Consider the following 72,089-nt stretch of genomic DNA (forward strand, 5'->3'; position numbering starts at 1 on the left):
GTGGTGTATCGCAGCCAATTTAGAGGATATTAGATCAGCATTAGCTTCCACTACAGAGTTACAAGTCGGCTGCACTACAACATCTCCTGATTCAGCCTCGTTTGACACCAAAAGTTTCCGGGATCCGCGCCCGGGTGAATCTGAATCTTCCTCGTTTGGGATGAAACTTTCACGGATTCTTAAACTAGAGATCCCGTTCAAGCATTCATCTGGCTCGTCTTCAGCATCAACAACAATGTTTTCAGAGCCCAGAGGGAGCACTTCAGATGTCAAATCCAGATCTTCATCATAATCTAGAAGTAACCTTGCAAATTGCTCATGAGCAAATGCGCGTACAACCTATTGGTCACACACAATGTAGTAATACAAAATTAGCTTGACATGTGAAAGTAATAGCAGTATATATTTATGAAAGAAAGAGTCGACTCAGGGTGAAATACCAGTTGATCTGGCTGATCAAGGAAATCAAGACATTTCTTTAACAGCCTTGCACACCTTGCCCTGTTATGCTGAGACTGCTGCAGAAAACATGCATTAGAAATATGTAACATATGTAACCGTCTATTCACTACTACTAGAGTTACCAAGTTCAACCCGACACGAACAAACCTAACACGAAATTTGTGGGTTCAGGTTCAGTCGAAACGGATTCAGGTCAGTTTTAAGTTGAACCCGCAAACCTGTTTAGCTAAACGGGTCGGGTTTGGGTCAACCCGGTCGGGTTGATGGGTTGGCCCGTTTAACCCATTAATATTATATTATACTTTTTTACAATATGTTTTATGACATAAATTAAATTGGGTATGTATCTTATGCCCATAGCTACAACTTAAAAAGAGAAGTTGACGTAAAATTTTATAATTTAAATGTAATTGCATTACATACATTTGTATGTTTTGTAGTAAACTTCAATTTCAATATATTAATTTGCGAAAAAAAAAATTAAAAATTAAAAAATTATGGTTGAATGGGTCGTGTTCAGGTCAACCCACAAATATTCGGGTCGTGTTCGGGTTCATATGTGTATGACACGATTTTCAGGTTCAACTCGTGTTCGGGTTCATCTAAAATTTTTGGGTTTGGGTCGGGTTGAATGCGTCAACCCGCGAACACGACCCGTTTAGCACCCCAATGTCAACCCAATCCAAGCTCTTCCCATTTGACACGTCATCCAACACGCCCAACCCGCCCATTGCACGACCTCTACTATGTCCTGAGAGAGAGAGAGAGAGGGAATGGAATAGAAGCCCCACCACTGAAAGTGAAAGCCTGTGAGCAACACGATAAAGTAGGGTTCCTAGCGAGAGTAAAGAATCGCTTCTCCCTCTATCAATTAAAGAAGGTATATAGGTAGAGTCATCATCACAGCTGTTAGTGGCACGACTCTTTGACATAACAGAAAGATCAAATAGTTGAATGTTATCCTCGCCAGCATTTTTGTACAGCTGTACACACCCAGAAAAAAGAATCAGTGTATCAGTAAAGAAAACAAGCGTAATAAAAAGCTAGAAAAAGACTTAACCAGCGCAAAAAGAGAAGAAAAGAAGTACCCAATAAGCTCCAGGGTCTTGCTTGCAATTTTCTTGAAGGAAGCGCAGAACAGAATGGCCATTTTGCCGGACAATATAAGGATGAAAAGCAGGAGTGCCATCTTCGGATACACCCTTAGAAACAAATATATCATCCGTTTTCAGCAGCTCGTATCCCTGAACAACACCGTTTTCATGGTAACAGATGGCTAATTCCGGTACACTTGCCATCACATTATCCAACCATGCGTCAAGCCAAGTTAATGGACCAACCTGACAAACGATAAATTAAATTAAAGTGAGAACTAAGCAGGTAGGCAAAAAAGTAACAGAATAAACCGAGACAAGTGGGTGTATGGCAGTTGTGTAACGGGTTTGGTCATTTGGCCCGTCAACACATCCCACATTGGGTTGGGTCTACCTATTACCACTTTTTGTTCTTTTCTATAGAACAACTGCAGATTATAATGTGTTACTTACAATTACAAAAACATTTATTATTACAAAAAATTCTAAACCGTTGAATAGAAGGATTTGGGACTTGGGAGGTTGTATACTATACAATAAAAGTAGCCTTTCGGCGACTTCCAACCCATTCTACTCTGGTCCCTTCTAGTTAAACTTTTGAGTGAAGCACACGGATAGTCCCTGTGGTTTTCCAAAATTTTGGATTTGGTCCCTAGCTATCCAAAAGTACATGGATGGTGTTTGCACTTTGTAACGCATTTAGTCCCCAACCAACAAATCTAACGGTTTCAGGAGGTCCAAGTTATGGACCATAGTTACCTAATTCGTGGTTCGCTCCGGTACGGGTACGTGGTTCGGGTACGCGATTCGCTAGTGGTGACGTTTTCGGTACAAAGGGGGGTAGGTTCATTTCGGTACGAACCGGTACAGCGTACCATAGAGTTCGGTTCGTTGTACACAAATTAAAATAGAAATTCCAAAATTCAAATTATCAAACATAAATATAAACATTGAAGGTTAAAGATAAAAATGGAAATTGAATAGGAGTAGAAATTGATGATGTAATTTGGTTAAATGTTATGTATATATATAATGTTAATTTATACTTTTTATGTATATGTATAGATAAGTTTATAAGTTTAAGGACCAAATGTAAACTAGTAAAGATAGAGGGGGTTAAACGTTTAAGTACACAAACTAGTTTTACACTTTTTATGTAGAAAAATACAAGTTTTAGTGTTTAAATGTAAACTAGTAAAAATAGAGGGGTTAAATGTTGAAATAACTAAACTTATTTAAACCAAAAAAACCCTAAAACACACCCATACGCTACGCAGCCGCTCTTCTTCTTCCCCCTTCTTTCTTCACCTTCTTCCTGGACACATTGTTTAAACTAACTCAGCATGTTCTCGCCTAAAATTAGCCATGTATCGTTGTACCAAAACGATTTAGAACACCTTACCAGTTGAATCGAAACATGGTACCAATTCAATTCGGATCGCAAAATAACAAGAAGCGGATCGCTGTACCCAACCGATTTGGAACTTCGAACCAGTTCAATCTGAAACGCCGTACCACATCGTTCCGGTACGACTGCGAATTGCGATTGGGTACACCACGATCCAATACGTGGATCGTGGCAAACCCAGCGATTTAGGTAACTATGTTATGGACTAAATGTATTACAAAGCGCAAACCATAGGGACCATCCATGTACTTTTGGCAAAAGTTGGGGACTAAATGTGTTACAAAGTGCAAACCACGGGGACCATCCGCATACTTTTGAAAAGCTAGGGACCAAATTCAAAATTTTGAAAAACCACAGGGACTATCCGTGTACTTTACTCTAAATTTTTTATCCAGAGTCCTTATGACCCGTTTGAGATAAGACAACGTAAATGGGTCGAAATGGCCACCTGCAAGAGAAGAAGCACAAAGTCATTCAAACTAACCTGTCTCGAAACATCCCATAGGTGCAAACTCACTGCAACATGCTTGTCATTACTGAATATGAGTAAATCACTCCCCAAAAACATGCGTAAATTATTAAACTTCCAAAACAAAACCCTTAAGAATCCATCTCGGTTCATTCTTCTATACATATCTGACTCTTGCATGGAGGGTCTAGGAGTTTCTTTCACTTTTGAGACCTTCTTAACAGCATCACAGTCTTTGTTTCTTTGGTTATTCTTCACTCCTAAAAAGATACTATCATGTTTTGCTTTTGGTTGTGGGTATTTAAATTCTTCCCCTTCACCAGTTTCATTATTTCCAGTCAGAAAAGATGTGTTGAGCCGTTCGTCTGATTTGGAATTTTGAGCCGTAGGAAGATCACATGCCTCCATCCTAACAGAATGCATAGCGAAATTCCAAAATATAGATTTCTCTGCAGATTGTGACTGCTGCTTATGTCGTCTAACCAATTTTTCCCCTTCTTCCACATCAGGCCTGCAGTGTACATCAAAGCGTCAAGACATTTGATAGTAAAGATTAGCAAAATGGACATGTGATTTTTGGGTTTATTCAAAAATAGTTTTGACCAACTTATTTATTTTTTAGAGTAAAATGCCATTTCGGCCCTGAGGTTTGGCCAGTTTTGCGACTTTCGTCCAAAGGTTTGTTTTTTCGCATATGGATTCACAAGGTTTAAAATCTTGTCATATTCATCTGGCTCGTTAACTCTATCCATTTTTCTACATTAAGTCAGGGGTATTTCCGTCTTTTTTGCTAACTTAAAGGGCAATTCAGTCTTTTTCAATTTATGTAAAAAGACAGAATACCCCTGAAAAAAATGAATTGCCTGCTAAGTTAACAAAAAAGATAGAAATACCCCTGACTTAACGGAAAAAAATGGATAGAGCTAACGAGCCGGATGAAAATGGCAAGATCTCAAACCTTTTGGATCCAGATGCAGAAAAACAAACCTTTGGACGAAAGTCGCAAAACTGGTTAAACCTCAGGGACGAAAATGGCATTTTACTCTAATTTTTATTAACAAGGAGTGAATCAAAAATGTTTACAAATATATTTATACCATTCCAGTAATAATATAAGTTTTGGATAATATGGTGTAGGACTGCATTGTAGATATACTTTAGGCTGTTTCCCTACTTAACTAACTTCTTAATTTTACCCATTAAAGATGCTCAAATTGTACATTCACGAGCATATGGACTAAAACCGACACCTCTATCTGACAGAGATATAGCAGCAAACCAAGTCAACCATATGCCATATGCAGATGGAATTTACCCTGTATTTAGTATGAGAGACTGTCCGATACGATGTACTGCAATCGAGAGGCGAGCCCTGGAATATGGGATTTTAAATATTTGTTTGAGAATGTCAGCTGGAGCAATAACGTCGATTTCGTCTTCATGCTCTGTTAAACCAGATACAGCAAGGGCTTCTCCTTTTTTTCTAAGGTTTGATGCTATTGTCCCACTTCCATAAGGTAAATCTACCAAATGAACATTCACAAAATCAGCAAAATCAATCTAAAAGTTCACATATGTAAGTTGGCTGTTGACCCAGTTGACTGGAAAGCAAGGATTTTTTCAACTCTTAAGCAAAATGAATGAAGCTTTATTTATCAATATATTACAACCTGGATAACATGTGATTAACAATGACCACTAGTAATAAGAGTAATCAAGTTTCTGATTTATAAAGTTGAAATTATAGATAGTCCATATGGAAATCCAGAAGCCAAAATACTAAACCCATTCGATAGGTGGTTCTTTTAACAACCAAAAAAGTTAAACAAGGAATTGGCCAAAACAAAGAATACAATACGTTTTTGGATCCTCAATTATTCATGCACAGGTGTGGGCACTGTAGTTATAACAGAATTGACTTTTTAAGCAACCCTCTGTGTGTTGAAAGCACAAACAAAGCCTTCTAATACGAATAAGTTATGAAGCTTAACATGCACACACACTGCTTCTTTGTATCGTTATATAATACTAATGCAGAACTACGTAGAAATTATCAATATTTCAAGACATGCATTTTGGTAACTTAATCCAAAGTCCAATATAAATCCCATCGTCCCAATCGACAATATATTTACAAATGGAAGAACTAGCCAATGCTGCTAAGTCATACAACTAATGACACAGTTTCTATGATTCGGTTCAATTCATGAAAGAAAAGGTTCTGAATTCATTAACGAAATTTAATCTTGCTTTGAAATTGTAAAAATAGGAATCTTGCCCTAATACTTAAACCAGATTCTCGCAAGTCAAGTGCTTTGTTGTTTGTGTCTCCATTGTTACTTGTGCAAGGATTGATGAAAACTGAAATATTATTGTTCTAATGTTAGTTGGCACCCAGCGAGGTCTTATTAAGTATTAACTTCTTTTCTCTCCCCAAGTATTCACTTATCTTTACTTCTATCATCTTTGGAAGGATTATATTTGCAATTCCCACAAAGGTTTTCATCATCACCGGAGATTTGCGTATTAGTTATTTCCATTTGTGAAATGAAGAAAGGTTCCATTACCAATTTTGTTTATTAGGACAATGTTGGTCCTTGAAAAATAAAAATATCAAGTATAAGATTGATGCTATAATGAGTTCATTCCAATTTTGAATTAGGGGTGTTCAAACAAATCGAATTCCGAATTCGCGAGTTAATCGAATCAAATTCTTCGAATTTTGATTTTTTAAACATGGAATCGAATTCGATGTGTATTCAAATTAGATTCGATTGATCTGATTCGGATTCAAAATCTGAATTCGCGTACAATTCGATTCGATTCGAATACGCAACTCGAATCCGAATGAATTTGATTCGACTCATATTCACCCAAATAATAAATTATTCTAATTATGTATTCCAAACTACTACAATCTTGAAGTATTTTTAACATCAAAGCAAACATGTGTCAACTGAACTAAAATGTTAAACCTCCAAGCTTCATGATAAAATGTTCAAAATAAAGTGAGTGTCTAATATTCAAAACATTCAAAGTGAAAACGTCTACAAGTTAATATTAAACTAAAATGTTAAACATCCAAACTTCATGGCTATGTTTTGCTTTTTAAGAATCGGCCATTTGGCCGTGGACAGGAATTCCGAATTATGGAATGTGGATATAAGGTATAAAATAAATCTAAATATATATAAAATAAATTCTATATAATATATATAATAGATCTAAAAAATCTATAAAATGTATATAATGTATAATAATGGAGAGAGAATTATATGTTTCTAATTCGAATTTCGAATCGAAAACTAAAAGTTCGAGATTCAATTCCAAATTCGAGTTTAGACTTCGAATCGAATATGAATTAGAAAATTCAAATTGAATTTCGAACTGATGAATTTCGATTTGAGTCGAAATGAATTTGGAGTTTTTTTAGTCCGATTCAAATATTGAACACCTCTATTTTAAATACTCTTTTCAAACCAAGAATGGTCCCATTAATTTTACTAAGACAAAGTCATTAAAAACGATTATGTGCAAGGCACTGTTGTTGTTGCTACCTATGTAGCACGGGAACGGGTACGGGAACGATACGGGTACGGGGAACGGGAACGGCAAAACTCAAAAATCCAAGATACGGGTACGGCAAAGGTACGGCAAAAAAAATATAAAAAAATAAAAATATATTGTAAAACTATTCATATACATTTATACATAATGAACTTGTCTACATCTTTCAATCAAAGTTAAACGCATATAGATAAAGTACATGAAATTTTACAATATACGTAAAGCCTTAAAGGAGTCCAAGGTGAGTATGCTACTTCAAAAAACGCCATAAAATATGACCAAAAGGATAGATACATCCTCTAAGCAAAAAACTCACACAGCAAGAGATGAAAGACCATAGACATTAGACAAGCTCTAAATGACATCCCATATGGTAGAAGTTGTGACATAATTTTCAGGCATGTCATTCCAAACCCAATTAGCTGATATTAAAAGACCCTCTTGAGTTTTAAGAAACTCGATACATATAGATCTGAAATTCCTAGAAAATATGCATCCAGTTTCCTAGGTTGGTATATCAAATGGAGTCCAGTAATATGTCAGAGATGAAACAGAATTACAAATAGTAATCATTTCAATTGGTGACTGCATTTAGATAATCTACCTCGTTTACCACATATTCCCAACCGGTTTGAACAAACCAAATACGTTTTAAGGATGGATATATTGTCTGGACTCTGAAGTTGAGAGATCCCACGCATCCCAAAAACCCATAGATTAATCAGCAAGGTAATCAAGAACCATCGAATTAACCAGCATCTTCCATCAAAAAGAATTTATGCACGGTTTTACTATATTCACATTCATGTGCAGAAACTCCACTCATGTAGGATCACATGAACTTAATAACTTCACCAAAAAGCTACTACTAAGCTCCATCCAAAAACTTCACATTGGTTGCATGTCGCATTCAAGTGCTCAATTAGCAAATCAGTGTAGGAAGCTATTTAACAATCATGGAAGTTAGTCATTACTACTGACAGTCTTTCTATCTAAGGAATGGAGATTCTACTGAGCAGTGGTATTGCTTTTTGCTAAAAATGCCAGCAGTGCTAATATTCCACCGACATTGTCGTTTACTTAGCGATTGTTAGAACTGGTTAGACGGTTCGGTTAATAAGTCGGTACAAAAAGTATAGCATACACTATAAATAGCGGAATGTAATACGTACAAACTAGCATTGAATAATACTTACTTCTTCCCCAATTCTCTCTACAACCTAACCGTGTGTTCTCGAGAACATTGAATAATACTTACTTCTTCCCCAATTCTCTCTACAACCTAACCGTGTGTTCTCGAGAACATATATGATATTTCTATCTGAATTACCAGTGAAACGAACTCCATAAGAGTGACAATTCACATCAAAACATGATCCTAACAGTTTCCAATACTCTCTACATGTTTAAACACACAAAAATCACCAAAAAATCATACCTCCACCAGTCCTCGTATGCGCAGCAACCATAGGAAGAACCCTATCCGGTATATTCGGCCGAAACGGCAGCGTTTTCAGATTAGTCTCAGTAGGAATCACTCGATATCTCGGAGCTTCTTCCCTAACAACAATTAACAACAATCATTAAACCTAAAATCAAAATCATCTGCTACAAAAAGAGTTTAAAATCCAATTCGATTGAATTTCAAAAGTTCTTACGTTGAAGCTGAAGGAACGAGTGCAGAACCGAAGGCGGTGAACGGTTTATCCGTAACCGGAATAGAGCCGCATAAAAACCCTACCGGAGGCTTTGGTTTCGCGATTTCGAGTTCGCCGACGCATTGAAGCTCCGGCGATCCTTCTCGTGAGGGAATCGGTGAAGATGACGGTGATTTCTCCATGTTTCTGGAATGATTTGGTTTAGATTTGTGGTTAACTGTGCACTAGTGGCGGATTATAGATGAGCAAAATCCAGAATCTTCAGTGAAGAAGGAACGGTGATGGTTTTGTTAAAAGATTAAGGGGGTGTTTGTCCTAGTTTTTATTTTTTGGCTTATGCTTATATTCTAAAGTAGCTTATAGCTTATTTTCTATCATTTGATAAGCTCTTTTTAATGTGTTTGGATTAGCTTATAGCTTATTTATATCATTTGCCCTTACACAAAGAAGGATTCTTCAAATAAGCTAAAAAACCATCATCAAATAAGCTTATTCAAATTAGCTTATATAAGCTAATAAGCATAAGCTTAAAAAGCTAAACCAAACATCAAATTAAGTTTATTTTGTAAAAAAAGCTAAAAAAAGCTATAAGCTTTGTTAAAAAAGCTAGGCCAAACACCCCCTAAACCCCTTGGGTTAAACCTGTTAATATCATATACCCAATTTTACACAATGCTCCTTGAACCATCCACATGTTGGATATCAAACCGGACGTCTTGTCTTATTTATACGTTGGTCAACTCGAAATTTAAGAAACGTCTTTGGACGGCTAGTTTAGTGGTTAGTCAATTGATCTATCAACGGAGCAACTCCGGTTCGAATCCGTGGGTCTAGCCCCATTGGGGTTGTAACCTTCACAACGCAATTTCTACCCCTCTTTAAGGGTCAAATTGAGACGATCCCAGAAAGCAAACTTGCTCGTTGTCGCAAGACCCGGGGATCAAACTCAGAACCAAACCACTCGGTGGCCTCATGGTTAAACCATTAGTTTTCGACTATTTAAAGGAGTATAATATGTAACAAACTTCTAAATACATATTGAATATGTCATGAGGATATAAAGTTCAAAAATTATATACAAACATAAATATATTGAATCTTTAAATATTAATTGTTAAAACATATACAAGTTTATACTTCAAAAAGTAATAAACTAAATATAACTAAACCATTTAAAGAAAAAATAAACTATTATCTAATTAAATAAGACTGAAATGGAATGTGATATTTAACAGCTACATAAGTATGGTAATTAAGTTGCTGATCTAGTTGTAAACCTCTTCTCCACAAAGGATATGTCATGGGTCAAGTCTATGAAGGTATTTTTCTTCGTCTCACTCCATTTATTCAATCTCAGTTTGTCCTATAAAATATATTTTTTAACGTTAAACTTCATTAAGATACAGCCGGACTTCAAAACGAAGGCCGCTGACAAACCAATTAAGTCATGTACAAAGGATTTTTACACCACTCAACCCAATCCACACTTTTACACCCAAACCTATGTTTAAACCAAAAGAAAGAACTAAACTTAATCTTATTCACAACTTCCACAGCCGAGGTCCTCTTTTGGTTGAAAAATACTTTAATCAAGTATTGGCATGGTTTGAAATGAGTCTGGTTCAATCCGAAAATGGTTCTTATATAAATGTCTGGTTCATTGTGCCCTAGTTCACCAACCATTTATATACTATTAATTTGGAACATGTCTGTGCAATACTTGGTTGTACTTCTTGCTTAGTTGTTTTATGCTTGGGTTATTTGTATTCTTGGGTTTATTTGTTGTACCTTTTTCATACTAGGTTAAACAACAGCATTACACACCTACCACCATCTACATACGTGTCCCCCGTTTACATTCGAGTTCCCTCACATTTACACCGTTTACATTCAAGTTCCCCCACATTTATAGTTTGCTTTCATATAAAGGTAATGGGCGATTATGAGCGAGATAACAAGGAGAAAGAAACGAGGAAAGGGTTCCATCGCCTTTCGACCGACCACCTTGCCGTTTCGCCCTCTGATCAGCCCATGCGCCGTAACGTACGTGTGGGTTTCAACGTTTTTTCGACTATTTTTTCCCGTTTGACAGGACCGTCACGACTCGTTAAAACTAATGATAAACATAAACAAATAACACATAAAGTGGAAGTTAAATACTACCACTACTTTTGGTCGGCGGATCCAGACGACTCCCCCTGCTCTTTGCTTTTTTAAACACACAATATTTCACCGTATATTTTTTTAGAGTCGAGTTTGCCACATGTCACACCCCAACAGATGGCGGAAACATCAGAGTGAGAAGAAAACTAGATTGCAGGAGGCTTTATAATGCTATTTATGTCAAGTATTTAATAAATTACTTTTTACATTGCTTGAACTAAAATATAACAAATTCGAATTTACGTCGAGTATAAAAAGAAATAGAATTTCATTTCATTAATGACGGTTTAATATAAAGTTTGGAAACAAAATACCACATGTTTGAAAACAAGGTACGATACAGCAAGTATTAAAGTTTAAGTGCATTTCTAGGCAATCCTACCAGATTCCGTTCATCATCAATCCGAAATGGTGATGTGCGAAACCCGTGGTGAACCTCCGATGAGGTTACGTTGTTCCGGTGACTTTGGGTTCTCCGAAGAGACGGTTTACTCCAAGGATGGCGATCGAAACGGAGATAGTGAGTTAGAGGATGGTGTGTAATGGTGTTCGAGGTCGTGCTAGTATATATATCATTCCGTCCGCGTTTATTTTAGAAATGTTGATGTGATTCCCGCTGTGAACTCCGGGCGGGATTTTGGCGACTTCATCTTCTTCATTAAAAGGCAATACGTAAACTGTTAAGCTATACGAAGCTATACGAAGAATGCGGTGTCGAGATAGGATGAGTAATATTATGTCTTCTTATTTTGTTTCTACTAATAATCGAGAGGGGGAGGAGTTAAGAAGATAAAGCTTCTTCTTGTTTTTTTATGTGTGAAGATAAGGAGCAGGGAAAGAAGATGGGGGAGAATAAGTGGGGAGCGGCTAAGGATCTGCAAAAGAATGGATTTTAGGGTTTTGACTTCACTTAGTAATTTATATACTAGGTTAACTCTTTTTTTAAATGGGCTTGGGCCAAAGGCCCACAAGCCCAATCTTGTGTTTTTAAGTGGCCCGCCAGCTCCTATGAACCGTTTACGAATCCCGAACTCCACGTAGTGTCGTAAGCTAAAATGTTAGATTTAAAAACGCGTAAAACAGTGTCGGTATACGTTGTTTGTCAATTGCGTTAAAAATGCGTCGCTTGACGTTTTTATTCTGTTTTTTCGATCTGATTTTCTAAAAATAGAAAACGTACTTGAAATTTCTGAAAACATAAAAATACGAAAATACGAGGCGTTACAGTCTCCCCTACTTTAGGAAATTTCGTCCCGAAATTTATTCAAGAGGAAGACCTTGGGGAAAGATGGCATTTTCGAAGTGTGTTTTGGGTATAACCGATAAATAGGTGGTGTGTGATCAAAGTTTGTATTCAATGAGGTATGGGTAAAGACCGAATTTCTCATGGCATGTTTTTACGAAAGTTTGGTAATATGGTTGGAACACTTATATAGGAAGTACTGGCGGCGTATCCACCATGTTCATACCATGTTACGTCTGTTTCGTTATTCGGTGTCATGTTATGTTTTGTGTCATGGTACTCAATAGAACCTACTATGATTTTCATGCGCCTACCAATATAATCCCGTATGCATCCATGATTATTTTGGTTTGTGAATGGTCCGCATAGTTTGTACTAGTAGTGTACGGGTCAGGGTATATTAACGTATTACGAGTGCTAATGATAGCGTATAGAATTTTAAGTATGCATGCATGATTGTATTTTAGTATGAGAGTATAGAGTTTAAGTATAGGTATGAGTAAATCTTTGAATCAACCACGTGACATACTTAGTTAACAAGATTAACGCATTGCTGGCATGTGAATAAACAGGTCATACCATCGCTCCCGCTAGTATGAATGTATGACTTAACATGACCACAAATCCATATGGCGGTGCGCTACTCCTATAGTTTTACACAAGCACTATACATGTTAAGGTGTGGCTTCTTACGAAGTTAATGACAAGTTGTCAACCCATCGCTCCCGCTAGTATGAATGAATGACTTAACATTACCACAAATCCAAGTGGCGGTGCGTTACTCCTATAGTGCTTCACAAGCACTATATATGTTAAGGTGTGGCTTCTTACGAAGTTAATGACAAGTTGTCAACCCATCGCTCCCGCTAGTATGAATGAATGACTTAACATTACCACAAATCCATGTGGCGGTGCGTTGCTCCTATAGTGCTACACAAGCACTATATATGTTAAGGTGTGGCTTCTTACGAAGTTAATGACCAGTTTATCACATAAGAATATCCCAGCAATCCCGAACCAAGTATAACGTATTAGTATGCATGTATCGAATTGTTGTGAAATAAATTTTGAATTTTGGAATTGCAAAGTATGTTGTGCATAAAATCGATTCTAGTATAACGTTGATTTTTTTTATGAACGTGGTAATAAGTATTAAATTGTATAGAAATTAAGATAACGTAAAAGAGAGACTTGGTAAGTATTGGAGCGTTTTAGGTTGAGAAACTTCGACTATTCCAAAGTGAATCATAAGTCCTTCTGAATTAGGGAGACATGCTTTGGCCTAATAGGTATAATACTCTCGTCGCCAGGCGATTATCGGTACATTACCCTTCCAGTTAAAACACGTCCCTGATTTGATGGAAGGTACGAAACTTTGGCGAGATTGAAAATCGAAGAGTGGGACCAGTCATCAAGGTGTGGATATCAATCCTAGCTTGACAATTTGGTCCCCAAAATGTGGTTTATTGAACGAACAAGATAAGATCTCGAGTCGTCAATAAGGATCCACTAGAATATGAAATGGAAAATTCCCATCAAGATATGGATATCACTCCTGACTTGGTGGTGAAATTTCGTGCAAAATAACATGTAAGGTGGATTGAAATTCGTCACCAAAGGCTGGAATCACCCCTATTTTGATGAGTTATTTCGATTGTGGAATATGAGTGTCTTCAAGCTATTTATTGCGTAAAATGTCTTAGAAAATGCACATTATATATTTAGACAAAACGAAGAGGTAGAAGCAACTAGGGAGAATTTCATATTAAGCAAGAATCAGGAATGGTCAAGTTTTGGTACTTAGACTATAGACTAGGTCGAACATGGCAATTCTACCTAATTACCTATAGTTATGGCTCTGATACCAATCTGTCTCACCCTAACCGATGGCGGAAACATCGGAGTGAGACGAAAACTAGATTGCAAGAGGCTTCAGAATGCTATTTGTGTCAAGTATTTAATAAATTACTTTTTACATTGCTTGAACTAAAATATAACAAATTCGAATTTACGTCGAGTATAAAACGAAATAAAATTTCATTTCATTAATGATGGTTTAATAAAAAGTTTGGAAACAAAATACCACATGTTTGAAAACAAGGTACGATAAGTATTAAAGTTTAAGTGCGTTTCTAGGCAATCTTACCAGATTCCTTTCATCATCAATCCGAAATGGTGATGTGCGAAAGTTGTTCCAGCGACTTTGGGTTCTCCGGCGAGACGGTTTACTCCGAGGATGGCTATCAAAACGGAGATAGTGAGTTAGAGGATGGTGTGTAATGGTGTTCGAGGTTGTGCTAGTATATATATCATTCCGTCCACGTTTATTTTAGAAATGTTGATGTGATTCCCGCTGTGAACTCCGGGCGGGATTTTGGCGACTTCATCTTCTTCATTAAAAGGCAATACGTAAACTGTTAAGCTATACGAAGCTATACGAAGAATGCGGTGTCGAGATAGGATGAGTAATATTATGTCTTCTTCTTTTGTTTCTACTAATAATCGAGAGGGCGAGGAGTTAAGAAGATAAAGCTTCTTCTTGTTTTTTTGTGTGTGAAGATAAGGAGCAGGGAAAGAAGATGGGGGAGAATAAGTGAGGAGTGGCTAAGGATATGCAAAAGAATGGATTTTAGGGTTTTGACTTCACTTAGTAATTTATATACTAGGTTATCTCTTCTTTTAAATGGGCTTGGGCCCAAGGCCCACAAGCCCAATCTTGTGTTTTTAAGTGGCCCGCCAGCTCCTATGAACCGTTTACGAATCCTTAACTCCACGTAGTGTCGTAAGCTAAAATGTTAGATTTAAAAACGCGTAAAACAGTATCTGTAGACGTTGTTTGTCAATTGCGTTAAAAATGCGTCGTTTAACGTTTTTATTCTGTTTTTTCGATCTGATTTTCTAAAAATAGAAAACGTATTTGAAATTTCTAAAAATATAAAAATATGAAAATACGAGGCGTTACACCACAACTTTCATGAACTTCTCACAATATTTGCACCGAGCCATCTCGGTATTGTCCAACATAAGATAGAGGTCGAAGTGCTTCCAAACCTCTGGGTTTCTTTTGGTTTCAAGAACCAAAACAACACTTTCGTTGCTTGCCATTGATGGAGTCTTGGAGATAAAAAAAACTTGAGAAGAAAAGTGGTGTGGTTAAAACTAAACATTATAGGGCTATTTATACTAAGTTAGATGGGTATAATTGTGAAAAATCGGTCCAAATGGCTATATTACCATTAAGAACCGATTCCCAACAGTAAAATTTAAAAAAAAACATGCATACCCGATTCCGGTTCCCAGTAACCTAGACCTACTGGTAACCTATACCCAGTTCCTACTAATACATGGGTCCAATAATACCACGATTAGTCCCTACCTAGTATATAATAAAGTTTTCGATTTTGTTGGTGCATCCGTCTGTCGTCTGCGTCTTGTATCGAGTCTTGTATTGTACGAATTAGATCAGGGCACGAAAAACGAGAAAATGAGATTAGTGGAGATTCCGCTTGAAATGACATTGAGTCAGTTTCAAGCGAAATCACCAAGGTCTGATTCCGCTCGAGAGTTACCGTCTGATTTTGCTTGAGTTGAACATGTTAATTCCGCTTGAAATGAATGATCATGTTCAAGCGGAATCAAGAGGCTATAAATAGGTCCTCCCAAGCGAAATCTCATAGTAGTTGTTCCGGTTTGCAACGAAGTGCTGCCGAAGTGTCGTCACGCTGTAAAAGTCATTCTAATCAATCAAATCGATAGTTTAAAGTGTATTCTTGCTGAATTGACCTCAGTTTGTCTGTTTCCGCCGTTCAAACTGAGTAAAACTCTTCTAATCGACTCGTTCGGGTCTGAAAACGATCCTACAAGTGGTATCAGAGCTCAGGATGAAGAGTTCATACCAATTCAGCTGAAAATTCTGATTTCTACACCTTCTTTTTCAAAATTCTAAATTTTTCATGGTTAAAATCAGTTAATTTTCACATATGTTGTGCGTAATCATGTTTTAAGCAATCCTTGAAAGTTCCAGCTTAAAATTCGATCTAAAACAAGTTCAATTCGTAATTTCGCTTCAAAAACAGCGTGAAATGATGACGTCAGCAGTGCTTCAAGCGAAATCAGTTGGTTGATTTCGCTTGAAATTCTTGTTTCCGCTTGAAAATTTAGTCTGATTCCGCTTCAAATCCTATTCCGTTTGAAATTTCTAGTTAATTCCGCTTGGATTTGATATTTTGCTTGAAATATTGGTTTGATTCCGCTTGAACTAGTATTCCGCTCAAAAGTTGGGTTTAATTCCGCTTGAAACGTATTGAGTGATTCCGCTTGAATTCGGTAATCTCGCTTGGACTGTGATCCCGCTTGAATTAATATTCCGCTTGAACAGTTTGCATTTGAGTTGTGTTTATTTTGCGTGAAAGACAGATTCTAAAATTTCTTGAAATCCAAAACATGGACGAAGAATTTTACAACGCATTCGCTACTCCAGTTACCCTGATCACTCTTGCACATAATACGATGTTAGAAAACGAAACGGGAACTATGCAAAAACCACCCAAGCTCATGAATATTGAGGAGTATAAGGGTTGGGAAGGTCGTTTTGAGAACTGGGTACAAGCAAACTATTTAGATGCTTGGGAATGTGTTGAGACGAAATACATTAGACCGACAAATGACGACGAAGAGGAGATTGCTATCAAGGATATGAGTGCGGATGATAAAAGGAAGTATAAGAATGAAAAGATGATGCTAAGTCTGCTACAACAAGCTGTGAAAGAAGATATCATGGTCTTATTGCAACATAATGGAAGTTCTTATTCAATTTGGAAAGCTCTAAGATCAAAGTTTGTTCGTAGTCAGGAAATGATCAAGAACAAGAAATCACTTTTGAAGAAAGAGTTTGATTTGTTTCGTGGTTTAAAGAATGAGAGCACAAAGCAGATTATCAAAAGATACTGCAATTTGTTAGTGAACATGAGGAGGGTGAGCATCAACAAAGACAATGAAGAGTTGATTGAAAAACTGGCTGATGCGTTACCACATGAAACATGGGGCACATATTTGATGATGCTAAGGAATAAGAAAGGTTTTAGCAATCTGACACTTAGCAAATTCATTGAAAAGATTGAGGCTCAGGAGATGGAACAGATAAAAATTTCAAGAATGAAAGTGTTTGATGGTGAACAAGATATCAGTTTGTACTACAAAATAGGGTTGAATGATAAAACAACCAACTTGTCACCAAAATTTGAAACTGCATTCAATGTGAAGAACTCATCTGGTAGTTCATCAAAAGGATCAAACAGCAACACAAGTTTCTCATCATTTCCATCATTTGATCTGAATGTTTCAACAACTAGAAATGGCAAAAAGCTTCAATGCAACATTGTGCTGAACATTGATAATGATCAGAAATATTCTGACGAGTTAGCTAAAAGCCATATGTCTTTATTGGGAACTGTTTTAGAATCTTATGGTAGTTTTGTTGCAGGTCGAATCGGGAATCCAATGCTTACTAAGGAGGATTACGACCAAATTGATGCTGATGGACATAAAATGGTGCTTGGCTAGCGTGTTGAGGAGAGCTGAGAAATTCAAGCAAATTACAGGAAGAGATGATCTACGTGAGGCGAATGTTTCTACATTAGGCTTTGACAAATCTAAAGTCACTTGTTTTCGCTGCAGGGAAAAAGGACACTTCAAGAGGGAGTGCACTAACTGCGAAGCAAGTGGAGCTCAAAATCCGTTTAATAACAATGATTACTACAAGAAAGCCATCTACCATCAAGTTTCTCAACAACCAACTCAGCATCAGGCACAAACTGCACATGGAAGAAATGTGATTGATGATTCGTCAAAGAGAGCTTGTATGGTGAATGAAGATGAGAAGAAGCCATCAACAGGATTTAACTGGGATAATTATATTTCATCTGATGGTAAAGCATGTATGATTGATCAAGATGATGAAAAATTACCTGAAGGTTTTAGCTAGGAGAATTTCACTTGGGATGATTATGATCCTAACAAAGCTCCAGTTCACACAGCTTTTGTTGCCAGAGTTGAAGAAGATAGTGATGATGATACTGAATATTATGCTAAACAGATGAGAGATCATTTGAAAATGCTGGCTGAAAGCGACAGTGAAGATGAGAAAGCTAAGCAGAAAAAGAAAAAGGTCAAGACACCGGTCAACAGTGATGATGAAACTCCGGTAGTCTGAAGAAAAGTAAAAGAAATTCCAAAGTTCAAGATTAATGAAGATGTTATTGCGAAGGAGATTCCTGCAAATTGTGAAACATGTGAGATCATAAAGAAGAAAAACAGTGAGTTAGTTAACAACATGAACAGGTTGAAGGAATCTTATGATGTGCTCAACAAAGCTATGAACATGTACAATGATTCCAAAGAAGAGCAAGCAACAGCAATGAAGACACTTCAGGGAACATACATGATCAAACAGAAAGTTGTGAACAACTACATCGAGAAATGTGTTGCTCTTGAACAGAAATTGGAGTTGCAAAGAATTGAGACTGAGAGAGTAAATCATTTGTTGAAAAGTTACTCATGTACTTCTTATGTCATTGACAGGATCTATCCAACTGTTGAAGGCATGAAGGCATTTGAAGAAGATGAAGTAACAGAAGAGCAAACCGAAGAAAAGACTCCTGAGAAGAAAGTTGAAAAGAAGAAAGGCACAAAGAAAAAGACGGACAAAAAGGATTCTGGTAAGAAACAAGGCGTCAGTTACAACAAGTCTCCACCCCCACTGGAAATGTATATTTGCCCAGAAATCCAAATTCTGAAATAGTCCAAAAAGCAACGAACTTGCAATGGGAGTCAAAGTCATTAGTCAATTTGCCAGAAAATATTGATGTTACGTTTACATCGTCTGACACTGATCAACAATCTCAATTAATGAAGAAAGTGGTGGATCGTGTGTTAGATAACGATGAAACTGAGGAGTCAAAGTCGGAGTCTATGTCGGAGTCCAAGTCTGAGTCCAGCATTCCGGGTCAAAATGAAAAACAGGGCAAAATAGTTTATGATAAAGAATTCCTGTTATCAAAATATAATTTGATTGATGAAACATTTAAAGTGGCATATACTTTGAATGATTCAGACAAATTATATTCTGATGAGGAATTTCCAATAAGAGGTGTCAAAACTGAAATGATAAACAAGGTTTTCAAATTAACAGAAATTAACATTTCTGAAATAAAAGATTTAAATCTTAAAGATAAACCTAAAAAAATACACCTCAAAAGTTCAACAAAGATTAAACAAGAAAAAGGGTTACGGTTCTGGTTCTGGTTTTCAAAAGAAACTAAACCATAACGGAAATTTCAAAAAGAAAGGGTTGGGTTTTACTCCAACAGAAAAACAGAAAAATGAAAAATATGTTCGAGATTTTAAATCAAAGATGACATTTGTTTCAGGTACATCTTCTGAAGAAGAAAAGGAAAAGATATTCAGAAAGCAGTCAAACAAGGAGTTCCTTGCAAAGAAGCAAGACAAGATGAAGATTGTGGATCAGAAGAAGAAAACCCGAACATGTTTCAAGTGTGGTAAAACTGGTCATATTGCCATAAATTGTTCATAGGAAATTCAATCCAAACAGGGAGTTTATAAATTGAAGGAAAAAGTGACTAAGTTTGAACCACCAATTGATAGAACCAAACTTTTCAAAGATTCAAAATTTGAAATTGGTGAAAGTTCAAACAAGTTTTACAAGAAAAGAGCTAAATCTGACAACTAGAAATAGGTTGTTAAGAAATCCGTTAATAGTTCTAGTGATGATTCTGATAGGTCAAAATCAGAGGAGCTATCTTCTGGTGATGAATCTGATTCCACAAAATCAGAGGAGCCACAGGTTGAAGAAAATGGTGAAAAATCAGTTCCGACTGTGGATGATGAGAATTTTCCACCACTTCGGGCTGAACATTTTAAGAAGAAAATTGGAAAAGTTGAAATTTCTAACCAATTTTATTCTGATAAACAGGTTTTTGATGTTAAAGAGGCCTTTAACCCCAAGGTAAAACATATCTTTGGTAAAATGATTGATCGAAAAATCAAAGGGGTTAAAGAGTTCTATGAGAAAAGGATGGGAGGTAAGAAATCGAGTATTGATGACTCGGTAACACCCAAGGCTGGTCAGGCTTGGGTGGATATTTTCTTTGAATAGAAAAACCTGACTTGCTGGAGCTCCCAGGTAGGTAATCGTGGAGCATGAATCGGCATCATTCTTTGTATTTGATTGGTTTACATACAAGTGATACAGAGGTTTGTTCTGATGAAGAAGATTAGTCAAGTTCATTAATTTGAACTTGATGATATCTTTATACAAGTGGTTGAAAACAAGATGATGATTTGATCCCCATACCTACAAATGGTAAAATCAACTAAACTTATTTTCCGGAAAAACCATTTTGATTAAAACAAACTTAAGTGTTTTGAAATCTGAATGGGAAAATAGTTTGTTGATAGGGGGAGTTCTGATTGTTTATGCCAAGTGAATTGCGATTTGAGGCGATTTGATATCAGTTGTCATATTCGTGTACAGTTTGTTTTCAAATTTCTTTAAATGTGTTTGCATTTTAGGGGGAGTAAATTTCAGAAAACCCAAAAACATTAGAAAATTTGAAAAAGCCAAGAACATGATAAAAATAAAAAATGAGTTTGGTGTATAAAAGAGGAAATGATAGTACATCAGTGGACTATTACAACATGCTAAAGATATGTAAAGTTAAAATGTGATAAATAATCTCACTGCGGATGTGCCAGTAGGTTTTTGCACATTTAGTAGATTGTGACGAGATATAAACCTAAAATTTCAAACTTGCTTATAACGTGGGTAACACTTCTTGGATATATGGGTAACCCCCGAAATCTTGTTTGAAATGTCCCTCTTTCTGAGATACTAGGTCTTTATACTCAGTGATATCTAGGGTATTATCCCGGGACTTCTGCTGAATGGAAATTCTGACCTAGTCCCCGTATAATACTTTGCAAAATGCTTGAAACATAGCGCCGCCCTCAGCAAAATGATGAAACAATAAAATTGATAATCATTGCTGTTGAAGAAAAGATCCTCTAAAGGGGACACACCTAAAGTCGAGCCGTCATCTCTCTGCTGAACGGAAGTTCTGACCTGAGCTCTCACGGTTTCGCATCTAACCCCTTTACAGATATCATCTGTGGTATACTCACTTGTAAGACTGAATATTGGGATCTGGATACGGGAGTTTATTCAAGTAGTGGGACACGCGAATAAGTTTAAGTTCTTAAGTCATTAATTTCGTATCTCGAAACAGTTGAATTTTGTGTGAAAATTTAGAGTGGACCAACATATTGACAATCTAGATGAATTGTTTAGAACTTAAAATGAAATGAAGCTTAACGGTGTTGATGATTTGTCTCAAAAACTGATATGATCCTCTTACACAAACTCACGAAAATATTGTCTGTAAATATTTCTTTATTACATTTTTTATCAAAAATCTCAAAATGATTTTAGTGTGTTTTAGTATAAATTTTTGATAAATACAAAAATATTTTCGACAACTGGTGTTGGAAAGCTGATGTTCAAAATCTCAAGTGCTAAACATGACGAACATGTTTGGGAAGTTTGTGTTTATAAAGTTTTAACAATCTATCTTGCAAGTGATTCATCAGAAAATCTAAATGTTAAATCATTCCAAGATTTATTCTACAAGTGGTGTCTTAGAGTACAAATCTTTTATCATAACACTTATGTTTGTGGTAGAGATTATGCAGGTTTGACAGGTTTAATTCTGAGCAAGAGCATAAGCTAGGCAACGATTCCAGCTGATTAAAAGGAGGAGTTTGTAAGAGCTAGGTTATGTTTCTGGAAACCTGTGATCCACGCAAGCTGATGATGAACTTAAGGAATCAAGAGATTTGATCAAGAGAAGATAGAGTCAGATTCTGATTCTGAGATGGTTGCTGCTGACAAGTTTAAGTAAACAACATCTGAGGGAAGGAGTTTGTTGGTGATAGAAAGAGAAGAGAGAAGATTTGAGGATGCTTACAGCGTCAGATATTTCAAAAGAGAAGCTCAAAGGCTGATAAAGACTGAAGATGCGAAAGACTCGACACTGAAGACACCGTCAACATCTGAGGGGGAGTTTGTTGGTGCATCCGTCTGTCGTCTGCGTCTTGTATCGAGTCTTGTATTGTACGAATTAGATCAGGGCACGAAAAACAAGAAAATGAGATTAGTGGAGATTCTGCTTGAAATGAAATTGAGTCAGTTTCAAGCGAAATCACCAAGGTCTGATTCCGCTCAGAGTTACCGTCTGATTTCGCTTGAGTTGAACATGTTAATTCCGCTTGAAATGAATGATCATGTTCAAGCGGAATCAAGAGGCTATAAATAGGTCCTCCCAAGCGAAATCTAATAGTAGTTGTTCCGGTTTGCAACAAAGTGCTGCCGAAGTGTTGTCACGCTGTAAAAGTCATTCTAATCAATCAAATCGACAGTTTAAAGTGTATTCTTGCTGAATTGACCTCAGTTTGTCTGTTTCCGCCGTTCAAACTGAGTAAAACTCTTCTGATCGACTCGTTCGGGTCTGAAAACGATCCAACGGATTTTATGACATATTTTTTTTGAGAAAAAAAGTAATGAAGCGTATAAAAGTTAATTTGAGTTCTTGTCTAGACCACAAATGCCTAAGCACACCTACAGTGGTTATTGGTTTGGGCGTGAATGGGCAAAAAAAAAAACGCCCCAATCACATGGTAACACCGCCTCTTAGGCTTTTTTTGCAAATTCCATGAACACACCGGAGTTTTGATTGTTTCCATAATATTACCGTTAGGCAACGGTCAAATAAAAAAATTTTCAATTTTTAAAATCAATTTTTTTTATCTATATAAACCCCAACTCTATCCCATTTTTATACACATTTCTCTTAATCTTATAAATCTCTTTCTCATTCTGTATAAAAAAATATCACGCATCTATTCCGCCTCTCTGTTGGTGTTTTGTCTCGGCCTATGAATCCAAATTCTTATCGCCTAAACACCACCCAACCGCTACCAACCATAAATTATCAAGATATTGACCTGAATACGATGGGTTACACGCAATTATTAAACATAACCCACCAATACTTTCAAGGGCCACTCGGTTTTGCGTCTAATGTGAACATAAGCATGGGTGGTACGCATGGTACTCAAGAAGAAGTCGAGCCCGAGATCGAGACGGTGCCAGAGACACAACCGGTGCCCGAAGCGGAGGGCGGTTCTTAACGTGGAAAACGCTCCCTTAAAAAATATTTTAACTCAAATGCGTAAGCAACAAATCCGTGACAAATACGGACTTTAGATCTAGATTTTTCATTTTCGTCTTTAATTTTTAATATTTTAATTAGTGGTAATATATTAAAACACATCATAAAAATCACTGTAGCTAACGTTAAATCGTTGCTACAGTGGTGTTTTTTTTCCTTTTTCTTTAAAGTTTTAGTTCACATAACAATTAATTAATGTGTTAAAAGGTAAAACATAACTGATTGAATTTACTTACATGAAATCTGAAATTCCTTCTTATAAAAGTTTATAGTTATTACTTACCTATATATATTAATAAATGAGATGATTTAGACCATTTGTCATTGAATGGTGGAGCAAAATTGCTTATGTGGCATCCATTTGTTTAGTAGAAGTTGATTTTGGGAGGGAATTGGTCTAGTTATCTATACACAAACCAAATTTCACAAAACACAAACCAAAAATTAAGGTTGGACGCGGGATCTGTCAGTACTTGGGTCGGGTATATGGGTTTTCGAAATAACCCAATAAGAATATGGATCTTATTTAATGTTTGTCTCAATTATTGTACCCCAAATTAGAGCAACCTACACCTTATTTCTCCCTGTTCTCTCTCTTCTACCTACCATCTTCCATCTTCATCTTCATTCAAGAATCTTTAAAAAATCTAAGGTAAAACTACATGATCAAGGTTAAATACTATTTATTTATGTTGTTCGATCTTCATCTTTAATCATGAAAAAGTAACTTCTTTTTGTTGAAAACCGTTTCGGCAAATGCTAATGTTTGTTGTTGTTCCTTTTTTTGTAGATCATTCGACATATAGAGAACGTATGTAAACGATATTAGATTGTTATGTATTGTAAGTGTTTAATCCGAATTTTTGAAGATTTTTCTGTTTTTTTTTTTTTTTTGTGTTGTTGTTTATGATTTACATTATCCGATTTTAATCTTATGAAAGGATTATTTGTTGTTGAAGTCTTTATGCAGTGATGTTGTTACTGATTATGTTGTTTTGGTTTTTCTTTTTTCATGATTAACCTTAAATCTTATAGCACTGCCGGACTATCAATCTTCGACGAACATGTTACAGGTAATTTTAGTTTTATTGTTTTACTGCTAATTTTTTATCTGATATAATGTTAGGTTTCATCGTTTATGCTCATTTAATTTTGACTGTCTTTTTTTTGTTGGTAATAAAATTTGTATTGTATTAGTTATCAATCCATTAAAGATTTTGCATTTTTTTTTATTTTATGGTCTGATATGTTTTTCTGGAATATTGATTGTGTTTCTATAAATAAATCGTTTTACTTTTTTTTTTGAAATCCATGTTGTTTCTTTCGGTTTTATATGTTTTCCCGCGTATAAGTTTTTTTCTATAAATAATTTACCGTTTTTTATGTGTTTAAAACCGTTCATATTGAATTTGCAGGTATGGATCCGAGTAAGAACAGTCCTTCATTCTTAAAGCTGATTGAAGATGATGATCCAATATTTTTGGTATGTTTACTGGTTTTCTAATTACTAAACATATTGTATTTAAACTGATATTTTTCTTTTTCTTTTTTATTTTGTTTTCAACTCATAGGAAATACCTATTGACTTTGCTTCAGTGATGTGGGGAGAACAACCACCTTACAAGGAATCTGTTAAGATTGTTGATGGCAACAACATATGGTTTGTAAGATTGAAAAGAATTGCTTTAGACCTCTACTTGGTGACGGCTTCACCAAAGTTGTTTGGGACAGTGGTATAACAAAAAATGACTATCTTTTGTTTCAGTCTTTTGGACCATCATCATTCTTTGTTTCAGTGTTTAAATCATGTGTTCATGAAAACTGCTTTATCTCCAAAATCATACCAGAGGATGACGTTATTGTAAGTACTATAGATTATACAATCAGTTTGTTGATGATCCTTTTGTATCTGTATATTGGTTTTTTAATTTTAATTATCATTACCTTTTCAGGTCAAGGCTGATGAATTTAGGAGGCAATGTTATGGAAAAAAATTCAAAGGTGGTGAATCAACTCTTTATGTAGGAGATAGATTTTGGAATGTTAAGATGGACGGATTATCTGACAGCTGTGTTTTTACTCATGGATGTTTTGAGATGGTAAACGATCTTGCCTTAGACAGGCGATCTACGTTTGTCTTTGCAATGGCTGGATATAAAACTTTCGAGGTTTCTGTCTTTAATCATGTACCGGTACTGAAATTCAATTCAAGAAGGTTGACTTAGTTGTTTTGGATGACTTGATTTATGGTGATGATGGTTATGATTTGGTTATTGCGGTTAGTATTATAGATCTTACTATTATTTATTTATTAACGCGAGCTTATAAGTCGAACATGAATTTAACACGGTTGGTATTTGTGATTTATTTTTTAGTCTGAGTATAAGCAGAAGTTTAGTACTGCCAGAACTGATGTTGAGCAAGGTGTTGTTGTGGATTGTGAAGATGACAAATTTCAGCTTTCAACTTTTGAGTCTGTTTTCAATGTAAATTCCTATATTTTAATCTAAGTTAACAAACCTTATCATATATATATATATATATATATATATATATTTGTTGTGTTCTTACATTTTATCCGTCTATTGTTATTTGTGTAGGATATTGATGACTCCAAGTTTGATAAGTTTTTCTCATCTCTGCTTGAAATGGAAGACGTTAAGAAAAAGGTAAATTTATGTCAAAGTTTTTATTTTCTTATTTTATTAAATTTAATTATTATTCGTATTAGATTGTTATATATTTTTTTTCTCTTATATGTAGTTCAAAGATGATTTGGATAAGAAAACAGATCCGAAGGTGAAAACAAATGTTGTTGGTGATAAAAATCAAGCTTCAAAGGTTTGTGTTCAGTTAGTAAATTATAGTTTTATGAAATTAACTGAATTACTTTACCTTTTTTTTATTTTTACATTAATTTTTTTCAAGTCAAGAGCAAGTTTGAGATAGATCTGGATAAATTTTTGATACCGAAGAATAAATCCCATGTATACATGCTGACTTAAGTATGATATAATGCAATTGCATTAAATCCTTCTATATTAATATGTTTTATGTTTTATGCTTTTTAGGTTGATCCGAAGTGGAAAACAAATGTTGTCGGTGATGAAAATCAAACTTCAAAGGTTTGTGTTCAGTTAGTAAATTATAGTTTTATGAAATTAACTGAATTACTTTACCTTTTTTTATTTTTACATTAATTTTTTTTCAGGTCAAGAGCAAGTTTGAGATGGATCTGGATAATTTTTTGATACGAAGAATAAATCCCATGTATACCTGCATACCTGCTGACTTAAGTATGATATAATGCAATTGCATTAATTCCTTCTATATTAATATGTTTAATGTTTTATAGGTTGATCCTAAAGGAAAACCAAATGTTTTTGCTTCTGACCGGAGTCTGTCCTCCTCCTCCATAGTTGTTTCTGATGTGAGTATTTCTGATAGAATTTGGTTTTCAATAATGCTACTTAATAATGTATTCATTTACCTGTTTAGGCCATGCCGAAATCTAAAGGTGATGTTGGTCAATTTGTGGTACCAAAAAAAAAGAAGGTAGTGTATCATATATAAATTTTTTACTTCTTATTTATTTGTTAGACAAACAACTAATTATTATTTCATTGAACTTATTAGGCCATGCGGATATCTAAAGCTGTTATGTTGGTGTCCGACGAGTCTCATATCACCCATCGTACACGTTCAAAGTTTACAAAGAAAAACGAATCCGTGGTTGTTGATAGCATGAAGCCTGTTGAAACCATATATGTTAGATCCATCCCACACACTTCTGATGTTGTTAGCCGTAAACGTTCTACATTGAAAAGGTCCAAAAAAGTTTCATTCATCGAGTTCACCAAAGTCGCTGAAAGCATAATGGTATGTTTTTTCATATGATTGTATTTCATATATTTTATTCAAGTAATAAGCATATATTATAAATGAATTTGATAATTAATTTTTTTACTTAGCGTTTACCATCTGATGTTGCGAGTGAGTTGGCTCTTTCTGTTGACAGCCTCCGTGATGTTACGATCCAGAACCTTAGAAGTGAGCTAACTAATATGAACATGATAACGGAAAAGAATGGAGATGGTTACAGGTATGGTTTTTCAAAGTAGTCGGCTTTCTTGAAATCAAATCACATCCAGTTCGGCACAACTCTTTTCTTTAAGTACATCAAGTCTTCGCAGCTTTTGATGTTGACCAAAGTTGTACACAAGACGACAAAGAAAAGAGGTCGTGCGTGACTGTTGGATTTTGTGGTTGTTGTTAGTTGGTTTTTAGACATTTTGGTGATGTGGTGGTTCGTTTTGGTTTTTTGATCCTTGGTGGTTATTAGTTAATGGTGGTTAGACAGTTGTTTGCGTAGTTTGTAATTGATCTTCGTAGCTTCAAGGTGGATGGTCAGTTATGTTTCCGTTTGAACAATTAGTAGTTAAACAATGATATTTTGTAAGAAAGTTGATAAGTTATTTTTTGTTTTAATCTAGAACATAATTTTGGTATTACTCCCTTTGCCAATTTGTCTTATTTCCTTTTCACATCGAATATATTACGGTTTTCATATCGTAGCCTCCAACGCAAACATCTGAACCTCTAAAGATATTATTTGAATTCGAATATTTGGTTAATTTATTATGGGTTGTTAATTGTTAATGTTTAAAATAACATGTCTCACTGTTAGTTTGATATACTTAGTGTATAAACATTAATTTTTTTTTTATATTTTAAGTGTAAATACAACCATTGAAGATGTTAAACCATGTGAAAACCACATTCAATTACAAAATAAATTGATGTTTCAACTTTTATGTTCACTTATTTATAGATGTATATCTTTTATTTTTATTAACTTATTATTGTTTTTAGGAAATTTATATATATTATAACAAATGAGGAAACAATGATAATTGATTTATGTTAAATTATTTTTGGGAATACGTATATTGGTAATTATCTATATATATTAATTATATATATATATATATTAATTTAGAACATTGCGAGGAATAGTAGCTATTCTGTTCTATAGTCTATTTTGTTTTTTTTAGTGTAAATTTACATTTTCATCCTTGCAGTTACTATTATTTACAACAATCGCCCACTTCAAATTACATTACATTTTGACTTAAATTTGGGCTTTTGTCTTTAACTTTTATACTTATCTATTGTAATGCATTTTAGGAACGATATTTAAGATACTTCAAATTTAAAGGTTTTTTTTTATAATTTAATGCATAAGTTTTAATATAATGTATTTTAGGAACCTTATTTAAGATACTTAAAAATTCTAAAAAAAAAATAAAGAGTAAACTGCCATTTTGGTCCCTAAGATTTTGTCACTTTTACCACATTAGTCCAAATCTCAAATCTTTTAAATCTGGGTCCGTGTGGTTTCACAGATATTGTCATTTTGGTCCAAAAGTGAAATCAGCTGATATTTGTTTAATATAATCTTGTTTCAATAGATTTTGTAAACTATTATTGAAGTTATAACGAAATATCATATAAAAGTTATGATAGATAAATTTATTTCTGTATTAATTGACAATCTTACTTAACTAAAATGGAAACTAGAATAGATTGACAATTAATTTTGATGTAGATATTATGTTTTATTTGATCAAAATCTTTATAATATTGGTGTGTTTTGTAGGATCGCAATCTGACCCGAATGAGTCGTTCAGAGGTGTTCTACTCTGTTTCAGGTGCGGAATAACAAGAAACAAAGCTAGAAACAGCTGATTCTTCACTTTAACTACTGATTGTATTGATTTGAACACAATTACAAGCAGTCTTCACACCGGCAGCACTTCGGTATGGAAATCGTACAACTGTTCTACCTGATTTCGCTCAAGACTACTATATATACTGTTGTGATTTCGCTCAAGATGACCAACTGACCACATAAGCGAAATCAGCATGACCACATAAGCGAAATCAGCACCTATTTGACCCTATGAGCGAAATCAGCTCCTAAAACACATGTACTCTCATATTTTCTCGTAAAACGTGCCCTAATCTATACAATGCAATCTAAGACTCGATTCAAGACGAAGTCGACAGATGTAGTGCACCAACAAACTCCCCCTCAGATGTTGACGAGTCGTTCATCGAGTCTTTGACAATGTCATGTCTTCACTTTTTCAATCTTGATCAGTCTCTGGGCTTCTCTCTTTCCATCTTCATCAACAGACTCCCCTCTCGATTTGCTGGCATTTCTTTGTTCTTCAGCAGCATCTGGTTCATGCTTTGACTTCAGAGTCTACAGGAATCAGAAACCTGGCTTTCTTCAATCAGAGTCCTCAGGTATCGTCACCTAGCTCTAGTTCAGCTTAGATCTCAGGATTGAATTAACCTGACTCAACTTAACCTGCAAAACCTCTACCTCAAAGTAAGATTTACATTTAACAGTATGAGTATAAACGTATGCATCAACAGCAACTCTCTCTCATATCACTTTTTATAAGATGAACCACTTGTTGATTTAAAAAAAAACATTTGATGTTCAATATACACTCCCCCTCACAACAATGTCATCATGTTTAGCACTCGGAATTTTGAAAATCAGCTTTCTAATCATCAGTTATCAAAAATCTTTTTGACTTTTTCAAAAGTTTATGCTAAAACACACACAAAATCTTTTTGGATTTTCTGAAAGAAAGTAAATGACACCACTTATATAATAAAAAATTCATAAATGAAATATTTACAAACATATTTTTGTGAGTTTGTGTAAGAGGATCATATCAGTTTATGAGACATGTCACCAACACCGTTAAGCTTGATTTCATTTTTAGTTTTAAACAATTCACCTAGATTGTCAGTATATTTGTCCACTTAAATTTTCACACAAAGTTCAACTGATCCGAGATACGATGTTAATGTTTTAATGACTTAAACTTATCTGTGTGTCCCACTACTTGAATATACTCCCGTATCCAGATCTCAATATTCAGTCTTACAGGTGAGTATACCACAGATGATATCTATAAGGGGTTAGATGCGAGGGCCGTGAGAGCTCAGGTCGATACTTCCGTATACGCAGAGAGATGACGGCTTCGACTTTTCGGTGTGTCCCCTTTAGAGGATCTTTTTGTTTTCAACAGCAGCGACTATCAATTTTATTGTTTCATCAGCTTGCTGAGGGCGATGCTATCTTTCAAGCATTTGCGGAAAGCATTATCTGGGGACTAGGTCAGAACTTCCATTCAGCAGAAGTCCCGGGATAATACCCCAGATATCACTGAGCATAAAGACCTAGTATCTCAGAATAAGGACCTTTCAAACAAGATTTCAGGGGTTACCTATATATCCAAGAAGTTGTTAACCCACAGAACAAGCAAGTTTGAAATTTAGTTTATATCTCGTCACAATTTACTAAATGTGTAAAAACCTACTAACACATCCGTAGTAAGATTGTTTATCACATTTTTGACTTTTCATTTCTTTAGCATGTTATGACAGTTCACTGATGTACTATCATTTCCTCTTTTCTCCACAAAACTCATTTTTGATTTTTATCATGTTTTTGTCTTTTTCAAATTTTCTAATGTTTTTGGATTTTCTGAAATTTCATACTCCCCCTAAAATGCAAACACATTTCAAAGGAAATTTGAAAATAACTAAGTTCTTGACCTACTTGAAACATAAAATGTAAAACAAACTATACAAACACTTTGAAAACCGACATTGAATCGCATCAATTCGCCATTCACTAGACATAAACAATCAGAACTCCCCCTTTCACAAACCATTTTCTCATTTAGATCTCAAAACACTTAAGTTTGTTTTAATCAAAATGATTTTTCCGGAAAATGAGTTTGTTTTTACCACTTGTAGGTTTACTACTTTTTAAGTACGGGGATATGGTTAATCATCTTGTTCATCTTTATCATGTGTAGTAAATCAAGTACAACTTAATGTCCCTGATTTACCATTTGCAGTTAAGCAACATCTCTACCACTTGTAAAAACACACACAATACTAACTGTAGGAATGTTACGTCTACATAAACCATTTTACCAATCAGAATGCCGATTCCTGCTTCACACTTACCAACTTGGAAGCTCCGGCGTAGTCATTCACCTGTAACATTCAAACATTTTTCAAAAACTTTCATACAAACTCATTACAAACATGAATGATGCCGATTCCTGATCCACGATTACAAACTTGGGATCTCCGGCGTAGTCATAAGACTTCAAGGAAAGCAAATTTCCATCCAAGTCTTTTCAGACTTGATGGTTTTCAATTCTTGCGTAGTAGGGTTATATGTTGCCTTTTTAGTTGCATAAAAATCTTTAACCCCCTTTGCTTTCCCATTCAACATTTTCCCAAAAATTTTCTTAACATTCCCATTGAATGTTTTCTCGACATCAAACTTAGTTTTCTCGGTGTAAAACTGATTCGAGATTTCAACCTTTTCAACCTTCTGTTTAACTTCTTCAAATTTCAGTGACGGAAATTCATCATCATTCACTGTAATTTTCACCTCAACCTGTGGCTCTTCTGGCTTTGTGGAACCAGATTTATTGCCGACTTTCTTATCAACTTTCTTAACAACCGACACTTGGTTGTCTTTCTCTTTCTTTTTGTTAAAATTCTTTTTAGAACACTCACCAACCTCATAAGTTGAGTTTTCAAAAATTTTAATTTTCTCGATTGGTGGTTCAACATCAACAACTTTTTCTTTCAATTTCTTAGAAAATCCCTGTTTTGTTTTAGCATTTTCGGACAGTTCCATGAAATGTGACCAGCTTCATTGCACTTGTAACAGGTTCGACTCTCTCTTGGATAAAACACCTCAGCTTCATTCTTTTTCTTCTTAGCAAGAAACTCCTGGTTTGATTGACGCCAGAAAGTTTTCTTCTGTTCTTCTTCTGCACTTCCACCTGACACAAATTTTGTTTTTGTTTTAGAATTTTTCATATTTTTATGCTTTTCTGGTGAAATAAAACCTAAACCTTTCTTTTTGTAGCTACGATTTTGGTTAGGTTTCTTTTGAGAACCAGAACCAGAATTGTAACCTTTTTTCTTGTTTAAACGTTGTCGAACTCTTGAAGTGTATTTCTTAGGTTTTTCATTAAGATTTAAATCTTTTATTTCAGAAATATTAATTTCTGTCATTTTGAAAACCTTTTTGATCATGTCAAAACGAACACTTCTTATTGGAAACTCTTTGTCAGAGTATAATTTGTCCGAATCATTTAAAGTGTATGCAACTTCAAATGTTTCATCATCCAAATTTGCTTTTGATAACAAAAATTCTTTACTATAAGACCGTTTAACCAACGCCTTTTGACTCTTGACTGACGAACTTGACCCTCCAGACTCAGACTTTGACTCGGACTCCTCATCAGTATCCAACACCTGATCGACCACCTTTTTGATTAACTCAGACTCATGATCAGTGTCAGACGAGGTGAACGTGACATCAATGTTTTCTGGTAGTTCATCAGTTGTATCGGTTTTAAGCTTTATATTGACTGCTTTTTCAAGTTGCTCCTCGTTTGGTTTTCTAGGAGAATACCCTTCCCAAATTGGAGGCGGACACTTGTTATAGCTAACAGTCGGTTTCTTACCACTATCTTTCTTCTTTGGTTTCTCATCTTGGAAAGCTTCCATACCTGCAACAGTTGGGTAAATACGATCAATGAGATAATCAGAACTAGAATAACTTTGTAACAAACGTCTAATTCTCTCATTCTCAATCTTTTCTGTCTCTAACTCTTGCTTCCACTTAGCACTTTCTTCGATGTAAAAGTTGATAGCTTTCTGCTTTGACATCATGACAACATTCATCATTGTTAGTGTTTGTTCTCTTTCTGTATTAGTCTTTTGGAGACCAGTTACTGTTTTGTTCAAGACATCATAGGATTCTTTCACATAGTTGAGGTTAAACAGCAACTGCTCCTTCTTCTTTTCATACTCAGCAATTATATCATCTTTTGCTGCACATTCCTTGCATTCTTCCAAACACTTCGTGCAAGGCTTGACAACTTCAACAATCTTTTCAACTTCAATTGTCTTCACCACTTCAACCATTTTATCTTCTTCTTTCACCTTTCCTTCTACTTTCACTTGCTCAGTTTCAACCATCTTCTCAGCAATACTTTCAATGTTCTCATTCTGAACAACATCTTCAGTTTTCATTTGTTGTTGTTCTTTAGCAGCTCGTTTCTCCTTCAGTTTCTCCATGCGATCTGTAAAATAGAAATGAAAGCTTTCAGGAGAAAGATGAGATTTTGCAATATTAGTATGTTTTTCCTCCTCATCATCACTACTATCATCAACCGGTGACTGATCAAACTGTACAGATTTTTCAGAACTAGCATCTGATAAACTAGAATCAGATGGTGTTTGATCAAAAACAACTTCTTTTTCTGAACTAACATCATTCTGTACACTTTCGTCTGAACTTTGTGACTTTTCATCAGAACTTTCTGAACTTTTATCAGAAACAACAGACTCTTCCTCCATACTCTTCACAGTCTCACAATAGACTTCATCCATGTGGCAAACATGTCTGGTTCTCTAACAATATTAGCGATGAAAGCTTTGAACTCTCCTTTTCCATCAACAAACATATCCCAGCTGAAGCCTTCAGGTAGTCTTTCATCATCCTGATTGACTAAACAAACTTTGCTTTCGGGTGATATGTAGTTGTTCCAATTGAAATCCACCAAACATGCTTTCTTTGAATCCTCAATCTTTCTACCATGAGCCGTCTGTGAATCTTGTGATAGACCAACCTGCTGATAAATGGCTTTCCGGTAGTAATCATCTTTTCCGAACGGATTCTGAGCTCCACTAGCTTCCCTGTTCTTGCATTCTCGCTTGAAATGGCCTTTCTCCCTGCATCGAAAACAAGTAACTTTAGATTTATCAAAACCTAAAGTAGATACATGAGCATCAAGAAAGTCATTTCTCCCGGTAATTGTTTTGAATTTTTCAGCACGCCTAAGGACGCTAGCTAGGCACCATTTTATATCCATTAGTTCCATCTCTTCGGCGTCTATTTGATCCTAATCCTCTTTGGAGAGCATAGGATTCCCGATCCTCCCAGCCACTAGACCCTCATAAGATAACAACACAGAACCGAGAAGAGCCATGTGGTCTTTAGCAGTTTCTTCCGAAAAACTTTGACCTTCTGGTAGATTTAAAGTGATGTTGCACTGAATCACATAACCATTTCCTGTCTTTGTGCTCTGAGACTGAAAGCTTGTATTTGACTCTTTAGGATTGACACTTGGAAATGATGAGAATCCACTGCTGCTTTTGTTAGAACCCTGATCAGCTTTTTCTGATGAATCTCCAGCACTAAATGCAGTTTGTATCTTCGGACTTCTCTTAGCTTCTGGAACCAGAACACTACCTTTGTGGTACATTTTAACATCCTGTTGACCACTTGGACTGTTCATCCTAGCGATCTTCTGCTGTTCCAAATCCTGACTCTCGATCTTTTCGATAAACTAAGAAATCGTTAGCCCATCATAAACACCCGTATTTTTCAAAATCATCAAATACGTTCCCCACTCTTTCTGCGGTAACGCATCGACAAGCTTGTCTACCCACTCTTCACGATCTTTTGTAATACTCAGCATTGACATGGATCGCACTAAGTGACAGTAGCATTCAATCAACTTCTTCGTATCCTCTCCCGGTAGACTACTAAACAAATCAAACTCTTTCTTGAGCAATGCCTTCTTGCTCTTGATCATGTTCTCACTACCCTCAAATTTAACACGAAGAGCATCCCAAATCGACTTTGATGTCTTGTCATGCTGTAGCAGAATAAAGATATCTTCTTTGATCGCTTGTTGAAGCAGACTGATCATCATCTTTTCAGCTTTGTACATATTCCTTTCTTGATCATTAAACTCTGATAAATCTTTGATAACCTGCAATTCTGTTCGAGGCAACACATATTTCTTCAGTATACATTCCCAAGACCTAAGATGGTTTGCCTGAACCCAATTTTCGAATCTGTCTTTCCACCTGTAGTATTCTTCAATACTCATCAGTTTCGGAGGCTTTTGGGAGGTTCCCGTCTCATTTTCCAAACTCATGGCTTGAACAATGGCAGCTGGACTAGATGGGGTAGCAAATGCGTTGTAAAACTCGGTATCCATGATTACTTAACACGTTTTTCAAAATCAGCAGCTTTCGAGCGAAATTAGATGTTTGTGTGCTAAGAGCAAAATCCCAGAAACCCTTAGAACGAAATTTGGATGATGCTTGGAGCGAAATCCCTAATCATAAGTCAGTTTTGAGCGAAATCTCTCAAATCTTGTCCACTGGAGCGAAATCAGCTCAGTACTCTGGAGCGAAATTACAGGATTATGTGTCACTGGAGCGAAATCACCAGCTTGTATGAGCAAAATTATCAGAATATTATACCCCAGGCGCGAAATTACATCCAGTTTTGAAGCAAAATTACACAACTTTGGCTGTTGGAGCGAAATCTGATGTGCAATATAAGCGAAATCACCAGATGTCCGTATGAGCGAAATCTACTCGGGGGCTAATTTTATCCATTTTTAGTCCGAATTTCAGTGTGAAACTTTCTAGGGTTTGATAATGTCCAATTATCTATGATCTGTGCAAAATTGAGCGAATTTCGACCGGTAAATCTCAATCTGGTGAAGAAAGAAGGTGTAGAAGTATGAAAACTTGATGAATTCCAGCTAATCTCTGCAGAACTCCTCCTCCTGAGCTCTGATACCACATGTAGGATCGCAATCTGACCCGAATGAGTCGTTCAGAGGTGTTCTACTCTGTTTCAGGTGCGGAATAACAAGAAACAAAGCTAGAAACAGCTGATTCTTCACTTTAACTACTGATTGTATTGATTTGAACACAATTACAAGCAGTCTTCACACCGGCAGCACTTCGGTATGGAAATCGTACAACTGTTCTACCTGATTTCGCTCAAGACTACTATATATACTGTTGTGATTTCGCTCAAGATGACCAACTGACCACATAAGCGAAATCAGCATGACCACATAAGCGAAATCAGCACCTATTTGACCCTATGAGCGAAATCAGCTCCTAAAACACATATACTCTCATATTTTCTCGTAAAACGTGCCCTAATCTATACAATGCAATCTAAGACTCGATCCAAGACGAAGTCGACAGATGTAGTGCACCAACATGTTTATGGTAGTAGAATTTTAATAAATTATGTAATCATTATTTGTTGAATAATAACAAAATACTTTTTTTATTTTCACAGTTTTCTAAATGAAAATGAAGTTTTGTGTTGATGAAGGTTGGGTTATGTGACAACCGTCACTTTTCCGTACATTCCGTACACTAAATGAACAGTGATCTGTGCTTTAATGAACGTACATGACCTAGTTTACAAGACAAATAAGTTTCTGAATTCCATACAAGTGAATTCATGCATGATATATGCTACAAGAATTACCTTATGATAGCGTTGCGTCAAAAATACTAGTAAACTCACCGGTAAGACACAATATGCCAACAACTCTGTAGAAAGCAGTCAGACAAAAGAATTGGAGCCTAGGTGTAGGTCCAATGACAAGAATACATTAAAATCCAAGAGTACATACAAGGGTTTACATATATACCATCCGGAAGCTAAAATACGCACTAAAAAAAAGCACCCGAAACGCACTTTAAGTGCATAATTTATTTAAATTCAGCTATAAAACAGCTGTTAACACATAAATTTCATGCAGAATTTATGTTTTATCATCCAAGATACTTCCCTAAGTGTCGGGGATTGAAAGTGTTACAAAAGGACACTTGAAAGACACAAAACGGTGCAATTTAGCACTTAAACGAATCGGTGTCTAACCGAACAACCGGACGTTACCCGGAACACCAAAATATTGCTAGAAGCAATGTTCTTATTTTTCTAAGCTAGCTAGGGTCCCCGAACACCCTAACATACTATAGAATTAACCACACACATAACACCCTAACTAATACTTGGATTATAACTAACTAGAATTGTAACTAGAAGTTAGAAACTAACCAATACCCCCCCCCCCCTAGTTGGGCCGGTTACAATGGGATCCCAATTGGGATATTCTTGCAAAACTTTAATTGATATGTATGTACGTTAGGAGACATAGAAACCAAGAGGTAAAAGGATGTTGGGGGAACTTGCTTATAAACCACAAGACTAAGCACCATCACTTTCACTACACCCCAACCTCCTCCTCCCTCTCCCTTGCTCACGGCTCCATCCACCACCATACCACCACCCTTTTTCATTCAACTTCCTTCCATTCTAAGGATACTAGAAGGTGTTGGAAGGCATACAACGAAGCTTGGAAGCGTTGGAAGTGGAAGGACCTCATCTAGGAGCTTTTATCCACCACTTTTCTACACTTGAACTTCCCTTGCCTTGAGCTAGTGGTAAGAACTTAGATCCTTGCATCTTCATCTTGTTTTTGGTGGTTAATGATGTTTAATAGTCAAAAGGATAAGAACACTAAAGAACTAGAAACTTGAACATAAAAGATTCAAACATAAAGCTTTATATGAAGATATACATGATGTAATGTTGTAATAGGATGTTGTATTGAACATGTTGTTGATTACTTGATGATTTTCTGGTTAATATTGATGTTTGATGTTGTTGTGATCACTAAACATGTTAACGGAATCAATCGAACACGAGTTAGAAAGACTAAAAGCTAAAAACAGCATGCTGAGTTGTATTTTCAGCCAACTTCAACAGGCTGTAACAGGACCTTAATAAAACGAAAAAATGTATTTTCTGAAGCCTAGATTTATGTACTATGAAATACGGTTCTAATGGCACCGGAATCATAATTTTTGGACTTCGTTTACTATTTTTAAAGACCCGATTTGTAACAGCAGCTAAAGCTTAGTTTTTATAGCAGTAAATGGGTGTTATATTTTCAATCATAACTTGAAACCTGAGTAAAACTAGGTCATGAAATTGGTACTGTAGATGGACACTGATGTTGTAGTAATTGTCCCACTGGAATTTCGTCAATCCGACTTACAAAGAATTTTTAATGAATTATTCCGTGGACTGCAGTCAGAAAGTAATGAATCTGATTGTAGTCCGGAAAATGATTTTTTGTAAAATATTGGCAATGAGCTGGACCCCGATATTTTTACACAATAATATTTAGATCGGTTAAGATATTCTGTAAAAATTTAGAAATTTTTGGAATAAGTTAACTATTTTATTAAAATACTCGAAAACAGTCCAGTTTTGGATATTTAAGTTGAAATGACATAAGTTGTAATTCGCGTGTCTAAATGTCGAGTATGTTATTTGAGAACGATCTAATGTGTTATATGTCAAAGAAATAAATATTAAGTAAGTATATTTTTGAGGAAAAATACATGTATATTTTGATCACCAAATTTTGTGCTAAGTGTGTGTAGTATGTATTATGCATGATAGTGTATTAGGACTTGAAAATACACATACAACATACTTAGACAAAGTACATAATTCGGGTGCAAAGTGCAAAATACAAAATACAAAATACTTATATTTATTTTTGAGAAAATAATATAAGTAAGACACTTAGTTAAAAATATAACTTATTTTTAACACAAGAATACGTACACAAAATATAGTGACTTGTACTTGTGCGACACAAGTCTAGTGATTAACGTTAATAAAACACGTTTAGGTCACGACGCTAGCTAAGCAAATACGGTGAAGTTTACGACGCAAGGAACGCAAAGTTGTGAGTTCATGCTCCCCCTTTTCTCTAACTGTTTTTGGTTTTATAACTCTCGGGGGTGAAATACATGTTACAAATATTACAATTTTTACAAGTGGTAAACATACAAGAAGCACTCTTGGTGAGAACGAGTACCGAGTGCAATACGAATTGAGAATACAAAAATACGAGAAGCACACTTGGTGAGAACGAGAACCGAGTATGATGTGCTTTAAGAAATGCCTAGAAAATACTAGATCATGTGAGCATAGACTAGATATTGAAATGCAATTAATACTTAATTAAGGACGAGGGTTAGATCTAACGGGTACGGCCGAACCCCACTCATGGTCAAAACTAGTACCTGGTAGTGCTTCGGAGTCCCAGTCGAGGGTAATCGACACAGTCGAGGTGAATCGACACATGCGAGGGAAATCGACACAGTCGAGGGTAATCGACACAGTCAAGGGTAATCGACACAGTAAAGGAGCCAACACTAATGCTCCATATGTTCTCACATGCCTTAAAGGAGCCAACACTAATGCTCCATAAGTCCTCACATGCCTTAAAGGAGCCAACACTAATGCTCCATAAGTCCTCACATGCCTTAAAGGAGCTAACACAAATGCTCCATATGTCCTTACATGCCTTAATGTCTTTGTACAAACATTCAATTAGTACGTGGTGTACACAAGAAAACTTGATTTATACAAGAATACTTTATTTAAACAAGATACATACCCTGTTTTCATACATGGTATGCAAAATGCATGAACTCGCTCAACTTTATGTTGATGTTTTTCCAAAATTACATGTATTTCAGGTGACAGGATGGATCTTGGGCGCAAGTGTCGTAACTAGAAGTAGACTACAAGCTTAGATGTCATCCACTTTTGTTGAATTGTAACCTAGATGAAGGTTTTGTTTTAAAACTTAAGTAATTAAGTGTTGTAATACTCAAGATTTTTTGAATGGATGAACATCGTTTTAATCATGTAGTTGTTTATTATGATTGAATGCAATGATAACAAACTAGTCACACATCATACGCTTCCGCAAAAGACAGGGTGTGACAGTTTGGTATCAGAGCTTCGATTGTAGTGAACTAGGATTTTTCTCGTGTCTAGACTACAATCACTAGAGTTCTCTCACGAAAACGTTTTACAAAAAGGTTTTCATTGCATTCACGTAAGCGCCAAGATCCACGAGTCGAACACTTTTCAAAGAAAAGACAAGGCAAGGACATCAGTGAGGAATACCTTTAAGATAAGGTGCCGACCAAGGCATAGTCTACACGAGTTAGACTTGCCAAAGACAAGATGACCCCCCCCTAAAACGAGAGTTATACGTAATATAATGTATTAAATTGCTTGATTATGCTAAGTAGCATATTTGTATTTGATATACATACATACGAATAAGTATACGGAATAAATATTGACGTGAATACATACAATTAAGTGTACGGAATGATTATTGACGTGAATAAGATACTTTCGACTCCGACTCCTATTACTATATGTAACTCGCACGATGAAGCTACCGACCTCGCATCCTTTGCAAAGCTCATGGCTGGGAGTGATTACCAAACAAGATTCTGAGCTTACTTCCGTAGGAGATGGCTACTCATCCCTCTGGAACGTGAAGATGCCAGACTACGGTGATGATGACGAGGCAGAGGCGGCAACCTTGAACGAACTCTTAATCAACGGGACGAGATCCCTGCGGCTTATGTGAAGCAAGATTGACGACATACTTGACCAGAAAAGGAAGATGAAGTATTCATCACGAAGGTGCCCCTCCAACTACTAGGAATTCTCTCTATTCCTATCCCATCTAATCATCGTGCCTATACGCGCGTAACGATAATAAATGTTAGCGCATGGACCACCGCAATGGTCCTTTCCATGACAAGAGGTATAAGGACAGTAGTGTCCCCTCCTTGATTGATCATCTGCTTGGACGAGAGAAAATTGGGGTAACTGTGCAAAACAATTTATTATTACGGGGGCCCACGTAATAATGACTTGTAGTGCACAGAAATCCTGGTGGACTCTGCGGGTCGAGCTAATGAGAACCACACAAAATTAATCTATAGGTGTCCTCACCTTCATCTGGTAGAACAACACGTAGATCAGTGTAGGAAACCTGTCTTGCCTACTCCGCGTCTACCTGTGTACGAGACGTTTGAGAAGCGATATTTAAGCAAGAGAAGAGGAATGACATTCAGAGAGATTCAGCGACGTTACACTCTCTATCACCTCTACACGAACAACCCCATCTGTGGGAAAATATACACATCAATAAAGCTAATATAGCAGAAAATAGCTGAAACCTAAATGACCGAGGCAATGTAACCTCGAGTTCATTTTATTACAAACAATAAGCCATGTAGGCAAGCCTATGTGAAGGCTTAGTAATTGTTTCCTCACCCATACATCGATTATATATACATGTGAAATTGGGTGATTACGTGATGGCTTATGGTACTATGTACCTCATAGACAATTATGGAATATTGTCTAACCTACTTCATACCCTTTGACAGAAGAGAATGCCGCCCAAACGAGACACAAACACCAGTACGTTACCAAGAACAGAAGCTGAGCTTCAAGAAAGCATCTCCCAGGCAATTGCACGACATGAAGCCCTTCGCTCCAAACACAGCGGTGGCGCTACCGAAAATAACCCTTCAACTGGCTGCACCTATAAACAATTCCTGGACTGCAAGCCACTAAATTTTGATGGCACAAGGAACGCAAAGTTGTGAGTTCATGCTCCCCCTTTTCTCTAACTGTTTTTGGTTTTATAACTCTCGGGGGTGAAATACATGTTACAAATATTACAATTTTTACAAGTGGTAAAAATACAAGAAGCACTCTTGGTGAGAACGAGTACCGAGTGCAATACGAATTGAGAATACAGAAATACGAGAAGCACACTTGGTGAGAACGAGAACCGAGTATGATGTGCTTTAAGAAATGCCTAGAAAATACTAGATCATGTGAGCATAGACTAGATATTGAAATGCAATTAATACTTAATTAGGGACGAGGGTTAGATCTAACAGGTACGGCCGAACCCCACTCATGGTTAAAACTAGTACCTGGTAGTGCTTCGGAGTCCCAGTCGAGGGTAATCGACACAGTCGAGGTGAATCGACACAGGCGAGGGAAATCGACACAGTCGAGGGTAATCGACACAGTAAAGGAGCCAACACTAATGCTCCATATGTTCTCACATGCCTTAAAGGAGCCAACACTAATGCTCCATAAGTCCTCACATGCCTTAAGGAGCCAACACTAATGCTCCATAAGTCCTCACATGCCTTAAAGGAGCCAACACTAATGCTCCATATGTCCTCACATGCCTTAATGTTTTTGTACAAACATTCAATTAGTACGTGGTGTACACAAGAAAACTTGATTTATACAAGAATACTTTATTTAAACAAGATACATACCCTGTTTTCATACATGGTATGCAAAATGCATGAACTCACTCAACTTTATGTTGATGTTTTTTCCAAAATTACATGTATTTCAGGTGACAGGATGGATCTTGGGCGCAAGTGTCAGAAGTAGACTACAAGCTTAGATGTCATCCACTTTTGTTGAATTGTAACCTAGATGAAGGTTTTGTTTTAGAACTTAAGTAATTAAGTGTTGTAATACTCAAGATTTTTTGAATGGATGAACATCGTTTTAATCATGTAGTTGTTTATTATGATTGAATGCAATGATAACAAACTAGTCACACATCATACGCTTCCGCAAAAGACAGGGTGTGACAGGTTATGCAGGTAAGTGTGAATTCCATGTGTAGAATATTACAAACAACATATACGGTTATTTCCAGTATTATATGCTTAAACATTGAATTTGTGAAAAATTGTAAATAGGAAATACTCTTGAAAAGTCAACCCTTTATTTGTATGTATCTATAGACACGATTATAATCTTTCTATAGTTACAAAATTTATATTTATGTTAAATTATGTTAGTGTATTATACAATTTCTTTATTTATCAAAATTTTACATCTTTTTTTTTAATTTGAATCTGACATACTGTTTCTAAAAATATGATCTTAGAAAGTTTTATATAAATACAAGTTCATTTGTTCTTCATTCATTATCTATTATCTATATTAAAACAAAACACTTTGGTGCCACTTGTCATTTGCTTAAACCACTACTTGCCACCTGTCATCCTCTTACTCCATCTTTAGAAAATTTGAGCGCTAAAAACACACTAGCCTATGTCTTCGCTCTTTTCCTTCACACTTTCATACGTTTCATATCACAAACCCTAATGACGTCTCCCTCTCAAGCATCCATGGCCGCCTTCGTATCTACAACATCTGTAGCCATCTTCTTTATACCTGCGACCACCACAAGCCCTCTGTCTTTTCATCTCACAATCTGGTTGTAAAAACCCTAAGAGGGGCCTGTGTTTATCAATCTCTCTTTAGAACCTTCCATCCATTGCGTCTCCTTCTCAAGCAAATCTCTTACTTCAGAAGAAACAACTCAGACGTCTCTATTTCTTTCAATTCTAGGGTTCTAAACTCAATTTACTTTCATCCGATTATGATTAGTGCTTTTTAGGGTTTATAATCCTAGGTGATCATCGATTAAACCATTACTCTGAAACCCTAAGCTCCTGACCGTTTCAATCGATCATGTGCTAAGAGGTACAAACAATCTTGAATAATCAATAGTGATCATCGACGGTATTGATTCTGATATCTTCTTCTTTTATGATTGATTGAATGAAACATCGATGGTTTTGTTATGTATTGATTGAGTGAATGAATGTTATTTGAATATCAATTTTAGATTCTCTGTTTGTTATTGTTTTTTGACACACGATTTCGTTTTGTTAGGGTTTTAAAAGCTGATTTGGTTTATGGTTGATGATTAATGTATTCTCTGATTTACCTTTGTTTTGGTACTGATTTTGGATATATATTCGGCTTCATCCGATTTTGGTTTATGGTTGAATGTTGTTTAGGGTTTATAAATCCACGGTCAGATTATGAACATAATTTTTTTCTATTCCGATTTTGGTTAATGATTCAATTTTATTTAGGGTTTATAATCCTAGGTGATAGTGCGGGGTTTCTTTTATGTTTCCTTTTTGTTTGTAATGTGCAGGGTTTCTTGGTTCAACCCTCTTTTATATACGATATAGGATTTTTTTTGTTTCATTATTATTTGATGCGTTATACTTTTTTCATAGGTTTATCATCTTTTGTTAAGTGCTTTTGTGTTGAGAACCTGTTTCCCTTCTTATTTACCTAAGGTTACCGGTGCTTTATCTGGATTGGATTAATTTTGACAATACCTTAGTTAAGCCACCCTTTTAATTTCATGACATATCGTTTTTTTTTTTGGATTTGTGAGGTAAATAAATCAACGAAGATGTGGGTGGTGCCGCCGCCACTGCTATACACTAGGTTGTTGATGGGGTGATATTGAATGTGCATAATTTCTTTTGAGCAATAATGCTAACGTGAAAAGGTAATATTGATGTTAGTTGATCTCTAATTGACAAAGGTGGCAATTTTGACCAATTACTTTGAATGGACTACATGGAAACAGATAATTTTATCAATAAACAAATTATTTATCAATTTATTTGCTTTGATTGTTTAGGAAAAGCATATGGAGTCTACTCTCATGAGTCCTAACCCAATCCTCAACAAAAGCTGAGGAGCTTATAGAACTGGTACTGTTATTTGATTCATTTTTTAGTGAGATTTTATTGCTTTGATTTGGGTTTTGAGAACTGTGTTAATGTTGGTTAATGTAATGTTGGTATTAGGGCTGTAAAGTTAATGTTGTAGTGATTTAACTTGTGCTTTACTTTGACGGTTGCAGGTTTTTAGTTGATGGTCTGTCTTTGGTTATGATAACTGGCCATAATGGGCTGGTTTGGTAAAATATCATTCTTTCTGAAAGTTTTTATCACTGCCGCTTAGTTTATTGTTATGTGTCTATTTCATGAACTTCCTCTGTTCGTTCTGTTTTTACATCACCATCCAGCATATATATGCGGGTTCTTTAATGCCGATTATACGTTTTTATTGACTTTGTTATCTCATACTAATTGTTTTTTATATTCCGTAGTCCATATTATGAATATGAATGATTATTTTAAATTATAAATACTACTGTGATGTAATCTGGTCGAACACTATGATTAAATAAATTTATTTTACTATAACCCACAAATAAGGTTTATATGCTAATTTGTTTCAAGATGCTTCTCAAATTACTGGACATATAAGGTGCATCCATTTGTGTGAACTGCCTGGTTTTGATACAAGAGTTACATGTCTAATGTAGTCCTTCGCCATGTGTGCAGATGCATATGTTGATTCCAATTTTCCAACTCATATTTTTATTAACTATACGTTATGCCATACTTTGAAGTGGTACTCTTTTTGTTAGATTAAATGAGACATTTCTATAATGTTTCAAACTGTTGCTATATGGTGTAACGTGGGGATGTCTGTTTCTGGTATGTTTTAGGTTTAAGGGGTCAAGCCTTATGTTTTTCTTGGTTAAATAGGAGTTGGAGGTGTTTTTATGGGCATGTGTGTATCTTTTTTCGTTTACTTTGTGCTTAAGTGTAGTCTATTATAACTTACTAAATATATATTTTTTGCATGTCGTTCAAAAAAAAAATATTTTTTTTGCATGAGCTAATATGATCAGAAAACGAGCTCATGTTAGTAGTAAAGAAGCTTATAAATTTGATTTGTTACATCTGTTTATAAGTCATATATCTTTTACTTGAATACGCCGGTACATAAAAATACTTATTATGACATTAAAATACCTGGCCACCAAAGAAGTATAAAACTAGGAACTTAAGTAAATAGCTATGAGGTTTGAAGAGAGGATGTATATGATCAATGCTACAAGCCAGGTCTGTTTTTTTTTTTTTTATGTAGAGTATATTATTAGTTTTATAATTTTTGACTTTTGATTTATGGAACCATTGGTCAAGTCTAAGAAACTCTCGTGTATATATATATTTTTTTTAATTTAACTTGCTATGTCATTATTTTATGATTAAATATGTGGAGTTGGCGTATGCTAATACCAGCTTAGACCAAGTTCTTAGCGATAACTATTCCTTTATTTTCACTGCCTATGTCATACAGGGGATCCGGAGCCGAATCGGCCAATCAGGTTGGCTGGGGTTTGATGGTTCAGATCCATCTACCACTATAAAACATGCAGGTCTTGGAATTAGAGTTTAGACGATGATGAGACATCTTGCAATTGTTGGTGAAGTTTATGCCCAAACCGCTCTTGAAGAGTTTCATGGAACATCTGGCCTATAAGTCCATTTTTAGCTAGCGCGCCTACATCAAACGACCCTTCTACCAGTGGTATTAGACATCATGGGCATGCTGGTGTTTCAGTCGTTGCGTGTACCCTACATGTAGCAGCTTTAGATTAGGAGATTTGTAACAATATTTGAAGCTTTTGTTTAATTTGATGACCGATTTTCTTTAAATTGTTTTGACCCATGTTATAATAGCATCTCATTTGTTCAAATATATTTATTTAAGAGACTTTTTGAATAATAACACTTCAGGTGAGACTATTGGTCTCCGGATGCAGCCATCAAGTTATTCTATTTTCCCTATTTAAATTTGATTCCACCTGAGAAAAGGTCTTTCATTCATAAGCTATCCTTTAATATGCTACAAAAGAAAAGATGAAATAGCTAAACAACTCCAGTGCGGATCCAAACAGAACGCTAACATGACAAGGTGAAGCCTACCCACGTGTTCAATGCTGCCAGAGTCACCGGTCGTCTGAACGTTGACTGATGTGTGCCGCACAAGGTGGTATGTGTTTAATTTTGATATGGTTTTGAATAAGTGTGTGTGAGCCCTATTGATGTTGATTGGTTTGTGTTTCAGGGTCTCTCTCTGTGTGTGAAGGGATGCTGAATTTATAAGACTATCAAAAACGCAAACATGGATGGTAACAGTGAATACATCATCCTGGAGTAGAAACCAATCCTTAAAGGGGGTAATAGTTACTCAATTTCTTTGTTTTTTTAAACTGATTGAGTGGTTCATTAGTGCTTAAAATTAACATACATTACACACCTGTTTTGTTCTTCAAGAATCTTGAACACTTGGGTAAATAGAATATTCTTCTAGGACCTTCTTTTGAAATAAATAGTGTTATTTATGTAAGTAAAGTTTAGACATGGTGTAGAATGGCATGCTGGGAAAGGATAGCATGACACTAAGGAGCTTAAGTTGAAATGGTTATGGCAACAAATTGGGTTGGTTAGTTAAGAGTCGGCACCCTTTGTTACACGAATTCAAGAAAACATACTTTTGGCTCTATATAGTGTATCAATGTTTGAGTTGAAGGAAAATGGTTGATTAATAAGTTCATTTGAAATAAGAAAGGTTGACTTATAATGAGTTTACATGGATCATATATGCAGAATTATGATGTGAAAGCGAACTTGAGAGAAAAGAGATTTAGTTACAAAGGCTTGGAGGTTGCCTCATATGGTTAAATGATTGTATCTAATGATGATAGGTTGGCGAAGAAGAAAAGAGAAATAGGTAAAGTAACATCCATCAGAGAAATGTGAAATGGAATACAAAGAACAAATAAAACCTTATTTTAATTTAAAAAGGTTGATTAATTATTCTTTGTTTTTATTTGTATATTTGTTGTGTTTGTGTTATTCATGTAGCCCTACCTGTAAATTATACGCATTGTTAAATGATATATTCACTGCGGATCAGGCTGAAGCTATTGTTGCCACTTTTTCTTGACAAAAATACAATATACAATGCAAATACCTAAATATATGATATTAATCCAATAAGAAAGAATTATATTAAGTTTGATACATTACGTATCCGCGGGTTTGATACATTACGTACCTGGGGTAGAGGGATGATTTCGTTACTTGAACGTTTATTTCTTTCAAAGGATTACTTCAATAAATTAAACTTATTCATTTGTGTTTTAGTCCACCCGCGAACCTTGCGGGTTCTTAAACTAGTTATATTCTAAAGAATAACTTTTCTTTTGGTTGAGTAACTGTTTGAGAGGTAAGCTATGGAAGACCAAGGTGAAATTACTTTTTTGAATGATATTGACGATCTTAGTACAAACTACACTACCAAAGTGAAGATTATTAGTTTGTGGAGAAAGAAGATGAAAGGTAATGAAAGAGAGACATATCGTATTGATATGATACTAATGGATGAAATGGTACATTCTTGATTTATTTCTTTTGCATCCTGGTTGTTTGTATGTGATATAAAGTGGTAATAGTTCTTTTGCATGTTATTATTTATTTATTCACAGGGTACCAAGATTCAAGCTTCTTGCTTACATAGGCTGTTTTCAAGGTTTGAGAGCCATCTAAATATTGATAAATGCCTTATTATAAAAAGGCCATCTCTTGCTGCGAACACTGCATCTTTCAAGATTGTTCCTAACAATTAGAAGCTATCTTTTTATTACCATACATTTGTGGAAAAGTGCAGTAAATGGGAAGGTCCACAATTCGTTTTCGATTTTGTTAATTTCAAGGATGTCGTTTCACAGAGATACAAGGAGGGTACAACAATAGGTATTATTGTTAATTTTTACAAAATGTTGATACCACAAGATTTCTTTCACGTTTGACTCATTACTTTGTGTGTAGTTATATATTAACATGTTTTATGTTTTATTGTTAGATTTCATTGGTTACGTGGTTGTTTATTATAAGATTGAGGACACTAACAAAAAAGATGGTACTAAAGGAAAACGCCTCAATCTTAAGCTTCAAGATCTCGAGTAATATATTTTTACAATTTTTATTTTTTTTCTTTTTATTTTATGGTTTTTACGTAATTTTGTTAATCTTAAATTATTTTCTTATATGCTATTATAGAGATGTTGAGGTTCATTTAACTCTTTGGGATGATTATGCTCAGGACATGTGTTCTTACATGGTTAGTAAAGATCGTGAAGCGCATGTTGTCATTGCTATCCATTTTGGTGCTGTTAAGACCTACAAAAGCATCTTATTAATTCTACGATTTACTTTATACAACTAATATATATATATATGTTATTTTTTATAAAACAATTTTTTCGTTTTGTATATATGATGTATTGTTTATTTATGTTAATAATAGGTAAATGGGGGATTTCTAATAATTTTGATGGTTCACGGCTTTTCATTAACGGCAATTTTGATCAGATGCTAACATTCAAGGAAAAGTGAGCAAAATTATTTATTTTAATTTTTGTAATTGTATCAACTATATTTTTTCTTTGTTTTTTTGTTCATTTCACATTATGGTTTCTTCAAATAATTTTTTTTAGGTTTGTTGCAAAACTTGTTGCTTCAGCCGAGTCAAGTAGCCATGTTGGGTCGTATGTGATATGTTCTGTTGAAGATGAATTTATGAACAATGACGTTTTTTCACCAATTGCTTATCTTGGCTCTATCATACAGGTTCTTTAAAACATTTTATATTTTATATTTTTACTACTAACAGAATCTTAATACGCTTTCATTTCTTTAACTATTTAAACAGCCAAAAAAAGTTGTTATTGTTGGAACTATCGTAGCAATCATTTCTTATAAGATGCGGTATTATGATGGGTGTAACTATTGCAAGTCCAAAGTTGAGCAAAAGTTTGAAACTTATGATAAGGAGGATGGAACAAGTGATGTTAGAGATGAGAAGATGTACCAATGTTCCAACAAGGATTGTCAAGGAAAAGATGTTTTCCCGTTATCCAGGTAAAGTATCTGTTATTCATAATTCTATTATTGTTGATTCAACAACTAATGGTGTTTATATTATCTATTTGTCTATGTTTGTTAACTATGTAAATACGCTTTTAAGGTTTAAAATACCAATCCGGGTTCAAGATTCAACCGGTACGGTGACACTTACATTGTTTGATCATGAGGCGTTGAAATTTGTTGGGAAAACTGCAAAGCAACTTATAGAAATTCAGGACGAGGTAAATATAATAGTATGTTATAGTTACTTAAATTATTTTTTACATATAGATTCTGACCACACATGAGATATTATCAATATAGATACTCAAGACAAATGAGGTACCCAGATATCCTGTTGAATTTGAGACGTTGGTTAACCTCAAGTGTGCTTTCGTAATTAGAGTAACAGACATTAATACTGTAAATGCTAATGAGAATTATGGAATGTCAGTTGTTACCAATGATGTTAACATCTTAGAAAATTGATCAAGTAAGGGATTGTTATATTTAAATTTTTTTCACTTATTATTCCTTTAAATGAGGCTTATAGAAAGTGTATTCTGATTTCAAATTTTTTACAGCTTGATGCCTCTGATTCGTTTGCTACGAGTCAATCTGATTTCAAATCTGCTGGTGGTGAAAGTGCAAAGGTTTGACCTTTAAAAACTATAATGATATAGACTTAAACATGCTTTGGTTTTCATTTTTGTTTTTTTATAAAGGATGGTGTTTCTTACACCGGTGATAACTCTACACCTGTTTCAAAGGATTAGTTAATATACTTTGTTCTAACAGCTAGCGTGTAATACAAAAGGTTCATGTTTATTACTGTATGCATTTCAATCTTCGAAGACAACTTTTTAATGTCAATGTTTTAACATCTTTATTGATTCAGGTTTTATCATGTATTCTACATTTGTGAAGTTTCTTGATAACACAGAATCATTGAAAGTGTATGACGTGTTTTCAGATACATGATTTATTTTTATTGAAATATATATTTAACAGTTGTTATGGTTTATATTTTCTTACAATACATAAAAATTATATACAGGATGTACCTTTATCCTTTGCTAATCAAAGGTGGGGAGACTGTTGGGAAAAATATAAGTTGCAAATCTAGCATGAGAGTGGTAAAAAATGGGTTGTGAGGCTCAAAACACAAAATTCAACGCCGGTAATAACTGATGGTTGGGATAGAGTTGTTAAAGATCTTAATCTGCCAAAGAATACTTTGTTGGTTTTCACACCATTAGGAGATTTTGTGCTTGAACTTTCATGTTTTGTGAATGGCGTTTATGGTGAATCGTATTTCACGTTTAATCGTTATGCAAAATTGGGTTTTGCGGTACGACAACTGATTTTTACTGCCAGGGTTAGGAAAGCAAGCTCTTCATATTTTTTTTCACGACGGATGGTTCAATATGATTCAGTCACTACTATTACCAAATAAGTCATTGCTTTTATTTAAGTACGAAGGTAGTCTAACTTTTCTGACTGATATACTTCTATCAAGATTTGGCACTTGCTCAAGATAATTTCTTATATTGCCAAACATCACAGTTCTCTGAACATAAATATCATTTGGTAATTATTTTTTTATGTTTGTACTATATTAATATTTGACTAATTTTATAAAACTTTTTTTAGTATAATTTTTTTTGGACTTGCAGCTTATCGATAGATTTTTTGTTCATTATAAGTTGAAGAACATAATACCTACGAACCATGTTACTATAACCGTATTTCCTAACAGTACATGGTTGGTTTTTATGGAAAAACATGGTCAAAATTTTTATATGACTACGAAATCAAATTAAAGAAGACATGAAAATTGAAGATGAACACTATATTATATTTGACATGATTTCGGAGTCAAAATTTGATATGATAGTTTTTAGAGGCACAAAAGATTTGGTCCGTATTCCTGAACGACGTCTTGCACGTGTTAAAGTAGAAGTTAATGAAGAAGGTGCTGCTTAAATTGTTTAGTATTCTCTATGCTATGATATAGAACAAATAAAAAACAAGTTTGTTTTTCTCAGTATTACATTTTATCAATTTTTACTCATACAAACGTTCATCATTTATTAATCTGCCTTATTCATCATGCAATTTTCGTTTATTAATATATATGTATATATTTATTTGTTTGGAAAGATAGATTAACAACCCGTGAGTATTCACGGGTGATAACCTAGTTAGATAAATATTACAAAACTGAATTGTCTGTCAACTGCAATTAACAACTTTTGATAGTTACTGAACTATAATATTCATTCAATTCAAATCATATATTATATATATTGTTGCGAACCACGGTGAATATTAACTTTATTTTTATAATAATAAATAGTTTTTTTATTATTTTTTATTTAATATATTATAATAGTTTATTATTATATTTACGTTTAATAACATATTTTTAATTTTTTTCCTTTTTTAAAACCATATATTTTCTTTACCATTTTTTTAATAATTCTTTTTTTCTTTTTTAGAATACATATTAATTTATCGATTAATTTGATACTTCTTTAATAATTTACGTTTATAATTTTTTTAAACTTAAGTACGTAGTTGTGCTTGATTCTTTTGTTGTTGATAACGACGATGAATAGCAACTTTATTTTTATAATAATATATAGATTTTTATTATTTTGTTATTTATTATAATAGTTCATTATTATATTTACTCTTAATAACATATTTTTAGTTTTTTTTCCTTTTTTAAAACCATATATTTCCTTTTCCATTTTTAATAATTCTTTTTTTTCTTTTTTAGAACATATATTAATTTATTGATTTTATAATAATATATAGCTTTTTATTATTTTGTTATTTATTATAATAGTTCATTATTATATTTACTTTAAATAACATATTTCTATTTTTTTTCCTTTTTTAAAACCATATATTTCCTTTTCCATTTTTAATAATTCTTTTTTTTTTCTTTTTTTAGAACATATATTAATTTATCGATTAATTTGGTATTTCTTTAATAATTTACATTTATAACTGTTTTCTAAAAACTTAAGTAAGTAGTTGTGCTTTATTTTTTTCCTGACATTCCGTTATAAGTTTTGTTAAAAACGAAGTATTTTAAATAAAGTATTTATTTGGTATGGTACGATGATAAACTAAACCGTTCTAATGGTTTGGCTTTCTAAACAACATGTTTTATTTTTAAATCACGTTTGTTTTACATTATCATTTGCTCGGTTTCGCCGCAAGGTGCGGCGTAAAAAAAACTAGTATTCATAAAATTTCAAATATAATTACCAAGTTTTATAAAAGTATTAAACTAATGCTTAAAATTCGTAACTTTTATTTATTATTGTATAGTATATATATTGTATTGTATATATGTATATATATTTAAAATGTATATATATTTAAAAGGTATGGCCAGGAATAATGTCCGGCAGTTGCCTGACACTTTTCTATTGGTCGTGCTTTTTTTTTAATTATTTTGTGTTTTACTTTTTAACCTTCAGCTTCGCTAATATACGTCTTTGGACCCTCTATTTTTTTAAAAAAAAACATTCTTTTTGTTGGTTAGGTTTGCGTAAATTTATTTAGTCCCTCTGCTTTAACTTTGTTAGTATACATGTTTAGTCCTTCTCCAAAAGGTCATGGCCGGTATTAGTGCCAGGCAGTCGTGACCTTTCTTTTGTTCTAAATATTTTGTATTTTACTTTTAAACCTTCAACTCCGCTAATATACCTCTTTAGCCATTATTTTTTAAAAAAAATTATTTTTATTGGTTAACTTTGTGTAAACGCGTGTTTAGGCTCCCTGTTTTAACTTTGGTAGTATGCATGTTTCGTTCCTCTACTTTTATTCATTTTAGTATTTCATCTTTTAGCCTTTTCCCCTTGCTACCTTGACGAACCAAGTCACCAACCTGGGAGAATAGCAATCGTTTGCTATTAGTGGACAAATGCTGCTACTCCTGAACTTTAATAAAGTTACTCTACAATTCCTAAACTTAGTTAAAAAACTTTATTAGTTGATCGTATTTTTATCTAAGTCTCGATTGAGAATATGTTATGAGCAGTATGTACAAGTATTAGAAACACCTTCGAAATATGTTAAAAATTTGAGAAATATTCGGCTTAGCGTCCTTCAACGCGGATGGGGCATAAACCTAGTATGTATAAAAGTTCTATAAAATTTGGCCAATGGAGAGGAAGAAAGGTAAAAACAGGAGCTGCCAAAGTTTAGAACCCATGGCCCCACCTATGTTGTGAAGATGGTCTTACCTGAATAGTTCGATAGCATAACGGTAAGCAACACGTAATATGGAAACAAGTGTTGATGGGTCGAACAGCCTAGTCGATCGGACGGTAGGTTCGATTGGACGGCTTGTTCATTCGGTTTGACAGTCCGTTCGGATAGCCTGTCCGGTCGGTCGGTAAGTCCGATCGGCTGGGCTGTTCGAGTGGATTGTTTCTTCCTTTGAGTAGGATGTGTTTGGGTATGATGGTTTGAACTTTTGAGGTTTTTGTTGCAGTATTTGAAAACATTGAAGTATCCTTACCTTTCAGGTCGATCGATCGAACGGACCGTTCGATCGGCCGGCTTAACCGATTGGTTAGGTACTTCAGTAAACAAGTCCTCAGCAGGGTGTCACCTGATCGGACGGTAGGTTCGATCGGTTGGCACTCCAATGCATCGAACACGTTGAAAATCGATTAAGTGTTGAAGCATAGTATCTCATGATCCGAAGAGTAATTCAATCAGACTGTAGTTCGATCGAACAACACTTCGTTCAATACTAGACTTCATGAAATTGTTAAAGTGTGGGGCCATCTTTCGATCCTTTACAGTCAGTCCGATCGGCTGGGCTGTTCGATCGGCCAAGGGCCTGATCGTTCAGCTGCCTGTTTCGAGCGTTCGGTGCGACGATTTTTGATATTTCGATTTCGATTGGAGATGATACGAATACGATAGAGTTTCCTATTCAAATTACTTTTAATCCCAACCACTATATCTACATACAAGCATCTATAATTCGCACTATCTTTTCTCCACCAATTATCATAATTCGATTTCGATTGAGTTCGATTGAGTTTCGATTTCGATTCGATTGATCACCACACATAACATAAATTAAACATGCACAAGTAACACAGAAGGCACACATACACGTATAATACACCAAAGTTTGCACAATTCGAGTTTCGAGTTCGATGATGATTCGATTAGCTTGATTATTGATTGATTGAATTTATCACATTGTTACTTCCTGCTATTCAAGGTTGCTTAACGTTTTGCATTGATGAACATTCGATTACTTTGATTATACAACACTTACTCCACATAATACAGAACATAAAATAGACTACTATAGTCAAAGAAGCCAAAACAGTAGTTAAATAAGGAGTGACAGATCGCAATCTAGCGATCTTTTCCTCCTTTGATTTCAATCTTGACTTTGAATTTGACTTTTGAAAACCCGGGGTGTTACAGCCTCCCCTTGTTTAGGGAATTTCGTCCCAAAATTAGGCTGAAAGCTGTACAGCACCGTGAATAACCTTGCCACTTTCTCTCTCTAGACTTTCATTTGAACAACTGCGGGTACTTCGCCTTCATGTCGCTTTCGAGTTCCCAAGTGAACTTCGCGCCTCGTTTGCCTTCCCATCGGACTTTCACGATAGGAATGCGCGAGCGTCTGAGTTTCTTGGTTTGGAGATCCATGATTTCGACAGGCTTCTCCACGAAGTGTAATGTTTCGTTGATTTGAAGGTCGTCGAGAGGTAGAATTAGATCATGGTCAGCTAGGCATTTTCGAAGGTTTGACACATGGAAAGTCGGGTGGACGTTACTAAGTTCCTCCGGTAGTTCGAGTCTGTAGGCTACTTTTCCGATCCTTTCCAGAATCTTAAAAGGTCCAACATATCGAGGCGCTAGTTTCCCTTTCTTGCCAAATCTGACCACACCCTTCCAAGGTGATACCTTTAGGAGTACGTAGTCACCAACGTCAAATTCAATGCATATTCTATCGGCGTAACTTTTCTGATTACTTCGAGCTTTCAACAAGTTGTCTCGAATCTGGATAACTTTGTCAATCGTTTCTTGCAGTAACTCGGGACCGGTTAGTTGCGAATGACCGATCTCGTGCCACACAATAGGCGATCGACATCTTCTTCCATATAAGGCCTCGAATGGTGCCATTTGAATGCTGGCATGATAACTGTTGTTATACGAGAATTCGACCAATGACAGGTATTTATTCCAATTACCACCGAAGTCTATGACACACGCACGGAGCATGTCTTCAAGAGTACGGATCGTTCTTTCAGTCTGTTCGTCGGTTTGAGGATGGAATGCGGTACTTAAGTTAAGCGTTGTACCAAGAGCCGCTTGAAACGTTTCCCACAATCGCGAGGTAAACCGAACATCACGGTCAGAGATGATGTCGCGAGGCGTACCATGATACAAATGATCTCGTCGGTGTAGATTCGGGCTAATCGTTCTACCTTGCAGTCTTCCCGTATTGGCAAAAAGTGGGCTGATTTGGTCAAACGATCAACTATAACCCAAATACTGCCGTGACCTGATGGCGTGGGCGGAAGTTTGGTTATGAAATCCATAGCTATACTTTCCCACTTCCATATAGGAATTGGCGGTTGTTCGAGTAAGCCAGAAGGTCTTTGGTGTTCAGCCTTAATTCTTGCACAAGTCAGACAACTTCCAACATAGAGAGCGATATCCCTTTTCATGCCCGGCCACCAGTACTTGTAGCGAAGGTCCTGGTACATTTTATCAGCACCGGGATGAATAGAATATCGGGATTTGTGGGCTTCGTCCATTAGAATCTTTCGCAAATCGGTCCGCTTAGGGATCCACATTCGGTCTAGATAATAGAAGATCCCATTCGATTTGCTTACTAGCTGAGCTCCATCGTGATAGATCCTCTCTTTCTTCAAAGTGCGTTCATTAAAGCAAGCATGTTGGGCTTCGCGAATGAGGGTTTCGAGGTCGCGCTGGGCTTAGGTATTGCGAATACTGAGCATATAACTCCGTCTACTGAGCGCGTCGGCAACAACATTTGATTTGCCTAGGTGATAACGAATCTCACAGTCGTAATCGTTAAGAAGTTCTACCCATCGGCGTTGACGCATGTTAAGTTCCCTCTGATTAAAGATGTGTTGTAAACTCCAGTGATCAGTGAAGATCGTACACTTGGTACCATACAGGTAGTGTCGCCAAATGTTCAATGCAAAGACAACCGCGCCTAGCTCGAGATCATGGGTTGTACAGTTCTTCTCATGGATTTTGAGCTGACGAGATGCGTAAGCTATAACCTTGTCTCGTTGCATAAGAACACAACCAAGGCCAAGGTTGGAAGCATCACAATAGACAATGAAGTCGTTGTTTCCGTCGGGCAATGTGAGAACAGGAGCATTGCAAAGCATATGCTTGAGGGTTTGGAAAGCAGACTCTCGTTCGGTTCCCCAAACAAAAGACTTGTCCTTATGAGTAAGAGCGGTAAGCGGCACAGCGATTTTAGAGAATCCTTCGATAAATCGTCGATAATAGCCTGCTAACCCGAGAAAAGAACGAACTTCAGATGGGTTCTTAGGCGTAATCCAACTCTTAACTGCTTCAATCTTCGCGGGATCGACATGAATACCTTGACTATTAACAATGTGACCTAGAAACTAAACCTCCTCCAGCCAGAATTCGCACTTGGAGAATTTGGCATAGAGTTGATTCCCCTGGAGTAACTCGAGAACCAAACGTAGATGTTGCGCGTGTTCGGCTTTCGACTTGGAATAGATCAAGACATCGTCGATGAATACGATGACAAAACGGTCTAGAAATGGCTTACACACGCGATTCATCAGATCCATGAAAACCGCGGGTGCGTTGGTTAAACCAAAAGGCATAACAACGAACTCATAGTGGCCGTATCGAGTGCGAAAAACGGTTTTAGGTATATCTTCCTCTTGAATCCGCAATTGATGATAGCCTGAACGTAGATCGATCTTCGAGAAACACGTAGCACCTTGCAGCTGATCAAATAAATCATCGATTCGAGGCAGAGGATAACGGTTCTTGATGGTTAGCTTATTCAACTCCCGATAATCGATGCACATCCTGAACGACCCATCCTTCTTTTTAACGAAAAGGACTGGCGCGCCCCTAGGAGAGGTGCTCGGGTGAATAAAGCCTTTCTCAAGCAATTGCTGGAGTTGGTTCGAGTGTTCCCGCATTTCGGATGGAGCGAGTCGATAAGGGGCTTTGGCAACAGGGTTAGCTCCAGGAATGAGGTCAATACGAAAGTCGATATCACGACTTGGCGGTAGTCCGGGAAGATCATCAGGGAACACATGAGGAAATTCACGGACCACTGGGACGTCTTTGACTTCGGCCTTCTTTTTCTTTTCCTTCTCCGCTACTACAATGTTAGCCAAGAAAGCTCTGTATTCCTTGCGGAGATACTTGCTAGCTTGGACACTAGACATGAGCTTGAGACCTTTCGAAGCAGTTTCACCGTACACACATAGTAGATCACCATTCGCGAGCGAAAATTGAATCATTTTACCAAAGCACACAACTTCAGCATGGTTTTCGCGAAGAAAGTCCATGCCTACTATGACGTCGAAGCTTCCGAGTTGCATCGGAATAAGGTCGATTGGGAAGAGGTGATTGTTGAGCTCCAGAGTACAATCACGGAGAACAGAGTTAACGGCGACAGTTCTTCCAGTAGCGACTTCGACTTCGAATGACGAGGGGAGATAAGAGCGCTTACGACTAAGGAGCTTCTCGAATTCAAACGACACAAAGCAGTTATCGGATCCAGTATCAAATAAACACGATGCATAAATACCATTCACAAGGAACGTACCATTAACCACGTTGTTGTCAGCCTGGGCTTGACGAGCATTGATGTTGAAGGTTCTGGCGCGTGCTGCTTGTTGCTGCTGCTGAGGCTGTTGCTGCTGCTGCTGCTGCTGGGGCTCTTGCTTCACAACCCGGTTCGGGCACATGTTCGCAAAGTGGTTAGGGTCACCACATGCAAAACAGACTCGAGCATTGACCGCGGGTACTTGAGCTGCGTGTTGGCCTTGAGGGGCTGGTAGTAGAGCTTGATGAGCGGCGGCAAGAGTTGCGGTGTTACGGGGACCATAGCGACAATTCGCAGTGAAGTGACCGTACAGATTACAATGAGCGTAGAAACGACAGGCGAGACCCACCGGATGATGATACGAGCATGTCGGGCAGAGCGGGTGGGGAGCTGTGTACGCACGCTTTGCTGGCGGTGCTTGAGTAGTTGGTGCCGGTCGGTGATGCAACTGCTGCTGAGCCGATACGGCTTGCAGAGGGGCAACAGTGGTAGTGACAGCACAGTTCTTGTTGCTGGAGCAGCTGCTGTTATGCTTCTTCTTTCGGCGTGATGACTTGGATGGTTGAGCAGTGGTGGTGTTGGCGGTTGGTGCAGTAGTAGCTTGATGCAAAGATTTGGAGGCCTTATCCCAGACTCCAGACTTTACCCGCTTGTCGTTAATCTCGGCGGTAAGCAAGTAAGTCTCCTCAATTGATGATGTCTTGGCGGCGTGAACAAATTCGGCAACACAGTCGGGTAGAGCTCGAATGTACTTCTTGATGGCCATGTTTGGCGTCTTGACTTGATCGGGACAGATAATGTTGAGCTGCTTAAAGCGAGCAGTCAAGGCAGCGTTGTCTCCATCCTTCTGCTTGATGTTCTAAAACTCATACTCTAGCTTTTGGCGTTCATGGGGAGGGCAGAATTCGTCCATCATGATGGCTTTCAGCTCTTCCCAAGTCAGCTCATAAGCTGCATCATTTCCGCGTTTGTTTCGTTCGGCCGTCCACCAGTCTAGAGCTCGGGACTGGAAGACGCCGGTCGCATTAGGGTACGGAGATTTTCCGGACAGCCGCTTTGGCGCAGAGTGACTTCGACCGAATCAAACCATTGGAACATAGCGGTAGGGCCATCTTCCCCGGTAAATTCTTTTGGTCTGCATGCCTTGAACTGTTTAAAGCTGAAAACAGTCTTAGTGGCATCTTTAGGAGCTTCGGTTCTCGACTCCTCAGACGATTTGCTAATGTTCTCATACATCTCTCTCACAGCTTTTGCCACTTGCTTGGCGATGATATCAGCAAGACGCTTGTCTCTCTTTTCTTGGCGAGTAAGAGGGGTTCGGTGTCCAGATAACGACATGGTCTGCAACAGACATCGTCGTAGGTCTCAGACACAACAAATAGAATCTCACCTCACACGTCTACTACTTACTAAAGCTCGGGAACACGATAAAGCATGAATCACATAAACACATAGGCACGAAAGCACAGATTCACATAATCACAGAAGCACATAAGCATGTAGGGCACAGAATCACAGTAGCACATAAGCACATACGCATTTAATCACAGACGCAGTCAGAATACAGAAACCTATCCTTCCAAGTTCGCGTGTTGTTCGAATATAGCGATCGCGAATAGCATATCGAGTAGTATAGTATAGTCGTATAGCATGTCGAGTACAACATAAGTGGACATCATAGCATAATATCGTCTAGATTTGCAGTGACTTGTTATCGTCTTGAGATAGAATAGCAATGCGAGTCGTGTGTGTCGATCGAAGTGATAGCAAAATCGAATAATTCTCCCAGAATTTAAACACGTAAATAGATAAATACACATAAAACACATAAAATCAACGAGTCGGCAGTTGCGGGCTCAGAATCGAAACACACAAAATCGAGAAATAGATTGTCTGCGGCTATTAGACATCGACTACCCAAAGCGATTCGACTATTCACAAGAACTTGTCGTCACATTTCGACTTTCGGGATCATGCTTCTGCCTCGGTTCTTGGGCATTCCGCACGCATTCCCTAGGTCATACTCGTGAGTTCAGGTCGTTGGAGTCCGTCGAGGCTTTGGTGAGACAGATAAAATCGGAACAAGTTGTCAAGGTTAGGGTTTCACCCCTAGCTTAGCAACTTCTTCCTTGTTTTTTAGTAAAATTTGATGAGATTATTAATCAAAATATGGATTTCACTCCTGATTTGGTTTAATTCTCCTCGTCAAACAAACGTTTGTTATTGAAAAATAATAAAGGAATCATTGATAAGTTGATAAAAACAGCATTGGTCAAGCAACTTAGTTGAGAGTTTGCGGCTTTCACACCTAATCTTGACCAAATCGCTTGACTCTATTTGAAAATTCGAGTGCAGTGATAGCGAGGAATAGCAGGATATAGCACATAAGCTTGGTCTATTGGTTCCTAACTATAGTCTCGGTCTCTAAGACGTCGACCCGGACTAGGTCGAGTCCAGCCTAATTCCCTATAGTTATGGCTCTGATACCAATTTGTCACACCCCAACCGATGGCGGAATCATCTGGGCATGGCACTGAGCGAAACAGATTGTCCAGAAGTTTCCATAACAACTATTATCACTATTCAATTTATATAATACGTCCCATACCGTACCTCAAATAGTAAACAAATTATTACAGATAACAACTAGTCAAATATTCCATTCTGACAACTCAGATTTTAAATAGAAATACAGCAATTGTTTATCTGTTTCTAGAGACCTCTAGCTTGACCACTACAGACAACTATTTGTTGGGCTCTAGAGCTTTATTCTAGCCTCGCTTCCCTAGCAAGAAAGCATCTTAAACACTTGTCACATACATTAAAATAAAGTCAATACATATAATGTAAAGGTGAGCATACAAGTTTGATATAGTATATAGAGTTCGAAATAGTTTACGCATAACCAGCACGTACACAGAGGAAAACGAAGCATGTTAATTATCGACATGGATCTATCGATACCAATGACTGCGGGTTGACTGCCCGAGGCAGTTCGCAATACACGATTACCACTGTAATCCATGCAAGTAATTGTCCTTAACAACCCCCGTGTAAACGGGTGCTGAGTCCAAACTATAGTACTATCGTCGTTAAGGTAGGTAGACAGCATTCCACGTGTAAACATAACAACAAACATTCATTTAGTCACGTAATACATGCAGAACGGTTAGCGTTTAAGTAATTGAGTAATGTGCTCAATTGTGATTTAGATAAGTAACGTATGTAACACCCAAAAGTGCTAAAGCAAAAAGGGTTCGAGTATACTCACAGCGGTTGATGGATTGAAGGGTGCGCTTGAAAGTAAGGTTAGCCTGAATAGTTCGATAGCATAACAGTAAGCAACACGTAAAATGGAAACAAGTGTTGATGGGTCGAACAGCCTGGTCGATCGGACGGTAGGTTCGATCGGACGGCTTGTTCGTTCGGTTTGACAGTCCGTTAGGATAGCCTGTCCGGTCGGTCGGTAAGTCCGATCGGCTGGGCTGTTCGAGTGGATTGTTTCTTCCTTTGAGTAGGATGTGTTTGGGTATGATGGTTTGAACTTTTGAGGTTTTTGTTGCAGTATTTGAAAACATTGAAGTATCCTTACCTTTCAGGTTGATCGATCGAACGGACCGTTCGATCGGCCGGCTTAACCGATCGGCTAGGTACTTCAGTAAGCAAGTCCTTAGCAGGGTGTCACCGGATCGGATGGTAGGTTCGATCGGTTGGCACTCCAATGCATCGAACAAGTTGAAAATCGATTAAGTGTTGAAGCATAGTATCTCATGATCCGAAGAGTAATTCAATCAGACTGTAGTTCGATCGAACAACACTTCGTTCAACACTAGACTTCATGAAATTGTTAAAGTGTGGGGCCATGTGTTAGCCGATCGGCTGGCCCGGTCGATCGGCTGGCATGTCCGATCGGCTGGGCTGTCCGTTCAGGCAGCCTGTCCCATCGGTCAGCCTCCTGACCTGGTCGGCTTGATAACCTAACACTTGGCTGTTCTGGTTCGTTTGTCGTTATATCGAGGTACTTTGACAACGAGTTGAACTATAGAACCCTCGTTCTCACTTGCTCTCCCCGCCCGGACAGGAATCACCCAAATCCGGCCGGTGAACGGTTCGGAACGGAGTTTAACGTTTAACCTGAAATCGGTGAACCTCGTAGATAGAATCCGAATCTTGAACCGCACAACTATTAGAATGATTAGTGAGTTGGCTCAAGCTCCGTTTCTACCGGTTTGAAGGCAAGGAGTGTAAAAGAGTTGAAAGAAGGTTGGAAAATCCATCTTTCGATCCTTTACACCGTGTAAATGTTTAGATCTATAGATCTTTGTTTGTTTATGTGGAAATCGGCTAGATTCAAGTTATTCTTGGTGGATTGAAGCCAAAACATGAAGTTCTTCAAGAACACCATGATGACATCATCCTAGAACACTTGAATCTTGATGATTTCACGGTTAAATGTTAAGATTTGAAAGATAGAAAGGTGAATGAGTGTGCATAGATCAAGAAAGTACAAGATTTAGGATGAAATCTTACCGGAATTGAGAGAAATCTTAAAAAGAGTGAAGAACACGAGTTGGTCGGTCAGAGAGTTCCCAAAAGTGGAAAGAATGACAATGACAGGGGTATTTATAGGCTTTCAAAAGGGGATAGGGCTGGCCGATCGGCCAGGCATCCCGATCGGACAGCCTGTCCAATCGGACAGTCAGTCCGATCGGCTGGGCTGTTCGATCGGCCAAGGGCCTGATCGTTCAGCTGCCTGTTTCGAGTGTTCGGTGCGACGATTTTTGATATTTCGATTTCGATTGGAGATGATACGAATACGATAGAGTTTCCTATTCAAATTACTTTTAATCCCAACCACTATATCTACATACAAGCATCTATAATTCGCACTATCTTTTCTCCACCAATTATCATAATTCGATTTCGATTGAGTTCGATTGAGTTTCGATTTCAATTCGATTGATCACCACACATAACATAAAGTAAACACGCACAAGTAACACAGAAGGCACACATACACGTATAATACACCAAAGTTTGCACAATTCGAGTTTCGAGTTCGATGATGATTCGATTAGCTTGATTATTGATTGATTGACTTTATCACATTGTTACTTCCTGCTATTAAAGGTTGCTTAACGTTTCGCATTGATGAACATTCGATTACTTTGATTATACAACACTTACTCCACATAATACAAAACATAAAATAGACTACTATAGTCAAAGAAGCCAAAACATTAATTGAATAAGGAGTGACAGATCGCAATCTAGCGATCTTTTCCTCCTTTGATTTCAATCTTGACTTTGAATTTGACTTTTGAAAACACGGGGTGTTACAAGCAACTTTAACCTTTCTCCATCAAACTCCCATCCTCATTACCAACCCCAATTGGAACCATCGATTCTGGCACCAAAGGGGAGCTGGTACTTGAGAGCAAAGGGGCAGTTACCGTAGAGGTTGCGGGAGAGGTGGTGGGTGAGGGCGGAGGTGGTGGGTGAGGGCGGAGATGGTGCAACGGTTAACGGCTACGATGCGGGTTTCTCCACCAGCGTAGCAGCTTGTGTTTATCTTTCACAAATGACTTTTTTTATAGATTAAAGAGTTCATCTGATGGAGATCCATTGATGTAAGATTTCTGTATGATTTGCTTATTATCTGTTGTTACCTCCATTTAACTTTCAAGGTTGGGGTTAGGGTTGTTGATTTGGGTTGTTTGTAAGGTTGGGGTTAGGGTTCCGGTGGGGGTGGTGTTGTCGGAGACGGTGGCGGGTTGATGGTGATGGTAGTCTGTTAGATATAGATGAGGAGTGGTTTTGGTGATTTGGGGAGGTGATGGTGGGTGCAGTGGGGTTATGATGGTTTATAGGTGGGGGTGGTGTGGTGGAATTGGTAGCGGTCAGTAAGTCGGGGATGGCTGCGGTGAAGGCTGTGGTGGGGTGGGGTGGGGTGGGTGGTGTTAGTGAAGGTTGTGGGTGGTGGGAGGTGATGAATGGTGCTTGAGGTGGTGGTTGATGGTGCTAGAGAGAGAGGGAGTGGTAGAGAGATAGAGAGAGAGTGGAGAATCAGATACAAGATTATATATATAAATAATAGTATTAGTAATTTTTTAAATAATAATATTAAATATATAGGTAAAAAGACAAAAATACTCTTTGGTGAACAGATTTAACTAAAAAAATCTAACTTGGTTTGGCCTAAAGAAAAGAACATGTAAGATTTTGAAACATTAAGTACAAAACTAGTCAGTTTTGAAGGTAAAGGACACCGCCTGCAATTTGATACAACGTAAAGGACAAAACTTGTGATTTACTCTTATTTATATAATAATTAAATAAGTAAATGTTTTTTGGATATGTAAAATGGGAGAAAAAAATTTAGATCCTATACAATCACACCACTCTGCATATGTATCCATTAATTGGGTTATCAGTCTCTCATCACCACTCAAGCGATACCAACAATGTGGGACGCCTAAAAGAATTTCAAACCTTGAGAGCTTCACCTGAAGTGTGAAGCATTGAGAAAGCACAGAAAATCCAAGGACAAGAACCAGATCACTGCGAGCAACACCATTATCCATAAGCTCATTGGTTGTCTTGGCAGTCTCTATCATGACCACGATCACATTCTTCCATACTTGAGGTAACTACTATCACATAACCACAATCTATGACTGAAAATCCCTAAATTCTGTGTAAAATTTAGAAAACAGACATGATTATTTGTAAGGTTTAAAAGTTATTTTTGAGTTAAATGCCATTTTAGTCCCTGTGGTTTGGGTCATTTTGTCAGTTTAGTCCAAAAGTTTGAAACGTTGTCATTTTAGTCCAAAAGTTTGAAACGTTGTCATTTTAGTCCAAATAGTTTCAAACGTTGCCATTTTAGTCCACTGGGTTAACTCCATCCCTTTATTCTGTTAACTAGAAGGGCATTTCAGTCATTTTATATGTAATTCTGTTAACTAGAAAGACAATTCAACCATATAAAATGATCGAATTACCCTTCTAGCTAACAGAAAAAATGGACGGAGTTAACCCAGTGGACTAAAATGTAAACGCTTGAAACTATTTGGACTAAAATGGCAACGTTTCAAGCCTTTGGACTAAACTAACAAAATGACCCAAAACCATAGGGACTAAAATGGCATTTAACTCGTTATTTTTTATACATAATGCGTCCTAGTTAAATTTTAAAATTTATTGCTGATTTAGATAGATTCAATTTCTACCTGCTGGGCTGCTATTATCTAGCAATCATATTCATAATACTAAAAAAGGACCTGGACTTTTGGTAATGACTTCAAAGTTTCCGCGGGTGCTTCGGTTGTGGCCGATGGGGAAATCACTTATCACAGTGATATTAGCGGGTGGATAAGGCACGGTTCTGGTCAGCAAGTGCTCCGCTATGTTCAGATAGAATACAGCTACATTTTGTTCCCGAGAAAGTCAAGCTATATCAGAACGAATATGATCACGAGTAAAACTAATCATCTCTCATTCTGCTGTTGATTTTGGACTTAGGTCCGGTCAAGTTTGAAAATTGTTGCATAATAATGTTACTAAGGTCTACCTAGGTCCTTGACTGCGACTGTCCCATCTAGGCTTTCTTCGTAAAAATATGGGAACAAGATTACGATTGGCTCGGGAATTACGTCCTGGGCCTTAACCGACTGGTGCATTTATAGCAGCATCAAGACTCTTAACTAATAATCGTCTACAATACTGTTTTTTTTTTTTTTTACAACAAGACAGTTGACTGTAATAGTTGTAGATTATGGTGCGTATAAAACGTTAAAACACACCGTGATCATGCTGGAAATCTTAGTTTAGAGGGAAAATATGCAGCTAGACTAATAACAATTGAAGTATTTCTCAATTACAAAGATGTAAAACAAACCGCAAAAGAACAGCACAAGTTCCTAAATGAAACTTCGTAGAAAGTAAGCAACATATCAGGGGAGAGTAGATGCTGGGGAATCTTGATAGCCTGTGATACCCAAGATCCGAATTCGAGTGTTTGGCTGCATGGTTTAAAGTAGAAACAATCAAATACAAACGAGACTTCACATCCATTTACAAAAGGGGTACGATTTAAGTTCGGGGGTAAAACTTTCTAAATTTCTGTGGATTTTCTTTTATGATTTTGGTACATGAGAAAGTTACTACCCCCCAACACATACACGTGTGTGTGTGTGTGCGTGTTTGCCGTATGGGTTCAAATAAAAATTCGAAACTTCAAGAAGAATACCTGTCTGTGACCAATATTTCTCCTGTAATTCTTCTTCTTCTTGTACTTGAAGACCACCACCTTCGGGTCAAGCCCCTACACAGTGCACGATAAAGCAGTGAGCAGAATATGACCCAAGAATGTTAAAGGTTACATATAGGACCGTCGAGTAAAGGCCCAAACGGGTTACTTTTGGTATGAATAGAAATGGCCAAATGGGTCGAGACTTTGTCCTTTTATTAAATATTTTACTAACAAACGTACATTGATCTTAAAAAAGTGACTTAGGAGGTCATAAGAGCTAAAAATACACTTTGGGAGACACGTGACATGTTTGACCTATTCAACTCATTTGAAATGTTTCATTTCAAGCCAAGTTTTATTTTATTTTAGATAAAACACAACCCAAATCTACACATTTATAATTGCTTCTGGTAAACATAGAAACAAATGTAACATTGAGTGAAGTAAAATGAAGTACCTGTTCCTCCACTACTGCATGTACAGCAGCATTAGGCACTATTGGCTTTCCGATATATGTGCTGTTTTTTGTGCCAACGAGTAACACCTTGTTCAAAATAATCTACATATACCAACTTGTGTCAGAAGTTAAAAAAGCAAGAAAACATAAAGTCGAATGGTGGTCGATATTAGTCTATGCAGTTACATGAAAAGAGAAATAAAGCATACGCTTGTGACCTTTGTTTAATGTATATTATCCAGCATATCCCATAACCATGACACAAAGGCTTATTACCAAAAATGAAAAGTTCATCCTATCGTAGGGGTATAAATTTTTAACATGACACGAACCTAACACGAAATTTGCAGGTTTAGATTTAGTCTAAATAGATTTGGGTCAAAACATGATGAGCTAAGTGGGTAGGGTTCTGGTCGATTTGGAAAGTGTGCGGGTTGACCGTTGACCCATTTGTTTTTAACTTTTATGTCATAACTTTAACTTAAACAAAATACGTATTTTATGTCAAATTCAAAAGATAAAACAGAAATGAGTATCACTTCTATAGTTTTAATGTAACTATTGTATACACATTTGTATTCTTTTGTTGTAAATTTGTAACTTTAGAGCATTAATATGCAAAAAACTAAAATTCTTTATTGGGCTAACCAGCCAACGAATACGATTGTGGGGTCACATTTAGCAAAAATAAATAAATAAATAAATAAATAAGCTTCTTTGTTAGACCCACCAACCCGCAAACACGACCCATTTAGCACCCCACATATATTAAATTAAAACACAGCAAATAAATAACCAAAAACAGTCTATATGAAACCGAGCTTGATTGCTTACTTTATCGTCAACATTGGCACCCTTGAGCCTCTGAGTGTACAGAAACCGCCCTGGAAATACTATATACTGTCTGCCCCCAATCTGAACGACAATGAAAACCAAAACATCAATCGTTAGGGGTGTGCACGGTTCGGTTATTAGCGTTAACCGTAAGCGAAGTCATCGGTTAATCGGTTCGGTAAATTTTTCGGCTTGGTTAATAACCAAATCAAACAAGGGCTAAAATTTTGGCTTAGAAATACATATAATTTAGGTATAAATACATGAAATAGATGTATAAATACATGAAATGGAGGTATAAATACATGAAATAGAGGTATAAGCTGTAAACGAACACGAACACGAACAAGGCCATGTTCGTGTTCGTTCGTTAAGGAAATTAACATGTTCGCGAACTGTTCACGAACGCATACCGAACATAAGTTTATGTTCGTGTTCGTTCGTTAAGGAAATTCAGTTGTTCACGAACAGTTAATGAACACTGGTCTCAAACACAAACGAACGCAAGCAAATAAAAACAAACGCAAACGAACATTTAACTTGAAAATAAAAAAATATAAACATCGGTATCCTTAAACATTGAATATAAGTAGTTAAATACAACCATCAAATGATAAATCAAAACACAAGAAGTCTACTAGACCACCAAACGATGAATCAAGTTTAAGGGGCCGTTTGGCAACATCTGAATGGTTAAGTGCTGAACCAATAAGAGGTCTGAACCATTAAGTGCTGAACCAGTAAGAGGTATATAATGCTAACCGTTCAGAGGCAAATGTCTGACCAATTCAGATTAGAGGTCTTAACCATTCAGACTCTGTATAAATCTTAACCATTCAGAGGCAAATGTCTGACCCATTCAGACATCTGCTCGTGAAACAAACAGTCTGAACCATTAAGTGCTGAACCAGTAAGAGGTCTGAACCATTAAGAGCCTTATTAAGAGGTAAACAAACAACCCCTAACTAATTTAGACATAATTATCCCCAAAAATGTCTTAGAATGTCCAAATTTTAGCTACTTAGAAAAAAAAGGGTTTCAAGTTTTCAATATGTTTAGATAAAAGGATTATTGTTTATTATTTATTATTTTTTTGATATAATCAAACAAACACGAACGAACGTAAACGAACATACTACATTCACGAACGTAGTCGAACGAACGAGACATGTGTTCGTGTTCGTTCGCTAAGCTAACCAAACGAATTTTTTTGTTCATGTTCGTTCGTTAAGCTAATCGAACGAACATAAACGAACTTTCCGCCGAACGGTTCACGAACTGTTCGCTGAACATTCGTTTCGTTTACAGCCCTAGGTATAAATAAATGAAATGGAGGTATAAATACATGAAATGAAATGAAAGTATAAAATATGAAATACATGAAATGAGGTATAAAAGCTAGAATTATATAAAAATATAAATGGTTCGATTCGGTTAATTTCGGTTAACCGATGGTACAAACAATAACTGATAACTGACTTTCGGTTAAGTCAGTTTCAGCTAATTTCGGTTCGGTTTTCTTGGTTTTCAGTTCGGTTTCGGTTAACCGATGGTACAAACAATAACATAACGGTTCGACTATTGCTCACCCCTATCAATCATCCAATTGCACATAAACAATCATTGTTATCACACTTACGGTTTATTAAAATGCAAATGTTCTCGTAAAACTGAACTCACCATAACAACGGCGAATACATCTTCTCCTTTGGATTCAGTTGTGGTTAGGGTTTGTTCTGCCTGCTCAAATTCAACAGCTTCAGGTTCCTGCTGGACTTCAACAGCTTCAGCTTCCGACTCAACGGATGGAGCTTCAGTCTGCGAAAGTTTAGGGACAATTGTGGATGAGGATAAGGGTCTGGTGCACGATTGAGAAGTGAATCGGAGGAATGAAGATGAAACTGAAGGTGGATGAGAGGTGAAATTGAAGGTGAGTGGTGTTGTAGAAGGTTTTTTGGGGGTGAAGATGGATGAGGCGCACGATAAGCTCATCGCCATTGTTGAAGCTTTGCTCGCACTATCCGTTTGCTTGCAGGTCCTATCTTATCCTGCAACCAGAGCCTTTGGGTATATGGAAATGGAAGTCTCCTAATTTACACTCAAGTCCCTTTAAGTTTCGGTTTCCTACGATTTAACACAGGTATTAAACGAGTCGTGTTCGTGGTTGGCTGGTCTAACCTGACTTGAACCCGAAAATTTTATACGAACCCGAACACGAAAATGATGTTACACGCATGAACCCGAACACGACATGAATATTCTTGAGTCAGCCAGAACACGACCTCTTTAATTCGAATATTTTATCTTGTTTTTCTTCGTATATTCTCTATTCTCTATATATATTAAAGAGAAAAATGTCCGAATAGTCCCTGTGGTTTGCCCAGATTTCACCTATAGTCCCTACATTTTTAAAATTACAGCTATAGTCCCTAATTTTTGCAAATTCGTTCTCGGATAGTCCCTAGCTTGGATGGGGGTTAGTTTGTCTAGTTAAGTGAGTGTGAAATTACTAAAATGCCCTTTCTCTCTATCTCCTTGCCTACACACCTTCACACCTCCACACCTCACACCACCCCCAAATCCAAACCACCACAACCAAATCCCGTCGTCGCCGGAAAACGAACCACCAAACCATCGCCACTTCATCGATTTGTAACCCTTGATGACAGAGACAAAATTTGTGTAACACCCCGTGTTACCGAAAGTCAAAGTCAAAGATTGAAGTCAAAGGAAGAAAAGATCGCTAATTAGAATCTATCTCCCCTTGCTCATTCCCTGTTGACTTCTTTGACTGTAGTTAGCCTATTTTATGTTTACGATAGTTGTATTATGTGGAGTAATTAATTGCAATCGAATTAATCGAAGTTTATTTATGGATGCGAACCGCTTTACGACTGTGAATAATAGGAAGTAACAATGCGATAAAGTCAATTAATCAGTGATCGAACTAATCTAATCATCATCGAACTCGAGACTCGAACTACGCGAACTTTGGTGTTATATACGTGTGTGACCCTTATGTGTTACTTGTGTGTGTCTACTTTATGTTATGTGTGGTAATCAATCGAAACTCGACTCGAAATCGAAATCCAATCGAACTTAATCGAAATCGAATCATGATAATTGATGGAGAAGAGATAGCGTGAGATATAGATGATTGTATGTTAGATATAGTGGTTGGGATTAAAAGTAATTTGAATATGGAACTCTATCGTACTCGCATCGTCCTCAATCGAAATCGAAATATCAAAAATCGTCGCACCGAACACTCGAATCGTGCAGTTGAGCGATCAGGCTACCAGCCGATCGGCCAGCACTTTCCTCTTATGGCATCCTATAAATACCCCTTGTCACTCTCAAACTTTCTACTTTTGGAAACCTCTGACCGACCAGCTCGTGCTCCCCTCTTTTTCTCAGATTCCTTCCGATTCCAAGAAGATTTCATCCTAAATCTTATACTTTCTTGATCTACACGCACTCCTACACCTTTCTATCTTTCAAATCTTGATTTCTAACCGTGAAATCATCAAGATTCAAGTGTTCTAGGATGATGTCATCATGGTGTTCTTGAAGAACTTCATGTTTTGGCTTCAATCCACCAAGAATCACTTGGATCTAGCCGATTTCCACATAAACAAACAAAGATCTTTCATGGATCTAAACATTTACACGGTGAAAAGGATTGAAAGATGGTTTTTCCAACTTTCTTTCAACTCTTTTACACTCAATGCCTTCAAACCGATAGAAACGAAGCTTGAGCCAACTTACTAATCATCCTAGTAGCTGTGCGGCTCAGGATTCAGGTTCTATCCACGAGGTTCATCGATTTC

General features: G+C 36.5%; 3 protein-coding genes and 3 long non-coding RNA genes across 7 annotated transcripts in view; 4 read left to right on the forward strand and 2 right to left on the reverse strand.

Moving 5' to 3' along the window:
- Positions 1–9,116, reverse strand: part of LOC110936475 — an 11,960-nt gene extending 2,844 nt beyond the window's left edge. The window contains exons 1-8 of one of the 2 annotated variants that reach the window (XM_022178870.2): positions 8,659–9,116; positions 8,439–8,560; positions 4,749–4,956; positions 3,449–3,944; positions 1,551–1,802; positions 1,254–1,445; positions 441–515; positions 1–339 (exon numbers count right to left, since the gene is read on the reverse strand). The exon at positions 1–339 is cut by the window's left edge and continues 1,719 nt beyond it. In XM_022178870.2, the coding sequence (XP_022034562.1) occupies positions 1–339; positions 441–515; positions 1,254–1,445; positions 1,551–1,802; positions 3,449–3,944; positions 4,749–4,956; positions 8,439–8,560; positions 8,659–8,840 (1,866 nt within the window). In that variant the 5' untranslated portion in view covers positions 8,841–9,116. Of the gene's footprint in view, positions 340–440; positions 519–1,253; positions 1,446–1,550; positions 1,803–3,448; positions 3,945–4,748; positions 4,957–8,438; positions 8,561–8,658 lie in introns of both variants that reach the window. The other variant, XM_022178869.2, reaches the window with a different exon arrangement.
- Positions 9,117–24,292: 15,176 nt separating this feature from the next.
- On the forward strand, positions 24,293–26,005 carry LOC118491282. Its single transcript, XR_004891131.1, has 6 exons — positions 24,293–24,440; positions 24,783–24,850; positions 24,939–25,228; positions 25,320–25,645; positions 25,743–25,853; positions 25,968–26,005. It is a non-coding gene; the product is annotated as an uncharacterized LOC118491282 (long non-coding RNA).
- A 10-nt stretch (positions 26,006–26,015) lies between these two features.
- Positions 26,016–27,805, forward strand: LOC110933434. Its single transcript, XM_035989324.1, has 7 exons — positions 26,016–26,036; positions 26,131–26,208; positions 26,439–26,492; positions 26,723–26,797; positions 26,866–26,922; positions 27,004–27,246; positions 27,339–27,805. The coding sequence occupies exons 1-7, from the start codon at positions 26,016–26,018 to the stop codon at positions 27,486–27,488; spliced, it is 678 nt and encodes a 225-aa protein (XP_035845217.1). The 3' UTR covers positions 27,489–27,805.
- Positions 27,806–43,265: 15,460 nt separating this feature from the next.
- Positions 43,266–46,720, forward strand: LOC118491283. Its single transcript, XR_004891132.1, has 3 exons — positions 43,266–44,588; positions 44,724–44,796; positions 46,241–46,720. It is a non-coding gene; the product is annotated as an uncharacterized LOC118491283 (long non-coding RNA).
- Positions 46,721–46,736: 16 nt separating this feature from the next.
- On the forward strand, positions 46,737–47,709 carry LOC110934670. Its single transcript, XR_002588537.2, has 3 exons — positions 46,737–46,936; positions 47,012–47,123; positions 47,652–47,709. It is a non-coding gene; the product is annotated as an uncharacterized LOC110934670 (long non-coding RNA).
- An 18,751-nt stretch (positions 47,710–66,460) lies between these two features.
- Positions 66,461–70,356, reverse strand: LOC110936476 (50S ribosomal protein L21, chloroplastic). The gene is made up of 5 exons (XM_022178871.2): positions 69,940–70,356; positions 68,260–68,340; positions 67,426–67,527; positions 66,966–67,040; positions 66,461–66,738 (listed from the first exon to the last, which is right to left on the reverse strand). The coding sequence occupies exons 1-5, from the start codon at positions 70,255–70,257 to the stop codon at positions 66,670–66,672; spliced, it is 645 nt and encodes a 214-aa protein (XP_022034563.1). The 5' UTR covers positions 70,258–70,356; the 3' UTR covers positions 66,461–66,669.
- Positions 70,357–72,089: the final 1,733 nt, after the last annotated feature.

Source organism: Helianthus annuus, chromosome 4 (assembly GCF_002127325.2).
Source record: "Helianthus annuus cultivar XRQ/B chromosome 4, HanXRQr2.0-SUNRISE, whole genome shotgun sequence".
In the NCBI taxonomy this organism is placed as follows: Eukaryota; Viridiplantae; Streptophyta; class Magnoliopsida; order Asterales; family Asteraceae; genus Helianthus; species Helianthus annuus.

Coding starts and splice junctions, on each gene's coding strand:
- LOC110933434 (XM_035989324.1), top strand. CDS start 26,016: ATGGAAGACGTTAAGAAAAAG. Junction 26,037..26,130: donor TGGAAGACGTTAAGAAAAAG/GTAAATTTATGT, acceptor TCTTATATGTAG/TTCAAAGATGATTTGGATAA. Junction 26,493..26,722: donor ATGAAAATCAAACTTCAAAG/GTTTGTGTTCAG, acceptor AATGTTTTATAG/GTTGATCCTAAAGGAAAACC.
- LOC110936476 (XM_022178871.2), bottom strand. CDS start 70,257: ATGGCGATGAGCTTATCGTGCGCCTCATCCATCTTCACCCCCAAAAAA. Junction 68,341..69,939: donor ATGTATTCGCCGTTGTTATG/GTGAGTTCAGTT, acceptor ATTGTCGTTCAG/ATTGGGGGCAGACAGTATAT. Junction 67,041..67,425: donor ATGCAGTAGTGGAGGAACAG/GTACTTCATTTT, acceptor TGCACTGTGTAG/GGGCTTGACCCGAAGGTGGT.